The 61,633-nt window shown below is 59.5% G+C and overlaps 2 protein-coding genes, 2 long non-coding RNA genes and 1 other non-coding gene across 5 annotated transcripts; 2 read left to right on the top strand and 3 right to left on the bottom strand.

Moving 5' to 3' along the window:
* The first annotated feature begins 6 nt into the window (after window positions 1-6).
* LOC138063462 (antigen WC1.1-like) lies at window positions 7-12,042 on the top strand. Its single transcript, XM_068923090.1, has 15 exons — window positions 7-50; window positions 1,080-1,394; window positions 2,601-2,909; window positions 3,147-3,461; window positions 4,296-4,613; window positions 4,695-5,009; window positions 5,446-5,760; window positions 6,454-6,516; window positions 6,599-6,913; window positions 7,328-7,366; window positions 7,658-7,795; window positions 8,545-8,640; window positions 9,083-9,166; window positions 9,705-9,857; window positions 10,112-12,042. The coding sequence occupies exons 2-15, from the start codon at window positions 1,184-1,186 to the stop codon at window positions 10,366-10,368; spliced, it is 2,928 nt and encodes a 975-aa protein (XP_068779191.1). The 5' UTR covers window positions 7-50; window positions 1,080-1,183; the 3' UTR covers window positions 10,369-12,042.
* A 2,950-nt stretch (window positions 12,043-14,992) lies between these two features.
* TRNAA-UGC (transfer RNA alanine (anticodon UGC)) lies at window positions 14,993-15,064 on the bottom strand. The gene has a single exon. It is a non-coding gene; the product is annotated as a tRNA-Ala (tRNA).
* A 2,910-nt stretch (window positions 15,065-17,974) lies between these two features.
* On the bottom strand, window positions 17,975-26,027 carry LOC138063476 (coiled-coil domain-containing protein 81-like). The gene is made up of 8 exons (XM_068923112.1): window positions 25,924-26,027; window positions 24,897-24,958; window positions 24,440-24,596; window positions 23,075-23,331; window positions 21,235-21,320; window positions 20,290-20,414; window positions 18,826-19,638; window positions 17,975-18,384 (listed from the first exon to the last, which is right to left on the bottom strand). The coding sequence occupies exons 1-7, from the start codon at window positions 25,988-25,990 to the stop codon at window positions 19,517-19,519; spliced, it is 876 nt and encodes a 291-aa protein (XP_068779213.1). The 5' UTR covers window positions 25,991-26,027; the 3' UTR covers window positions 17,975-18,384; window positions 18,826-19,516.
* A 5,220-nt stretch (window positions 26,028-31,247) lies between these two features.
* LOC138063484 (uncharacterized) lies at window positions 31,248-33,870 on the top strand. The gene is made up of 4 exons (XR_011137060.1): window positions 31,248-31,464; window positions 32,824-32,981; window positions 33,292-33,355; window positions 33,631-33,870. It is a non-coding gene; the product is annotated as an uncharacterized lncRNA (long non-coding RNA).
* A 1,040-nt stretch (window positions 33,871-34,910) lies between these two features.
* Window positions 34,911-37,916, bottom strand: LOC138063493 (uncharacterized). The gene is made up of 4 exons (XR_011137071.1): window positions 37,840-37,916; window positions 37,453-37,554; window positions 36,304-36,381; window positions 34,911-35,032 (listed from the first exon to the last, which is right to left on the bottom strand). It is a non-coding gene; the product is annotated as an uncharacterized lncRNA (long non-coding RNA).
* Window positions 37,917-61,633: the final 23,717 nt, after the last annotated feature.

Here is a 61,633-nt window from a genome sequence, read left to right as displayed (position 1 = left end):
CCTCGTCCCTCAGGTGCTGTGGCTGCTCCTCTGGGTGCAGCCCTGCAGGGGTAAGTGCCTGCTTCCTTGTCCCACAGCCCTGGGACCAACGGGCACCAGTGGGGTCATCGGGATCCCTCTGGAAAAGGGGTTTCATCCCACAAAGCAGTGAGACAAGGGGCGGAAGGTGCTCAAGTCCATCCACCCTGTGTGTTTCCTTGTGCTTCTCTGGGTGGGAGAAGGGTATTTGTGCTTCCAGGGCTCGTGTGCTTACAGCAGCTGGTGCCTAAGTGTGTTTATAGCTACCTGATCTTGGGCACCCTTTTGGGATGCCTTGTTCCCCCAGCGCTGTGTCCCTGGAGCTGGCAGTGGGTCAGCTGTAGACTGCAGCACTCAGTGATTCCTAGGGCACAGCCAAGCCCCAGAGTGCCTCGGAGGGTTTCTGTGCTGTTCACTGCCCTGTGGTTGGGGTGACCCTCACCTGAGGAGGGGCAATTTTTTCCCCCCAAGAGAGAAGGGGACCAGGGTGCCTACACCCACAGCCCAGCAGAGAGGTGTCCTTCCCTGGCCAAGGTCAGGGGCTGGATTCATGCCCGGGGCAAGGGGGGATAGAGGCTGGTAGGAATAATGGGCATCATCTTGGTGCTCCCTGGGGACCTGGAAAGTCCTATGGGAGGTGGGTGAGGTTGAGTGGTGCCTAGGGCAGACAGTGGGCAGGGGGTCTGGGGGCTCTGGGAAGAGCAGCAGTGTGTGTGGAGGCTGGGGGTTCAGGGCTGTTCATGGGATAGCAGGCTGGGGAGGAGTGGGTGCTCTGTGCAGAGCCTGACACAGTGTCCAGGTGGGCATGGGCCAGGTGGAGGGGTGGGAGGAGGTGCCAAAGGCTCTGGAGTGGGAATGGCCCAGCAGGACCAGAGCTGGGCTTCCCCCAGCCCAGTGCAGCATGTGGGGAGAGGAGGGACCCCGACACTGCCCCAGGACAGCCCAGAGGGGAGAGGGATCACACCCCAGTGCCTGGGACTCGACCCTGCGCAGGGGACGTCGCACAGCCACAGTGCTGGGGCTGGGTGCTCTCCTAACAGGACCCATGTCTGTGTTTGAAGGTTCTGCGGAGGTGAGGCTGGAGGCTGGAGGCAGGCGCTGTGCTGGGAGAGTGGAGGTGAAACACGAGGGCCAGTGGGGGACAGTGTGTGGCTTTGGCTGGGACATGAAAGATGCTGCTGTAGTTTGTAAGCAGCTGGGCTGTGGATCTGCTCTCCAAGCCCCTCGGTATGGATATTTTGGGCCAGGATCTGGCCCAATTTGGCTGAGTCGTCTTGACTGTCAAGGCACCGAGACTGCCCTGTCTGAGTGTAGTCATGCCGGTTGGGGTAAACATAACTGCATTCATGCTTGGGACGCTGGAGTGATTTGTTCAGGTAAGGAGTCAGACATTGCCTCACTTTTGGGGTTGGGCCTGGGATCAGGGGACTAACCAGGCTGTGCCCTGAAGGAGAAACGCATGGGTACCAGAGGAGGCCCTGACATGGCTATTCTGGCTGCCAAGCTGGGACTGTTGCTGCTGATGTCCCTGGGGAAAGCCCCAGGTGATCCTACTGCAGTGCTGCACAGACCTCGTGAAGGTCCTGGGGGGCTCAGCCCACCCTCAGGTGGTGCTTCAAGATGGGAGATGAATCCCCCATCCCTGTGTGAGGGGGCCTCTCTTGGTCTCCATCGATCTCCTCCTGTTCTGCCAGGACCTGGCTGGCAGTGCTGGGGGTGCCCATGCCCCAGACACCAGGGACAACTTCCTTGGCACCCCAGGGAACGACAGGAGAAGGCCAGGGCCGCTTGGGTCATTCCCCTCACCAATGCAAGTCCCTCGGTTGAACCAAAGGGCTTTTCAGAGGGGAGAAGAGCAGGGCCTGGGGCAGAGGAGCAGGGTGGCATGCAGCACCTCGCACCCCATGCCCAGGGCTGCCCCACGAGGACTGGTCCCATGCAGGCTCGGGGCTTGGCGGCTGCAGGGCTGTCGGCTGCTCCCTCCCATGTCACCACATGCTCAGGCCAGCCTTGCAGGGTCCCCAAGGTTGTCACAGCCCCACACCCCTCCCCGGGCATGCGTCAGAGGGGGCAGCTGGCCCAGACACTGACCCGGTTACAGCTGCACCATTTCTGTGCCTGGGACATGTCTCCCTGCACAGACACCCCAACACCCCAGGACACCCCCGGGAACAGGTTGCATTTTGGGCTGCTCCAAGGTGATTCCTCAGCCTGGCCCTGAGCTCCCCAGAGGCTGAGCAGGCTGCAGCAGCCGTGAGTGCCTGGGCCCATTTTCCTGGACCAGGCGCTGCAGTGCCCAGGGCCTGTGCTGGGCAGGGCTGGGCGTCTGGGGCAGCAGCATTTCCCTGAGCAGCACCTGTGGCTGTGAGGTCTGGGGTAGTCACCAGTCCTGGGTGCTGTGTTGGGGGTGAGAGGAGGTGCAGGGGGCCCTGAGGGGTTTGTGTCATCAACACCCACTGACAGCTGCTGCTGGGATGTTTGTGGAGCATTTTGGATGTGGCTGCCTTGGAAATCATGTGGGATGCAGGTATATAACTGCCAGAAGCCTCTGTGAACTCCCTGTCATCGGTGGGTTTTTCCAGGATTTGTCCAGCTGGTTGGAGGAGACAGCCCCTGCTCAGGACGTGTGGAGATCAGAGATGGAGACCAGTGGAGAACAGTCTGTGACTCACACTTTGATCTCAAAGCTGCCAACGTTATCTGCAGGGAGCTGCAGTGCGGCACAGCCCTGTCCGTCCCTGGAGCAGCTCCCTTTGGAGAGGGGGTCGGTCCCATCTGGGACAAAGAGCTGCAGTGTGTGGGGAATGAATCCCTCCTCCCCTCCTGCCCCAGGATGTCCCTCAGCAACCAGACCTGCAGCCATGCGAATGATGCTGGTGTCACCTGCACACGTGAGCATTCAGGGAGGAGGTGTGAAATGCCTCCCGTGAGCCGTGCGCTGTAGGGTAGGGGAGCAGGGAAGCCACTGTGCTCAGCGTGGTGTGAGTCCAGGAGGGGTGGAGTCATTGTCTGCAATCTTGAAATGATGTGGAAGGAGGAGAAAGGGCTGCTATCCCTTTGGCGTCTCCTTGAACACCTGAGGGTGCAAGAGCACAAAGCCCTCCTCACTTTTTCTCCTCTTTCCCCAGAATACACAGGATTCAGGCTGGTGAATGGCAGCACGGCGTGTTCGGGGCGGGTGGAGATCCAGGTGCTGGGGACCTGGGGAACCCTCTGTGACTCTCGCTGGGACATCCCCGATGCGCACGTTCTCTGTCATCAGCTCAGTTGTGGGTTTGCTGAGTCCGTTCCTGGAGGAGGGCATTTTGGGAGAGGAACCGGCCCTGTCTGGAGAGACACCTTCCACTGTGACGGGACCGAATCCCATTTGGGACAGTGCCCTGTGACTGCCCTGGGGGCCTTCCCATGCTCACATGACAATGATGCTGGTGTTGTTTGCTCAGGTGAGTTCAGGGAAAATGCAGGATTAACTAAACCTGCCCCTTGTGTGTGACACAGCAACTCAAAGCAATGACAAACTGAATTTCTTCCTGGAGAAGCCCTGGCTTCCAGTGGAGGGGTTCAAAGGGCTTTGCCAGCAGGCAGACCATTTTACCTGGTGAGAAAGGAGGAGTGAGCACAAAAGAGGCATCTCTGCCTCCCCAGGGCAGACAGTTCAAGTACCGGGGGCGAGCATGAGGCCTGGGCTCCTCTACTCTCCTCCTGCAGCACAGGCACAGGATGAGGCTGCAGGACACAGTTCCCTCCTTCTAGCAAACAGCCCCTTCCTAGACCTGCAGAGAGTGCTGCAGACCTCAATCCCACTGCCCGCAGGGGCTGCCCTGGGTGCATCCAGCAGGAGCAGTGCCTGAGGCTGAGCTGCACAGCAGGGCTGGGATGTGCCCTCGCTTCTTGTCAGTATGCGTTCCAAACTCATGCTGTTTTGTCAGAAAGACCCCCTCCTCCTGCTTCCGGCTGAGGACACCAGCTCCCAGTCCCCGATCCATGAGGATGCAGAGGGGCAGAGACGTGTGGGCTCTCCCCTGGGTGTCACAGCAGGGGCTAGTCCCAGTGTGGAGACAGAGCAAGGCTCGTGTTCATCCTGTGCATGATTAGAGTGAAAAAAGACAACAAATCCCTTGGAAAACTGCCATCCTTGAGCTCCTCACTGTGAGCTGGATACGGATGGGTGAGCTCCAGGGTGTCCAAAGGCATCAGGAATGGGAGACACATGGCAGGGTGCAGGGCTCCTCGGTGTCACAGAGAGTCCAGGGCATTCCCCCTCTCTCTCTGGGCAGGGCCCTCTGGCTCCCTGCGGCTGATGGATGGAGGGAGCCGGTGTGATGGGCGAGTGGAGATGCCCCTGCATGGGACGTGGAGCAGAGTCCTGGATGACCAGTGGGACATGAACGATGCCAGCGTGGTGTGCCGGCAGCTCCAGTGCGGAGAGGCAGAGCAGGCCTACAACCCACCAAAGCCGGAGCGAGGGAGGGGCCCTGTGGGGCTGAGAAGGGTCCAGTGTGCAGGGAAGGAGACTCGCCTGACCCTCTGCAACACCTCGCTGCCTGAGGCAGCGCTAGCAGGAATTGCTGAGGATGTGGGGGTGGTTTGCTCGGGTGAGTCGCTCTGACAGTTCCCGAAGCACTGCACTGCCCCGTGCCGCAAGGCCTGATGAATGGGGTTTCTCCTGGCTGCAGGGAGCCGGCGGGTCCGGCTGGTGAATGGGACAGGGTGCTGTGCTGGAAGAGTGGAGATCTACTACCAGGGCACCTGGGGGACCGTCTGCGATGACTCCTGGGACCTGTCCGACGCCACCGTCGTTTGCCGTCAGCTGGGCTGTGGGGTGGCTGTGCAGGCGACCGGCTCTGCTCGTTTCGGGGGAGGCTCTGGGCAGATCTGGCTGGACGACGTGAACTGCTCCGGGGGTGAAGCTGCTCTCTGGGTCTGCCCTCACGGGGGCTGGGGGCAGCACAACTGCAGGCACAAAGAGCACGCAGGAGTCGTCTGCTCAGGTCTGTGCTGGGAGTGGTGATGGGAGCCTGGTGCCCGGGGAGGTAGGGATGAGGGGAGAGCAGGGCATGGCCGAGACTGCCCCTGGCTGCCCCGAGCCCCCTTCCTGCCCCCGTCCTGGGGACACCTGTGCACTGTCCCCATTGGACCTCGTGAGGGTTATAGGGAGAGCCCAGCCGTCCGCAAGGGTTAGAGGGGAGGGCACTGCTGCACCTCAGGGACTTCTCTCTGCTCCCTGGGTGAAAGGGTGACTTGCCAGCAGTGCCCTCTGCCTCTCTGAGCCCTGAGGTAGCCAGAAGGGTCCCTGCTTCTTGGAGTAACCCTTCCTGCCCATGGATGCTGCAGAATAACCTGGGGCATTGTCAGGGGTGCTTTAGGTTTCTCTCTCCTCACCCCCGGACCAGCTTGTTCCCTCCAACTTTGTGCCTTTCCTTCCAGAGTTCATGGCCCTGAGGCTGGAGAACAGCGATGGCTGCTCTGGGCGCCTGCAGGTTTTCTACAACGGGACATGGGGCAGTGTTTGTTCCAACTCGATGACTCCTGACACCGTGTCCCTGGTGTGCAAAGAGCTGGGCTGTGGAGATGGAGGGTCCATTGAAATAAATGTTCCAAGTGGCAGGGTGTCTAGCCCCACATGGCTGGATCGTGTTGAGTGTGGGAAGACAAACAGCTCCTTTTGGCAGTGCCCCTCTGCTCCCTGGAACCCACAGTCATGTGATGACCAACGAGAAGTGACCCACATCACCTGCAATGGTAAGGCTGGAGCTACCTGGGCACAAAGGCTCACACCAGGTCTTGCTCCCTGTTCAGCAAGGTGCAACGCAGAGAAAGAGCTTGGAGTGGCTTTTACTTTGCGTTTCAGGCCGTTCTGCTGTCAGTGACACAAACACAACATCAGCTCTCAGAGTGACACACATCCATCAGCAATAGCTGTCCTGAGCTCCCTGCATAGCCCAAGGAGAGGCAGAGGCACCTCCAGGCAGTGCCTCTTCCACCTTACCTTGGACACTTCCGGAGGTGCCTGTTGCTCTCTGTTGCCCGTAGAGAGGGCCCAGACAACCACCTATTAGCTTGGGAAGTCCATGCAGAGCATCCCACTCATGGCTGTGGTTTGCTGAGGGAATGGGAAGGGAGAGAGTGCAACCAGTCCTGGAGGCTGAGGGTTCTGTAGGAAACAGGCCCTGGCCAGGGCACTGCTGGCACCGGAGCTCAGACAAGCCTCCCCTCTGGCAACATCCGTCTGTTCCATTGCTAGTCATTAGTCCTTGAAGGGTGAACAGTCAAGGGCAGCCCTGGAATGCAGCGCTGTTATACACTGCATTACTGGGAGTTTCAGCTGTGTCCATGACCAAGGAGGCACTGGGAGGTTCACGCACAGGTCAGTCCTGCTCCCATCTGCATGACCCCCATGAAGCAGCCCCTTCAGCACAGTATTTCCTTCTGCAGGGAGACGACCAGAAACCTCCTCAGCCCCAGTGGCCAAGTGCCCCAACTCTACGAGCTGCACAGGTACTGCTCCTCCGTGTGTCCTTCTTCCCTGGCCAGGCTCTCCCAGCTGCCCCAGTGATGTGGGGGTTTCTACCTTTTCCAGAGATGGAGAAGATTCGTGCCGTGGGAGGAGAGGACCGGTGCTCGGGCAGAGTGGAGGTTTGGCACCATGGCTCCTGGGGGACAGTATGCGATGACTCGTGGGACATGAAGGACGCCGAGGTTGCATGCAGGCAATTGGGCTGTGGCCCTGCCATGTCTGTCGTGGGGGAGGCTGTGTTTGGGGAGGGGACGGGTTCCATCTGGCTGAAGCAGGTGGAGTGCAGAGGGACAGAGCTATCTCTCTGGGACTGCTGGGCCCGGCCTGGGGACAGTGATACCTGCCAGCACAAGGAAGATGCTTCTGTGAATTGCTCTGGTGAGTGGCAGCACTTCATCCCCTCATTTTGGGACATGTTTCCCCAATTGGGTCCTCACAAGGCCCCAGAGCTCGTCAGAGGAAGAATGTCCCTGGGGAGGTCAGGTGTCTGGTGGCAGGTGGGGAGCAGCTGTTGTGGGAGCAGCTGTTGTGGGGCCAGGTGTCGTCAGGCCTCTGGCCATGGGACTCCTGCATCCCGTCCCCCAGGCGCATCCCCTGGGCTGCTGGTGCTGTTGTCCCCATGGCCCAGAGTAGAGGGCCCTGGGCCTCTCCCGGGGACCCAGAGAAGGACAGTTCAGATGGGACTTGTAGGGAACATCTGCAGACACACACACACACACGCACACACACACGCACACACACACACACATGCAAATGCATCTTTCTCTCTCTCTCTCTCTCTCTGCTCTGCAGCAGCACCCAGGATGATGACAACATCACCCCTCCGAGCAGGTAACCTCCCCTGTTCCCTGGGGGTTGATCTCCCGAGGGCCAGGCTGTGACCTGCAGCCCGAGGGAAGGGGCTCTGTGCTGGGGTGCGAAGCCACAGAGAAGAGGCTCTGGGGTGGGAGTGGGTGGCTTTGGGGAGGGCTGTGATTCACCCGGCAGTGTGGAGCTGCCCCTGACCCACCCCTGTGCCCCTTCCCCATGCTGCCATGTGTGGGAGGGTCAGGAGTGGGGTGTCCCTGGGCCCCTACCTCCCCCAGGCCAGAGGCTGCCTCGTCCATGTCCTTGCCCATGCAGATGCTACCCAGGTCCGTGCGAGGGAGAGCGGGAGAGTCTCGGTGCCTGTTGTCATCTGCATCATCCTGGGGGCCCTGCTCTGCCTGCTCCTGGCCCTCCTGGTGGGGCAAGTGCAAAGTGCCAGGGCTCAGCGCAGAGGTGGGTCCTTCCTCATTGGTCCCAGGGTGGACGATGCCTCTTGGCAGCCCCACGGGTGCTGTAGGTTGTCCATGAGGGGCACAAATGGAGCTGGGGTAGGGGTGCTGCCTCCTGTCCTATTCCCTGTCCCTTCACTGTCTGGCTGTGGGACACCAGCAACCAGGAGAGGAGAGAGCCCAAACCTGGGAGGAGATGGTGATGAGTGAGGAGATAAATTGCAGCAAGGGGCTGGGGGAGATGGGAGCAGCAAAAGACATCTGAGGATGCTGCTGTCCATGCTCTGGGCAGTGCTGGAGGGGAGGCTGTGGGGCAGGAGTGGTGCCGGGAGGAGCGCAGGGCAGGGGGGATCTCTCGGTGTGGGTGTCCAGTCCTTGGGCTGCTCCCTCCATCCAGCCTTGCCCACCCGTGGTGGGGCAGGGGCCATGCTATGGGCCCGTCTGGCAGAGAGAGGGGAGCTCCCTGGGGAGAGGAGACTTAGGAGTTGCTCCAGGGTCAGACCAGGGACCAGACCCTGGGCCAAAAGGGGCATGGGGCTGTCTCTGAAGAGATAGCATGAGGGTGACATTGCCCCAGGCCATCTCCCCAGGGATGCTGTTGTCATTGGGGACGTGGCTGTGGTGCCTAGACAGAGCAGTGGGGTTGGGCTGTGAGGTCAGTCCTGGGCTAGCCCAGGGGGAAGGGCTGGGTGACCGCGTCGGGGTCTGATCTCCTGTCCCCATGTCTCTGTGCCAACCCTGCCTCTGTCTCAGGCTCCAGGAGGTCCCTGGAGCCCTTCTCTGAGGCCGTGTACCAGGAGATCGACTACAGCTGGGCGTGGGAGAAGGAGGCGCAGTTCAGTCACTCAGGTCGGTGTGGGTCCCTCGTGGGAGGGAGCACGTCTGCAGGGCCCTTTCCCCTGGCCTTGACCCAGGGCAGGACCTTGGCAGCCCCCAGGCCAGTGGTCCCCGCAGCGCTGGGCCATGGGGGTCTGAGGGGAGAGCAGCGCAGTGCTGGGCTCAGGAGAGGAGCTGCCTCCCCACCAGCTCTGCCTGTCCCAGCCCAGGGCACAGCGCCTCCCTGCCTGCCCCACTGCACCCCGAGGTTGTGCCTGGTGGGTGAGGGAGGGGGCTGTCCCCAGGCAGCTTGGAAAGGCCCTTTGAGATGAGGTTGTCCCATGGGAGCAGGAGGAGTCCCTGAGCCCTCCTCCCCGTGCAGTCCCTGCTGTGTGGGTGCCCATCCCCAGCAGCACTGGCCATGAGCAGGGTCATCAGGGCTCACTCTGATAACACCTGCTGCTCCTCTTGCCAGGCTCCTCTTCAGAGAGGTCCCTGACCAAGCTGCAACCCGAGCCTAGGGACAGTGAGGAGGAGGATGGTCCTGGGTCAGCACCAGGTAATGGAGGGGGAGACAGAGGAAAGGTCGGTCTCTCCTCCCTGTAGCTGTGTGACCAGCAGCAGCGTCACTGAATGTCACCATCGGGGTGGGGAGGAATCGCCCTCGGGAGCGTCTCCAGAGCCGTACAGAGCGGGCGAGGGTCAGACGTGCCCATCTGAGCTGGGTGCCCGCAGCCCTGTGCCCTACGGGGTCACAGGGGGACTTCCTGGGCTTGACCTGTCCCTGCCTCCAGCAGGCCCCAAGCTCGCCCCAAGGAGCCGAGCCGCAAGGCACCGGCATCTCCCCAAGCACACAGGGAGTCTCCACAGCCAGCTCTGGTGCAGAGCCTGGCACTGCCGACCCTGCGGCTGGGTGAGAGGGGTCCCTGCTGTCACACACACGCTCCTGCGACCCCAGGGGAGGTGGGCAGGATGCTGGATCTCCTGTGACCCCACCAACACCAGCAGCTCAGCCCCTCCTCGTTCCTGCACGCCCTTGCTTCCTCTGCTCTGCGGGAGGGCTCTTCTCATTGCCACCTGCTCCCCTCTTCTTTCAGATGTCCCTGTTCTGCCCAGAGGTGACCCAGCAGACGGCTATGATGATGCCAGGGAAGTCTCTGACCCTGGGGAGGATCTTGTTCCTGGGCAGGGAGATTGGGAAGCACCCAGGGAAGCGGAGGAGGGAGTCGGACCTGGGGAGGCCCAGAGAGGTGAGGGGGAAACACAGTGGGGCTGGGGCCTGGGGTGCCGTTCGTGGAGCCCGAAGAGTCGCTGCACTCTGAGAGCTCGACCTGCCGGGATGGGGAGGGAACCTGCCCCAGGAGTTTTCCTAGTGGGGAAACTGGGGGGAGATAACAGGCTGAAAATCTCAGGGAAATGAGAGGAGGGGGAGGAAGGGGATTTACAGCCCAGGAGGGGCACACGCATGGGGCCAACTGCAACACACCGACCTTGCTGCTTCCAGGGGAGAGCCTGCACTCTCGCAAAAGTGACAGAGCCCCTGGAGCCAAGAGAGCTGCCCTATCCCTGCCCCCCGTGGACACGGGGTACGATGATGCTGAAGAGGCATCTCTGGCACATCCCCATGAGGACACCAAGGCTGTGAGACTGGACCCTGGTGCCAAAAGGTCCCCGAGCCTGGGGCCAGGGGAGCCCACCTCTGCCATGTGGTTGGGAGCTCCTGGGACGGAAGAGAGGTCTGTGCAGCTGGGAGAGCCCTGAGTGCCAGACACCAGTCTCCCTTCTCCCACTGGTGTCAAAATTTTTTCTGTTAGAGCATTTTTTTCTATTTTCATGTCTCTACTTTTACGCCATGCATTGGTATTTGTTCTTATTAAAACCATTTGGGAGTTTGCTCCAGAGCTGGTGCTTCCCTCCCCACGTGTTGGGGTGTCTCCTCGAGACTGATCAGGGAGAGCAAAGCACCAAGAAACTGCAGCAGGGAAGGGGCACGTCTTGAGAGCAGCAGGCTCTGAGACAGGATGTGCGCCTGCAAGCGCCCATGGTCCCTGGAGGGTGGGAATAGTGAGCAGTCCAGCTGGAGGATATTCCTGCTGGCAGAGACATTTCCATCCTGCAACCACACGCAAGAGTTTCCAGCCAAAGTGGGTCTCTCCGCAGGGTCCTGTAATGCAGGGTCCCGTAATGCCCCTCTGGGCAGGGAGGTCCAGACTCCTCACCCTGGGAGTGCCCCTGCTTGCTCTTTTCCCAGGGGCTGTGCCTGGGCCTCCCTGACCCAAGGCATGGTGGCCACCACAGAGCTGCAGTGACAGGGTTAGCCCTGCTTTGCCGCCCCACAGGAGTGAGCCTGGAGGTGACAGCAGGGCCCTGAACACCCCAGCCAGCCCCAGAGGGCTCATTGCCCAGGGATCCCCTCCCCACAGCAGTTGGGAGGCAGCTCTGCTTCCCGCTGCCCCAGCACATGGCACAGAGCAGGTTGTTTGGGTGCCCGGGGCTGGGATTTCCCCTCCTCTGGCTCTGCAGGGACTCCTGTTTCCAGGGGCTGCTCCTGGTTCCCGCAGCCCTCATGGACCCCCGAGCACTCCTGGCACAGCCCAGAGATGGCTCCTTCCCAGCAGGCAGCACCAGGGCCCTGGGCAGCTCCGGGACCCCCCAGTCCACCCCCACCCCTCTGCCCTCCTGCTGCTGGGCTGCGGGGGCAGGAGAAGGAGCTGCCTCGCCTGGGGTGCCAGGTTGGGTCTGTGCAGGGGAATATCTGTGTGCAGGGTGCAGGGGACAGGAGCAGGCAGCGGTGGGAAGGGACGTTTCCTTCAGCAGGGCAGGAGGCAGAAGAGGAAGAGGGCAGGGGACTGGAGAAGGGATCACCCCAACACACGGGCTCCAGCCCAAAGTCATGGATCAGCCCCCAGCCTCGGGACGGGCCCATCCCCGAGGCTGCTCATAAGGGCGTATTTCGATGGCAGAAAACATTTCATGTCCATCCCTAAAGCTGGTGCCGATGGGCGCTGAGACAGGATCCCTGTTCCTAGGCCGGGATTTTAATGGGCTGAGCCCCACTGCCCACAGGCGAGACCCTCTCACACAGGAGCCAAGTGGGGAGGAGGGTTCGGTGGTTGTGCAGCATCTGGCACCCAAACTGCCCTCCCTCCTCCAGATGGGGGCAGGTCTCTGATCTCCGCATCCCGCTGGCCCTTCCTGAGGGGTTCCCCATACCACACACTGATGGGCAGTGGGGCCAAGGCCGAGCATACAAAAACACACTCCACCTTTGTCCTGGCTCATTTCCTTTCCTGCACTGAGCTGACACCTGATCTACTCAGAGAGATCTCCTGCAATGGGGAAGAGTCACCAAATGCCTCTGTGTCTGGATCTGTGTCTGTATCTATAGGATCTATGTTAATATCTAAAAAATTTTTAACATTAAAAAATGTTGAGATTCTGTGACTAAACTGGCAGTTTTTGAGAGTAGCATTTTTTCCTGCTTTAATTTTCTTTTCCTACACTGAAATTATTTATGTACCCTATTTTTTCCTTTGCATTTTTTTCTTTCCTTCATCATCCCCTCCTCCCACTACTTATGCATCCATCCTCCACTCAAGTTACTGGTTTCAGCCTTCCCAGCCCCAGGCAAGCATGGGGCCGTGCAGCTGCCGCCAGCTCTCCCTGCCCAGCTGCCTGAGCACAGCTCGCCTCTCCCCTGCAGCCGGCACTGTCAGGCCACCAGACAAAATCAGACCTGTGTGCCCAGGGTCTGGTGCCTCTCTCGAGAAGGCAAAGGGTAACTCCACCAGCCCCAGTTCTGCCCAGCGCTGACTGCTTCGCAGGAGGGTTTCAGCTCTGGGTCCCAGGAGAGGGGCAGCTCTCCTCTCCCCCAGCAGCCAAGCCACAGCCCAGCAGTGAGGGCTGTGTGAGGCCCCTTCTTCCTCCAGCTGGGACAGGGCAAAGCCAGGCTCCCCGCTAGGAACAGCCAGGGCTCGGCAGCACTGCAAACAGCAGGATCCTGCCCTCGAGGAGAGGAGGGAGCCCATGGCTGTTACCAGCACCCTCTCCCGCAGCAGCGTTTTCCCATGCCCCACTGGGAGCTCCTCCAGTGCCAGGCCCTGTGCTGACCCTCCACGGGCAGCAGCACGTCCCAGAGCTGTGGACATCCCGGCTCCTATCCAGGATGGAGCACTGGTGCTGGGGACCTTGCAGGAGGGCTGGGCCATGTGTGCAGAAGTGGGAAGTGATTATGGGAGGGGACTGGATTCCCAGTGTAGGCATGAGGGAAAAGCACCAGTGCTGCTGATGGTGACAACGATGGTGTCACCAACAAATCCCTGAAGCAGTGGGGCAGGGCTAGGGTGACCTTGAAGGCTCTGGGGGCAGCCAGGCCTCAGACACCACCTTCAGCTCTGCGACCTGGAGCCTCCCTGCTGGCAGCCCCCTGCCCTGAGGCAGCCCCCTCCCTCCCTAGCCCTGGCCCATCTCCCTGTGGGAGATGCGGGGCTGGAGCCTGAGCCCCAGCAGGAACAAGGGTTGTGTTTGCAGTGTCCATGTGCGTTACCCACCTCCGTGGGGTCTCGCTCTGTGAATGCTTTTCTCACACGGGCTTCCAACAGCCAGGGTTCAGAAGAGCAGTGCCTGCTCTGATCAATCCCATGGCCCCTCGGCCATGGGGTGACCACCTGCTCAGCAAGCCCCAGGGCTGGCACTGCCCCTCTCCTACCCTATGGGGAGATGTGGAGCCAGGCTCAGCCCTCACCCAAAGGACACGCTCTCCCTGAGGGCTGGCACAGGGACCCCTCTGCTCAGCTGCAAAAACATCACCACACAGACACACATGGACATGGGCCAGAGATGGGCCAAGAGTGACAGAATGAAGACATACCCCTGCTCCCTCTCCAGGATGATGTCTTTGGCATCCTCAGGAGACATTTGCCAGCACCAAGATCAGACCTGCAGCCAGATCTCTCACCTTGGCTGTAGGAAACAGCGTGCTGGCTCTAAAGCTCCACACAGAGCCCATAGCAGGAGCTGAGGGGCACAGCATGAGCACCTAGGTCCATAACCAGAACATGATGCATCCAAATGATCTGTTTGCTTCACAGACATTCATGGACAGAGTGTTTATAAACATATACATATATATATATATATATATATATAATATATATATATATATAAAAACATATATAGATATATAAAAGAAACCTAATCCATTGGGAACTTTTGCTTAGGGAATGCTCATGTGGGGAATCCAAATCTTATAAACAGGAGAGTTGGCTGCTCTCTGGCTTTTGAGGGTAGTCTCTGCCACAGGTGTCCTTGCAACAGCATCTTCAGGTGGAGCAGGTGAGAGTCCCTGAATGGGGTTGTTCCAGTAAATCCTTATTATCCAGCTGGCCTGTGGTCCTACATGCCCACTCCAGAGCATGCATGATCCATTTCTATTGATAAAGGACTGTATTAAACAAATGGGAATGTCATCTTTGTATCACAGTTACAACTTCAGTTCCAAAGATCTTGCCACAGTGCAAAAGATGTTTGCATCATCATCCCATTGTTTCCCCCCTTTACCTGCCTCCCCCTTAGCTCTCCTTTCTGCTGGTGGCAGTTTTCTGATGCTCTTGATGACCTCACAATGCCTTCCTGCTGACCTACATGCTAATGGCCAGTCCGGCTGATGTAAGGAATTGACCTCACAATCAGCACCCTAGACACATCCTCTCACTCACCTCTCCCTCTCCCCTTCCCCTGAGCTCTCTTCTCCATGGGGAAGGTTTTCTCATCTGCCTCATGACCTCACAGCACCTGCCTGCCTGCCACCCAATCAGATTGCTGCAATAAAAGTGACCTCACAAACAAGCTCCCAGCCAGGCCAGTTTGCCTGCCTCTGCCTCTGCCCTCTCTCCTGGGGGCTTTCTCCTGCCCCTGAGGACCTCACAGTGCCCAATCAGCTGCAGTCATAGAGGTGATCTCACAATCACTAGGCCAGTACTGTCATGTTACCTGCTTCTCCCTCCTTCCTCCCTCCAGCCTCTTATGTCTTCCTCATGGGCTTTGCTGTACCCTTGATGACCTCACATGGCTGCCCACCTGCTGCTGGCCAATCAGCTGCTGTGAAAGAAAAGGGGATGTAGCCCTCTCCTCAGAGGGCATTTTGATGCACTGGATGACCTCTCAGCTCCTGCCTGTTTGCCTACTGCTGGCCGCTCAGCTTGTTGCAATAGTTAGTGACACAAAAATCCATGTCCCAACAGCATCAGTTTTATCTCCCTCTCCCCTTGCCCAGAGATGTCATTTCAGCTGAGCAGGTTTTCCAAGGTGCTGGCTTGCTACTACTGTAAGCCTACACTTTCTGGAGAGGACCAAGGGGATGGAGAGTCAGGACATAAAACACCCCTGGAGATGCTGGGGATCGAACCCAGGACCTCCTGCATGCAAAGCAGGCGCTCTTCCACTGAGCTACATCCCCTTACAACCTGCTGAGGGGTGGGACATACACTCGTCCCAAAATGTGCCCTTGACAAGCACAGCCCTGTTACCCCCTGCTGCTCTGAGATCCTCAGCAGAAAACAGCATTCAAACCCTCTTACTGGGCCACAGGCTGGGATGGGGGAAGTGGAGATTGCCTCTCAGCGGGGACTAGTCCTGGACCAGGGCTGCACCATGGGACACTGCCCCTCCAACATCTCTGCAGTCGATGGGGGCAGGAGAAGACTCGCTGCAGGCATTGCTCCCACGCTCTGGCCCTCCCAGGGAAGGTCAATGGAGAGGAACAAATCCCTTCCCCGAGTCTCCTCTGCCACCCTGTGCAGCACTCCTGTGTGCAGCACATCTGTCCCTGACACCAACAGCAGGAGTGAACACGCTGAGGGAAATGTCCTCCCCAGGTGAGGTGCCCACAGCTCCAATCCCTCCCTCCCCAGGGTGTGCAGTGGAGGGGCCACGGGAGCAGGTAGAGGTGATCCTGGGCAGGGAGCTGCCCACAGCCCCTCACCTGGTCACCAGGCCTCCCCCTGCTCTGCTCTGGCCACCAGCACCTGGTGGTGGGTGAAGGGCAGCATCCTCTTCCCCTTCCCTGGGGCTGGGGACGTGCCTGGCCTCAGGGACATTCCCACTCCAGCAGCACTGGGGACTGTCCTGATGCCAGTGGTGGGGTCTCTGTGGCGCAGCAGGGCAGCGCGTTCAGCTGTTAACCGAAAGGTTGGTGGTTCGAGCCCACCCAGGGACGGTGCCCCTTGGTGGGGTGCCTGGAGGACTGTGCTGCCCGGCATCCTGGCTTTTGCTCATGGTCCCCATGCACTAGCACCCATGGTAACCTGTGGTAACCCCGTGGCTCTGGCTCAGGCTGGTGAATTGCTCAGGGAAGGACCTGTCTCCTGAACCAGGGCTGCTGTGAACAGAGGGGTCCTTGCTGGTGGGGCTGGTGCCACTGACCTTCCCATTCACACCTCTGTGTGTGCAGAGGTTGGTCTTACTGAGGGGTTTTATGCTGGGACGGAATAGGAAGGGGGATTGACAGTGTAAGGATCAGCACCAAGCCCGAGACACATACACTTTACTATGGCTAAAATACAATAAATCAGGGCTTAGTGAATGCTGTCCATTCTGTCCTGTGTCATCCTCCAAAGAAGAGAAGAGAGGGAAACATGAACAGCCACAGATGAACAACAACAGCATGGCGAAGAGGTGGCCAAGAGGTTACAGCGATGCACTGCTAATCTATTCTGCACTGTGCACAGGGGCTCAAACCCCATCCTTATCAAAGATGATCCTGTTTCTGGCTCAAGACCCACCTGGAAGGAGTCTTTTGGGGTAGTGACTGTCCTGCAGTCACTGTCCCTACAGACTAGCATTTTCAAGCTCATTCTCAAAGCTGGCAAGACAATCACCTTGTTTGCATGGACAGCCCCTTCCTCTCACCCCTCCTCCCATTTGTGTTCAGTCACAACAAAAGCCAGGCTTCTCTGGAGGTACATCCCTGGGGAGCCAGCTCTGGGACAGCAGATCTGCTGGTGGCTGGCACATGCGTGTTGCTGTGGGGCGTCCTTTCTGGACCATGTGGGATGGCCAGAGAAGCTGGAGAGCAGCACGGAGGATGCACATAAGTCCTCTTGACCCTGAGCTGAGCTGAGCTGTGCCCTCCCCATCCTTGATGGAAAGGACTGAAGAGGGAACAGCAGGTGTCCACACTGGGTGGTCCTGTCTGCACATCTCGTTCCTGAATGGGGAGAAGGGAGGGTGCAGTCCCACGGGGCAGTGAAAGAGGCCATCTCAGTCCTCGCCCCAGCAAGTGCGTGGGGACATGGGAGAGATTCTGCCATCTGCCTGATGCACAGACAGCTCTGCCAGAGACCTCTGTGGCAGGGTCAGGCCTTCCTCCACCCCAAGCACAACCTCGGGGGAGAGGACAGCCCTCTCAGTCCAGTCGGTGCTCGATCCTTGGCCTGACTTGTTGCCTGGAGAGAGGCTGAGACTGGAGACAGAGCAGCATGCCCTGGGTCACAGCTGCAGCTGAGACCTGACGGGAGAGTAGGGTTCAGCAGCAGCAACAGCTGGCAAGAGGACCAAAGCAGCTTGTGGGGTTGCAGGAGCAGGTCCTCTTGCTCTGTGCAGGGACGGGGAGCTGCAAGGTGCTGCAGCTGGACTGGACAGGGCAGCCTGATGCGTGAGTGTGTTTGGGTAAGGAAACACACACTGGGGAGGTTTGAGATGTTTGTGCTGTGAGCTGCTGCTGAGGGGACAGAGAACATAAAAGCAAAGTCTGTGTGCAAGGTGCAGGAGAGATGACCTTCGGTCTCTGATCTGGGCCTGTTGTGAAGTCACAGTTTTACAGTCAGCTTTTAGCCTCCTGCTAGACTCCTGCAAGGGAGTCACTGCATTTCTGTCCTGTCTTGTGCCCTTTCAGCAGGAAGGAGCCGATTCAGAGGGATGTTCATGAGGGGTCCCAGATGGAGCCCTCTCTGCTGTTTCTCTTCCACATCAGATCCTGCTTTTCCCTTCCCTTTTACACCTCTGATTCCAAACACCAGCACCAAGAAATCTTTGGGGAATTGATCACAACCAGAGATTCAGCATTTTGTAGGAAACATAGCTCTCACTGAAGTCCCTGCTGCATGGCAGCTGGTTAAACAGCCTCCTCCCTGCAACTCACATTCAGCACTTGTCCCTCTACATCTGTGGCTGGGATGCCGAGGACAGCCCCCACTCTGTGCTGTGCTTTGTCTCTTGGGCTACAAATCCCCTCTGTTTCCATAAACCCAATTTTCTCCTTCTCAGGCCCACTGCCCTTGGGAGGGGAGTGGCCAGGCTGACTACCTGCCCCTCTATCTCCATCGGACATCTCCCATAGCATTGCAAATGAGGGGAAGAAATTACCATTGGCAGAGCAGGATACCTTTAATGCAATCCTACTATGAGGTTTGGCAGGTCAGAACAAATGAGCCTGAACATCCCTTATGACCTCAGCTGTTACTCTCAGCATCAGCATTCACTTGAGCTTCCCCAACAGCCGAAAGCCCAACTACGGGCCTTTAGTAACAGTGGGACTTCACTTGGACCACAAGCCCCATTTTCCTCAGGGTTCCTTGCCTCTTACGGATACTTCTGGAAAATGGCTCCAGAGGAAATACTGTGGTTTCTTCACATGACTTCTCCAAAGGTGCTCTTCTGGCTTCAGTTGCCTTGCTTGTCTTGTCAGCAAAATACATAGGAAAGGAAGATCTTCCCAGGGGCTCAGATTGGAGGAAAGACAAGAATCCCTTCCCCCATTACTCTGAAGTGATATTCCACCTGGAGGGCCACAGAAAAGAAACAGCAAAGGTTATTACTGGCATCTGTTGTTTTCCAGGGCACGAAGGTCATTTCTCACTATCTCTTTTGCCCCTTGCCTTAAGCCTGCCTGTCAGCACTCTTATGCCCTTCAGCTAATACTGGCAGGTCTGACAATCACGTTTTTGATGTGATAAAAGGAGCTAAATGATCACTGAGCTAAACAGAAAGTGCCCATGCCCTGTCCCTGAAAGGCCCAGCAGGTACATTCCCGCTAGAAACAGGGCCAAAGAGGGCCTTCTGATGTGTTTCCTGAGAACGCACTAGTGACAAATGCATTGCAAAACTAGAGCAGGACAAGGCTGGTCAAGGGCCAAATGAACACACAGGAAGGGGTCTTTCATACCCCCTGCCCCTAGAAGTCCTTAGTGCACAAGGAGGACCTCAGCCAGTAGCACGTACCTGTTTTGGCATCTTCTGGATTTTTTTAACCAGTTTCTCAGGTGGGGGCATGGCGTCAGCACTGTCCTTCCTCCTGCCCTTCTCCACCTTCTGTGAGGAGCTCCCTCCGATGGCTGGGAGCACACTGAAAATACACATTGTGGGGAGGTGGTGTGAGCACAGCGCGAGTTTGGTCTCCACTCTGTGCTCCCAAGCTGGGCGCCTACTTCTGCAGCAGAAGGCAGTCCCGCAGCAGAATGATGTGGGGTCGACTGCCTGTGTTCACATCCACAGACACAGAGATCACCCCCAGCTGAAGCACCCAGGGCTCCATGATGTGCTTGGAGGAACGCTCAGGATGCCCAGGCACAGGCTCTCTCTCGAGGCAGCAAGGAGAGGAGCAGGGGCCTTTACAAAGACAGGCTCTGTGAGACACACTTACCCCATCCTGGCAAATGTATTAAACACTCCTCGATGGTCCCAGCTACCTTGCGCTTAGGTATGGAAAACTGATTCTTCCTGGAGACCCAGGGTCAAAGAAGGAGAAAGTGATCAGGGGTGTAAAGGCAGTCCTGCCATCGTGGGATCAGGAGTCACTGTGCCATGTGAGAAAAGGCATTCAGAGATGCCCTAAACCTCGTGTCCACAGGAAACATCTCACCCTAAAAAGCACAAGGCTGCAGGATCACCCTCCTCCATGCCTCCAAGTGTCTCACCTGCCACGAGACGCTTTGACCTCAGCTTTCTTCCCCTTTCCTTTCTGCATATTGGTAGCTGTTATTCTGGGTGGAGGATGCCTCTCCCTGAAGAGGAGACGCTTGGCAGGAAGAGTTCCTGCAAGCAGGAGACAAGAAAACACTTCAGGACAGCATTGTGGAGACCTTTGGAACAGGAAGGATAGGCAGATGCGCTCAAGCTTGTGATAAAACTGTGAGGCAGGCCTCAAGCTGATTCCTTTCAAAGCTTGCTTCCTGGGTGGTCTTTGGTCTTTCCAGACACTGGCTTAGACTATCTGTCTTTTCGTTTTTACTGGGCAATATCTTTTCTTGTGGAATTGGTTTTCTCATGTTCTATCCCATTCACTCGATGGAAAAGGGGGCTTGCTGGGATGTCCTGGTGACCGAACAGAGCCTCTCTGGGGGCCATCATTTCACACAAGGCAAGCCGATCCTTGGATCAGTCTACTGATCTCACATGCCTACAACTCCTCTGTTGACACAGTCAACACAAAGGCACTGTTTTGGGAATGTGTAGGAGAGAGTAGGAAAGAAAGGTTAGAACACCTTGCTTTGAAAATGAAAGGAAGTCTTGGCACAGGCTACCAGACTTTTTAACCATCTGACTTTTCCCATCCTGAGTCCCTTGAGAGTTCCCATATGGGTAAGCAGCATCACCTCCAGTGCCTCATGCTACCCCTGGGAGCCATTGCACTGGAGCCTTGGCTCCAATGCCCTACCCAGCAGCACAGGAGGAGAAGGCACAAACCCCTGCCAGGAACCAGCTGTTCCATTCCCTTTTTGCCACTCGCGTTGTCTTTTCCCATCTCCTCTTCCTGGCTGGGCTTCGCAGGTGCCACAGGTGGTTTTCTAGCTCTGCTCTCAAGCTTGTACCTGGAAACAGGAAAAAAGACACCAGTTCAAATGAAGGACACCACACTTCCTTTGCACCTTGTGTGAATAAGGGGGACACAGGGGCATTTGGGAGCTACTGTGAAGTCCTCCTTTTTGCAAAGCAGAATATACAGAACATACCAGATTCTGGAGGAGCATCCTAGCAAGCTGAGTGACATCATGAAGACCTCCAGAGCCTGGAGGGGTGTGAGTTTCCTCCTCAGGCTCTTCAAGAGCTTCCCTATCCTTCCTTGTAGGAAAGCTCATTCTAACCCAGATCCTCTGGGCTGCCACTGTGACCATCTATCATCTCCTGTTCATGTTCATGTCCAGGCAGAACAGGCTACTCTCCTTCCCTACAGCTTCCCAGCACTATTTCTAACTCCTCTCTCACCCTCCAAAACACTCGCAGGCCCTCCCAAGCTGATGTTTGTGTATCTGTAAAAAGGAACCTCCATCTCCCAGGCAGGTAATGGAACAAAACACTGAGCACAATGGGAGCCAGCACAAAGCTCTCCAAAAAACCCCACTGGGCACAGGCTCCACTTGGGCCTAGACAGGCCTCCCATCAAAAAAACCTTTGACCCAAGAAAATACATGCAGGACACATTTCATTCACACAGGTCTCTCAGAAGACATGGAAATGTCCCAAGCCAGTGACTAGTATGGACCTGTACTTGAACTCACATTGGAAAGAGTTATTCTCAAATGACTTTCTGAACAGCCTTCACAAGCGCTGGCAACACAACGCTACCAAACATGCCTTGAGAAGCTGCTTGCTTGGCCAGCCAGGGGCTAAGAAGCAACAAACCATACTCACTCAGGAAAGACAATGACATGACCAGACCAGGTCTGAGAAGCTGCAGTTTCAGTGCCCAAGAGGACTGAATCCCTCATCTCTGGCATCTGCAAAGGTGAGAGACACATGTGAGATGAGGCCAAGGAAAGTATCTCATCGCTCACAGGGGCAGCAAACTTTTCCACTGCTCAGAGAAGGTGCTGCCTCTCTGAAATGTTGAATCTCTCTCTTCCTCGCAGCAGCCCCTCAGTTATACAGCAGAACAGCTGGAGGGAAATACATGAGAAAGGCTAGGAACACTGCTTTTTGCAAGGCTGAGAATGCAGAGACTCAACCCAGACACCAGGTCTTTCCTAATGCAGGAGTCAATGGAGGCAAGCACAGGGGAAGGCATTTCACTAGCCGGGGGTCCTGGCTGCTCCGTTTTCTTTCCCTGCTGGCTTGAGTTGATGCCTCCTGAGCTGAGAACAAAGGGCTCAGACGTGGGGTTAACCCCCACAGTCTCTCCTAACATTCAGACGGCTGCCTGTGCACCATGGAGGAATAGAGAGACGCAGCCCTTCCTTTCCCTTTGCACAGAGGGTTCCAACTATGAAGGCCAAGTCTCTGGTGTCTTTTTAAGGGGCAGGTGAGGGTCCTGCTCTGGGACCCACTGGGAACAAAGGCTGGAGAAAAGGCCCTGGCCCAGAGAATTGACTGAGAAGGCACCATGGACTAAGTGAGAAGGAAGAGACAGAGCTGGGAAGCAGGCTTGGGCTACAGCCTGCTTGCATCTCTGGCTTAACCCTCAAGGGGCTCAGCTCAGCCTGCTTCCACACCTCCCCTTTCCAGCTGCACCTGAAAGCCCAGGCTGAAGCACAGGGCTGCACTAGAGACCTGGGCAAGGACATTGGGCTCCAGTGAGTCTCTCTGTGACATGCTGCAGCCACCACTAGCAGCGGGCAGGTGCACACTTCAGGACAGAAAGACTCCCTGTGTGCTGGTGAGAGTGTAGGGCCCTGGGAAGAGCTGGTCAGCACAACTAGACCAACACAGCAACAGCAGCAACAGGGCTCTGGCCCCACCTGGGCCTTGCTCTGCCTGTGCCTCTGCTTCCTGCCCAGACAGTGGGGTGAGCAGCGATCTCCGCACAAATAAACCTACACAGACACAGACCTAAAAACACCACTGAGCAAGAGGATGAGAGTGAGGAGATATTCTGGCCAGCTGCTATATGGGAGAGAAGACACATGTGCAGGCCCTCCAACTTCAAAGAGAGAGGACTGAAGTCACCAGAGACTGGCCAGAGATGTCTGACACCCCAGATGGCCCAGGCAGGAGGAGGAGGGAAGGAACTCACTGTTCCTTCACCACACCACAGTGCAAGGGCATCCCATGAAGGGCTCAGGCCAAGCTTCCAAAGGGACGCACATGTCCCTTGATGCCTAGAAATATTGTTACCTCGCTTAAGGGGAAGCTGTTGAACTCACTACCTTACCATCTCAGACATGGCCAAAGGACACATGGGTTCAAATGTGAGCCTGAAACAAGGGGGCACTAAACCATGGCTGTCTGGAAGATGGGAAGTCTACTGGGAAAAAAAACACACAAGACCTGCCCTTTCCTTGGACTTTTTCCCGAAGCACATGCAAGCAGTGCATGTGGCTGCATGAATCTTTGGGTGGACCCAGTACAGCCTATTCCCAGGGTCTTCTCTGCTGCCAAATCCTCTGAATGCTCAAGACAAACTGTCCAGGGAGCTGGCATTACTCCAGGCCAGGACTGTCCATGCCCCTAAACAGGTCATGGCAGGCTAACAGAATTGCATTCACTCATGATTTCAAAAGGACCACAGGTAGCACTGCAGAAATGGAAAGCTTACCCCAAGAAGAGCTTCTAGCAGCTGCTCGGTCCCATTCAGCCTTCTCAGAAAGTCTCTGTAAAATCTCATTTTCACATCTACCCCTTGAATAACAAGCATGCCAATGTCCTTCAACACAAGGGCAGCATTCTTCCCACTCTCGAGGCAACAGGAGAAAAGATGCATGGTCTCTTCTATGCAAGCCTCCACTGCTTTCCAAGGAACAGAGATGTTCGAGGCTACACGAGCATACTTCAGGGGCTCAGAGAGCTTATGACCTAGGAAGCAGCAAAAGAGCAACAAAGTCACGAGCGCAGCAGGCTAACACAGAGCATGGGCAGCTTTGAGGTCTTCAAGCAAGACCCTGCCACAGAGCTGTCGTCTTTAAACATCTGGGAAAGCTCCTGAAGGAAGCTGATATCACTGCTCCCTAGGAGAAGTTCAAAGCACTCTACAACCGGATGTACAAAGTGCAATGGGCCAAGCGCAATGCTTTCTTCCCTACAGACATAGAAAGAAAGGGCCCTAGCCATCTCGTAGGACCATGAGGCATGATGGCAGGACAGGGAGAGGAGAAAGGGGGCCAGTTCCCATGCTGAGGGAGTAGGTGCCAGGTCATGATACTTGTGCCCACACTCAATGCCTTCCAGGGCGGGAGAGATTTAGCTGTGCCACGTCACATGAACGCAAGGAAGGAAAGAGGGGAAGGAAAACACAAGCACTGCATGACACCCCTTCAGATCCTTCTGGCCACCCCCAGCACCCTCAGAAGTGCACAGCAAACATCCCTGCTTCTGGTGCCAGAGGTCCATCTCCAAGGAGTGCCAGACTGATGTTGCCATCACAGAGAAGATGGAGTCCTTTCAAAAGAAAGACCCACTCCAAACACAGCTCGGAGCTCCTGCTGCCCCACAGGCATCACCAATGTCCACTACCACTGCAGTGCTGGCAGCACTGACCAACCATCTCCACAAAGCTGGCCTCTGACGGCTTTTCAAACACACTAGTTTCCCCATCTCCATTTCAAGGCTCTCTACAGCTGCCTTGGACCCACTTCTAAGTAGAAGGAGAGTGCAAGAGCCACCATGAATGCTGGTATTTGCCTTTACACGGTCTGGTGTGGCAGTAAACACAGACCAATGGTTTTAATGAAATCTGATGAGAAGAAGCATCCCCAATACCTCTGGTGTGTAACCAGCTGTTAAAGCAAGGCCGAGAGAAAGGGAGTCTACTTGTATTGTACATGAGGATGACAGGATAATTAAAGCAAATGAAGGTGTTCTCAGGACCTGGTGAAGGAACTCTGGCTGTCTAACACTGAACAGCAGTTATGCACAGCCCACAGATGTCCCACGCGGAAGCCAAAGTTTCAGCCTGTCTCCTTACCAGGAACATAGGCCTTATCATAGGTGAGGCCGTGAACCTCTGCAATATTCTTCGAAAGACGGAACACGGGTCTGCGAACTGTCAGAAGACCACGCTTCCCACCACCAGCTTGCTCAGTCACAATATCAAAGGTCCCAAGCCGAATAACTCTGACTCCCTGAAAAGAGGAAGGAAGAGAAGAATTACGAGACTGTTAGGTGGACAGGCTGGAGACTTGTCAGAGCATGGGGCTTGGTGCCCTGCCTGCTCCTGCCATACAAAGGGGACAGATGGAGCTCTCTGGGAAAGAAAGCTTTGGAGAAGCCTTGGAGCAATTCTTTGTAAGAACTTTCCAGATGCTTTCCTCCCCCTCCTCTTCACCCTCTCAAAAAGACAAGTCAAAGCCAAGACGTCATCCCTCACACACATAAGAGGCAGAAGAAGGGTTTGGTGGGGAGGCCCAGGATGGCAGACCCACCTGGTTCAGCATCAGCTGATGAACAATGTAGTTAGCCACACCTTCCCAGACAGCAAGGGTCTCTGGAAAAGAAGTGAAAGACATGTCATGCTCTGGGTGGGCCAGCTCAAACCATTCAGCACATGCCTAACCAAGGAGATGACAAGTGCAAGCATATTCAAACCGCATCCCCCTCCTCAAACACACCCCATTCCCTGGCAGGGGCGGCAGGGCTGGGGTGGGCACTGCCTTGAAGCTATAACCTTTTGTCTGCCCCCAGGAGGGCTCTGGAGCTGAAACAGAGGCATTAGGACATGCACATCCTGCCACGGGACATCCACAATGTGTCCCTGAGCTCAAAGCCTGCTCTGCCAGTCTGGAGGCACAAGGAGATCCAGTGGGAAGGAGCTAGAGGCAGAGGCCCGTCTCCCAGACAGAAAGCCCCACTGAGCTGAGTCAAAGGCCAAGGATTCATTTCCAGCACAGGTGTTTCCGACGGCCTCTCCAGAGCCCAGCAGGAGCTGCAGGACCCCTCAGCCTCCTTCACACAGGTCTCCTTTCCTTCCAGATGCAGATCTCCCCCTCATCCCTCCCTGGGGATATTGGCAAGGGATTTCCACCCCTCAGAGCACAGTGCTGTGCCCACAGTAGTCCGGGGGCTCAGGGCATCCCCAGGCTCTCCCCTATGGGGCCAGTTTCCCTGTATGGGATCCCCGCACACACAGGCTCTGCATGGCCACCAGAGCATCTCCAGCTGCTTCCCCCACCTGGAGCTCGGGTGGGCCATCCCCACTGCAAGGCCAGCAGTGACCCTTGGGGCAGGGACTTCTGCCCAGGGGGCCCCAGGATGGCAGGGGCAGCATCAGGGCCAGGACCCAGCAGTCCTGGTGGCTGCACTGGCACCTGAGCCAGAGGGGACCGTCAGTCAGGGCTCTTGGGGCACCCACCAACTCATCCAGCCTCCCCCCAGCACCAGGGTTTCCACAGCCATGTCCAGAGTTAATGATCTCTGCCACGGCTCCCAGGAAGGACATCCTGAAGGCCTTACCCTGGCGGGGGAGCGCTGGCACCCTCTGCCCACGCCGCCTCCCCTGGCCAGCGTCCCAGAGCTCCATCCTTGTCCTCCTCGCCCTGGGTCACCCCCGCAGCGGGAGGTGATGAGGAAACAGCTCCTCTCCTCCTCCTCCTCCTCCTCCTCCTTCTCCTCCTCCTCCTCCTCCTCCTCCTCCTCCACACGTCCCGCAGCCCCGCACTGCCCCGGCCTCCCCTCGCCGGCTCCCGCTGGGCTCGGTGGCTCCTGGCAGCAGAGCGGTGCTGAGAGCAGCCCCAGCGCCTGGGCTCCCCCGGCCTCGCCGGGACGTGTGGGGAGAGGCCGTGGCCGGGCGGGAGAGGGGAGCTGTGGCTGTGACCCGGGATGTCCTCTGTGACCACAGCCCATGTCACAGAGGGGCACGTCCCCCCCTCGCCCCAGGGCCCCGGGGGGCCAGGGCTGGCCCTGCAGCAGTCAGGGGCTGCGTGGGCAGTTGGGAGGCTGCCGCTGCCCCCACGCAGGCCCTGGGGCAGGGATAACCCCACCGGGGTCCCGGCTGGGCTGGGCACTGTGGCTGCGCTCACCCCAGCCGTGGTTCCCATGCGGGAACCCGGCTGCAAGGGAGGGCAGTGGGCACCCACCCGGGGGGGCCCTGCAGCGGGCAGGGGTGGGGTGGGGTGGGGTGTTTGGTTTGCACTCTTTTTTGGTTTAAAAAGGTTTCTGTAGCAGCCCCTCACTGTGCAGCAGCAGGACGTGACCCCCAGGAGCACCCACAGCCCTCCCAGCCATTGCTGCACGCGGCCCCGGGCCGAGCTGGGGGCAACTCCTCCCCGGCCCCTCTGCACCGGGATGAGCAGCAGGACGGTGCCCATCAGTTGGGACAAGCGGCAGGATGGTGCCCATCTGCTGGGATGAGCTGCAGGACGGTGCCCATTTGCTGGGATGAGCAGCAGGATGGTGCCCATCAGTTGGGACAAGCAGCAGGATGGTGCCCATCAGCCCCACTTGCACCCCACTGCCTGGGCGCTCCCGGCCCTCCCGGCCCCCCAGTCCCTGGACACCTGCCCTGGCTCTCGCCCCACTGAAGGAAGCAAACAGCAGGGTGGGAGGAAAGTCCTCATGGAGAAGTCAGTGGTCATACAGTGCCTGTCTGGAGAGGTCAGACCACAGTCAAGAAACACTAAACAGCGTTCACCATGCAGGGAAGCTATGAGCAAAGTCCCACAGCGACCAGCGCTGGCATCTGCCCTCCAGGGCTCCTTCACACACCCCACACCCCTCCTGTGAGGGTTTTGTGGTGGGCAACATGTGAAAGGCTGCACAGAAGGTTAAACAAATGGATAGCAAAGAGCTTCACCAGCCCCTCAGCACAACGGTACGGACACACTTCCAGGCCCACGTCCCATAGCCTCGAGCTGCTGGAAACAGGGAAAGTCTGCTGGAGGGGGAAGAACAAAAATCATTCTCTTGTTCTCCTTGTTTCTTGGACACTTTCCCTCAGCACCTGCTAGCAGCAACAGGTGGGACCGCTGTTAGTGGGCCAAGAATCATCATGAACAGGGCATATGCTGGATCCAAAAGCTCAGGCAGCACTGTTTTGCCTTTTTGCCTCCTCCTACATAAACACCATTATAAAGTAGATAAAAAAAGAAAAATATTTATTTCTGAATAACTAAACATACCAGTATTGTACTTTTAATGGCCGTGCAAGGTAACACCCAGGAGGAGATGGGGCCAGGAGGGGCTGGACTGAGAGGGGAAGGCACCACACAGACCCAGCCCCGACCTCCCCAGGCACCGCATTCGCTGGGGGCCCAGTGAGAGACCCTTGCGATTGGGGCTGGCCTCACTCCATCATTACACCTGCCCTCCCCACCCCTCGTAGGGCTGAAGCTGAAGGTTGTCCGTGACCAGCCTCTGGGGCTGGGGGTTTTAACACAACCTATAGTGCACAGGCAACCCAGTGTGCGCACACACACAGTGCACACACGTTTTGCAAACACACCCCACAGCATGCACATATATTCCAAAGTGTGTGTACACACACACACACACACACACACACACACACACACACACACGTAGTGCAAACACTCTGTAGTGTGTGCATACCCCAAAATGTGCACACATACTCTGGAGTTTGCATATTGCATAAACACCACAGTGCTCACACACCCCACAGTGTGCACACATACTCCAAAATGTGCACGCACACACACACACACACAACACAGTACGCACACACCCCACCATGTGCACACATACTCCAAAGTGTGCGCATACATCCCACAGTGGGGGCGTTCACCCCAGTGTGCGCCCACACCTCAGGGCAGGGTCTCGGGGAGGACCTGCCTGGCCCCAAGGTGGGGCTCCAAATGCACCCATGAATCCATGAGTCCTGAGTCTCTGGGGCAAGAAACCACTGTCCCTCCCAAACCACTTTACCCTCTGTGCCCCTTGTCTCTCCCTGTCCTTGCCGCCCTTGGCACAAATATCATAGTGTTGCTCTGTCTTTCCCACCTCTCTGTGCTGCCCTTGTCCTTCCCCTTGGACTCTCTGGGTAGGGGGAGGTTCAGATGCAATTCAGACACCAGCCCTGTGGGTCCTAGCATGCAGACATGTCCTTGACATGGAGGTGCCCAAGTCCCCCTCTAGACTGTGGGGCTCTGGGCAATGCATTTTGGAGGCTGGGAGTGAGCCAACTCTCTCTTCAGGACTCCCCATCTTTAGGACATTGGACTATTTCCCTGGGGTGTTGGGCTGGGCTGCAAGCTGCCCTCCAGAAGGGCACAACTCTCCCCTTGCATCTGGGTGTCATCTCACTGCCCCATGGAGAAGCCATCTAGGTGCTAAGGCCGTGACAATGCTGCTGGGCAGCTGGATGTGGGCAGCTGGAATGAGCCTGATGTGTTCCTGGCTAGAAGGGGAGGGCTGAGACCCCCCCTCAGGTGCTCTGAGAAGGGCTACTGAGCTTGGAGATCTACACTTTAGGACTAGATTCCTCTGCTCTCAGCAGTGTTGTTTCCTTTTAGGGTAGCATGAGTGCAAGTGTCCTCCACTTTGGGGGCACAGGGCAGCTGGGAAGAAGAGGGATGGACAGGCCAGCTCTCCTCCCTCTGCACCAAAGACACAGTGAATCCTTTTGCCCCTCAGGAATCACAGCTCTTCACTGCTTATCACTGCCAAGTGCAGTTGCAGTGCTGAGGATCTCTGTCACCAAGAGTCCTCCCCAGGGATGACAGGGGAATCTAAAAGAAAACAAACAAAATCCTTAAAACTATGAATGATCCCCCACTGTGTTCGGGGCAGAGTTAGGCTCGGGTGGGTACAGACGGGTGAGACCATGGGTCCCATGTCCATTAGCAGAGCTCAGCTCCCCTGGCCACAGTCAGGGTGTGATCTCACACCCCTTTCCTGCGAGGGTGGCAGCCAGCGGTCACCACGGGCTGGTCCCTTCCCTCTGCGGTGCTCCAACACTCAAAGCAGAGCAGGAGCGGAGGGGAGGAGAGTCCGGACGCAGCTTGTGGGGACAGACGCGGTGCTCCCCCGAACCACCCCCGCTGCCACAGCAGGCGTGTCCTCACTGCAGCCTTCGCGTAGGGGCTGCAGCTTTCCTGCGGACACATCCGGCATCACCAGGAGGACTTTGTCTTTTCAGGGCTATTCTCCTTATTCCCACACCGTCCTGCGGTGCAGCAGGACACCGCCCGCCCCGCCCCGCCCCCACCCCTCCGCCCCGCCTCCACACCAGCGCGCATGCTCCGACCCGGCCCCGCCCCTCAGGCCCCGCCCCACCTCCCCCGCATGCGCACTGCCACCCCCGCCTCACCGGCCAGTCCCACCCCGGGAGGCCCCGCCCCACCTCCCAGGAGCCAATGGGGGAGCACGGGGTGGGCGGGACTTTGGGGCTGGAGGCGTCACTTCCGGAGTGGGGGGCGGGGCTGGGGGTGCTGCAGCTGCCGGTGCTGGAGGCTGAGGAGCTGCCGTGTGCGGGGCCGGGGACAGAGGGCTGGGGACAGAGCAGGGCCTCGGCGGAGGGAAGTGTGTGTGGAGCGAGACACCTCGTGTGGGAGCTGCCGTTCTTGCGGCGGGTGTGAGGGGGAAAGGGAAGGGGCGGCCCCGAGCGGGCGCTGTCCTCGCCGGGCCGAGGAGCAGGCCGGGAGCGCGGCCTGGCGGGGGGAGCGTTGTCAGGGCACTCACGGGTCAGGGCCCGGGTTTCCCGGGTGTTTTTCTTCTCTATCCATCCGTTTGTTCAAATGTCATGTGTATAAACTTACTGTTGTCCCAATGAGGTTTTTTTCCATTTTTTTCTTTAAATAAGAGGTCACAAGTCCTTTTTTTAATATTCCTGTCACATTCTTATGCAAACATAGGAGTTTTGTAATTATTTTAGAGGAGGTCCAGGAATTTGGGGAAAGCTTGTTTTGTGTTGCAAAACGACAAGCTCTGCTTGTGACCTGCGACCAGCACATGTCATAAGAAAACGACTAATGAGGGCAAGTGTGGAATCTTGGACTTGAAACTCTAGCCAGTTGCTTGCTTCGTTTCTGAGAAACTTTCACATGCTGTTTGAAGGGCCTGTTTGCCCGAGTTCAGACTTCGTACCCAGCCAGTCAGTATTAGGAATATGGTCAGCCTGCCAGACCCATGCATTTAATTGTCCCTGAAAGTCGACTGGTGGTTTTTCTCTTATCACTTTCCCATCTGTCAGGGCAGGTATCAAGGGAGGTGAAACTTGGGGCCCAGAGTGGTCTCAGAGAAAGGATCTGATCGGGTACAGAGTCTCTATTACCATCCTGGATTGAATGGCTTTAAAGCACAATGAGCGTGGGATACCGTGGGTGTCGGTTGTAGGTCTGCCCCTTGAAAAGGTGGATCTTTGGTGACAATGAAGATATGAGTTTTTGGAGGAAAAGGGATGTATATGAGGAGACCTTCAATGTCTGTGTGTTTTCTTGATCATCAGAGCCTGTGTTGCTTTAATGGGGACTCCTTCCCAAATGGGGACAGTCTCCTGACTAGCCTCTAAACTGCAAGTGAACATCTTTAAGGTGCCAGCTCAGTGTGCTGGTGTTTAGTTTGAGTGGGCTAGCTCTGCATGGATGCAGATATGGTTGCAAATGTTCATGTTTTCCCTTGCAGGTTAGCACCTAACTCTCAGTATTCCTCCCCAATGGATGCCCAAGGAGGAGGAGCTGGTGGCTTCCCCATCTTCCAGCTAGTGAAACTGATGTAGAGAAAGGAAAGGGCTTCTGCCAGGTTTAGGTGGAAGAAAGTGGGAAAGGACGCCAGCTCTCCCTCCTCTCCCAGTCTTGCTGCTCCAGAAGAGTGGTGCTGCAAGCTGACGGGATGTTTTCCCTTGTTCATGTGTGCAGCAGAGGTGGTAGCCAGATTCAGCTCTTCGAAAAGCCTTTCTTAACTGGCAGGTGGCTTCTTCACAATTGAATGTGACAACATGGAAACCGCCCATTTCTGTCTTTCTCTACTTCTCTCAGGCATTACAGAGCAGCAGAAAATGCTCGTGACCAGATCCAGCCAGTGAAGCAAGCCAGTGCAGGGGTAAGCTTGTGTTGTTTCTTATTTCCTTTTTAGGGAAAGCTGATTGACTGTTTTCAACCAGAAATACCTGCACTCTTCCTTGTATGCTGTTGAGTGAAGAATGTTCTCATGCCAGGTGTTATTCCCAGGGGAAGGGGGAGCATTCTTCAACAAATGGCACTTTCCCAGAGGTCTCGTGCTGTCATTTATTTTGTTTCTACGCCATTGTGAATATATGAAGAAAAAGCAGTATTTAGGAGGCATGACTTATCCCACTTCATCTGGGCAGCAGAAAACAGTCTAAAGAAGAATCTGGTCCCTTTGTGGACCATCATCTTTCGTCCAGATGAAGACATGGTCCCCTTGGCCCCTGGGGAAAATGAGGAAGAGGGTGATTTATCCGAGGTGCTCTGCACAAGTGAATCAGAAAGCAATAGATTTCCTCAAGGAAGGCTTCCCACAGGGGAAGTGCAGAAGAACAGCTTAGACTCTGCACCTTTCTGCAAGGTGTATACAATTGTCGGAGACTGATAGCACCCCCTCCGTTCTTTAGCTCTTTGCAGTTATCACTTCTGTTTGTCATTCCCCATCAGAGCTGCCATTCCAGCTCTAGAAATGGGGCTCAACATGCTTTCACTCAGGACAAGTTCTGTCCAGTTTCCCTTCACGCAGTGCTTGGATAGAGCAAAGAAATAGATAAGAACTCAGTTTTGCAAAGCCAAAAGCTTGGGCCAAATTGTTCCGTTCTTGCTCAGAAATGCAGCAGCTGCGGTCTCATCCTGGGCATCATCTTGTTCTGGTTCCAAGTGTGGTTAACATACTGCGCGTTGCCCACACAGGAGAGACAGTTTAGTACTCCTCCTCAGTGCATCATAGGGAGTGTGATCTCCTTGTAGTTCCATGCGCTTATTGGAGATTCACACTGCTCTCTGCTCATACGGGACACTTGAGGAACAATACTGCAACTCCAAAAGTGTCTGGCAGGTCCTGCCTCTGCCTCCTGCCTGCTGCACAGTGTAAGCCTTGGCAGGTAACTCAGTGTTCTCTCACGCGTCAGTTGTGGTGGCATTCGGGGAAAAAGCCAGAAGTGGCTGCCTTCGAAAAGACTGGAAGTATCAAGTAGGTGGGTGTGGGATATGAAGGTCCTGATGCCCCCAGAAAGAAGGAAATAGGAATTGAGAGCTAACAAAGGTGAATATGTTCCACCTAATTTCAGTTGTCAAGAGCGTCTAAAGCTTAGGTGTGAGCTTAATCTAAGCTGAGGTCTGAGCTGAGACCTAATCTCTGAATCAGGCAGCTAATTCCCCTGCACTAGGCCCCTGGCTGTACACAAGCTTTGAAGATTGTTGTCTGTTTTAAGCTTTGTTTTCTTAATCGTAGCATTGTAGACCAGGACTATGGCTGGGAAGTCAATGGTTGGAGCTTTGCTGTGGGAGCTAAGAAGATTGTTCCTACTTTCCATCAAGCTGGAGAGGAGTGGTGAACAGCCTCTCTGCGAAGGATAGTGCCATGTCATACCCAGCAGCACAGTTTCAAAGGTAGCTTCCCTTTGATGTTTTTCCCATCTGTGCAGGTATTGTACTTCTGCCAGCCCCAGGTCTCACTCGCCTGAGTGCTCCGGGGGCCTCACCTGCTCTACGACAAAGTCTGAGTTGTGTTTGGGGGCAAATCCTGGGGCTGTCATTGCTGGGCAGTATGATCTTAAAAACACTGTCCTCTCTCCTTTTATTTCCCCCAGCTCCAAGCCCAAAAACTAGACGTGCAGACTTGGGAGGCTTCTGGGCAACTGATAAATTGCTGGACCAGCCGTGCCACTTTACCAGCAGCTGTTTCTTTCTTCCTTTACAGGAATGATCTTCTCAATTTTGTAGATTCTGCTGTCTTCAGGGCTCATGTTTTGAAGTTCTTCAGGGTAAAATGTCTCCTTGATGGTTTTGTGACTGAGTCTATTAAACAGGACACGGGTATCTGACCCCTTCTCTCAGCTCCTACCATACAGCTCACAAGCTACATTTCCTTACTCCACCGTGTCCCTGCCCTTGCCTGCTAGCTGGGGAGGTGGCTCTGTGGGAGGAAGTTCATGTGTCTGTGGCAGAATCTGAAGCCCTCACAGCAAAGCATTTTCTCCAGCTCTCAAATCTTGTTTCTTTTTTTCTTTTTTTCTTCTTTTTTTTTTTTTTTTGGCAGGGAGGTGGAGGGTTTGGGCAGAAAAGGTGTTCTGTGTCCTTGGAAAAATGAAGACCCCAGGAAGAGGCTCTGCCTTGGCTAAACTGAGGTGTTTTAAGTGCAGAGAGCCACAGGTTGGAGTGCCCTTGCCATCCCTGAAGAGAATAAGTTGGTTTTGCAGTGGGATGCAATTCATCCTGAGGAAGATGCCTAGGAGGAGATTCAGTGCAGAGAGCTGGACACCTAACTGTGGGTGCTGGTGCGGAGGTACCTCCCCGTGAGCTGGGTAGTAATCTCTCCTGGAAATGTACTCAGTGCAGAGGAGTGGGGAGTAATTCCAGAGACCAGCCTTCCATTGCTTCAGCAGCTATCGAGTGCCATTTTACATTTCCTAGGATGTCCAACCTGTTATCTAGCTGTTGCAGCAGTGGTGAGTGGAAGTTCAGGGATAAGAGGAGCAGGAGTTGTGTAGTGTGGCTTGTGATTTATGCTGAAGAGGCAACAGTGGGACTTGGGGGCTGGGGATCAGTTTTTTGCTCTCGCATGGGGTTTCTGGTGAAGACGTTGGGCCCCAACAAATGGGGTCAGGTTTCAGGGGTGCTGCAGGCTAGGCCTGAGGAATATCAGGAAAGTTGAGGTTGCAGAGATTGTATGTCAGCACTGCGAGGCAGTGCTTGAGGATGGAGGATAATGTGGGGAGAGTTACACAGGGCTGGGGCAGCAGGGATGTGTCGACTGCACTGAAGCAGACCATTGAAACTCTGTGTGTCTGTGTGTGTCATTAATGGAAGAGTGGCCGCACATCAAAAGTGCTACTTGAGGGCAGAGCCGTTTGTCCCTTTCCTTTGTCTTCCTGCAAGCGATGCCTGTGATGCTTTGGTCTAATCAGTGCCTGGGGAGGGACATGGATTTCCGGCACCAGCTCCATCTCTAACAGCCCTCAGCAAGCCCCGTTAAACCTCCAAGACACTTTATTCCTGTGATTTCACTTCACACTGTGTGACTTTCCCCTGGGAGCTTGTAAGATTGTGGGAACCACAGTGAGCTTGTCATTGCCTCTAATCTGCAGGGTGGCTAGTAGGAGAACTTAAGAGTGTTGTTAAGTACAAAGTTTTTAATGAGCACGTGATGTAATCTGGTTTCATTTGTTTCTCATGTTTAAGCCTAACAAAGTTACACTAACGTATTTCAAATGAACTTCATGAATGTCCTTTTCCAGTGGCGATCTAGTGCTATCCCATGTAATATGCGTGGGACAGTGGGACGTCTGTTATGAAATGTAGCCTTCTAGGGTGCACTGATGTCCCAGAATTTCAGGCCTTCCTCTTCCTGCTGGTTCTAGTTGTCTGCATGATGATTCTCCTTGGGAATATCCACGTTTTTGTGCTGGTGACTGCGGAGCAGCATTCCTGTCCTTTCAATCCTGCCAGGGATAGGATGTGTTAGTATCCTATTCATGAGATTGGGAACCCCTTCTGCCACAGAAAGACTTTCTCAGCCATCTCCTTCCACCTCACTGTAGTAAAAATTTTCTGCAGCAGCCTGGTGACTGTGTATCTCTTACCAAAACCCAGCACCCTGACAAACCCTAGCAAAGGGTTTTCTGTCTTTTACACAGCCCTGCCTCTTCTAATCAAGATGCTCAGGTTGCCATTGGTAATCCCATCCCCAAATACTGTGTTTAGGCTAGCTGGGAAGCAGGTACATGAATTATATTCACAATTACAGCAGAAACAAATCAGTGCCAGGTGTGTCACAAGTGCTGGGCTCAGCACTGGGGAAGGAGCCTAGCGCAATCCCCCCATGTCCCTCTGAGGCCCACTGCCACCACGCAGGCAGCAGCACAGCCTTGGTGCCAGGGGCTGGGGGAGCACAGCCAGGCTTCTATGTGACACGGCCCTTGGGAGAAGGAGCAACCTGGAGTGTGCCAGTGCTGGGCCTGTCTCACTGCAGGCTGCATAGGGGCTAGTCCCTGCCCTCACAGTGCTTGCTTACCAGGGGACCTGTGTCGCCGGTAACTGCCAACCCTGGTCCATCCCTGTCCTGTGAGCAGTGTAGGGGATTAACAGGGCTTGGGAAAGGGACAGGAGTGTCTGGGAAGCTCTCACAGCCCTGTGTACACTTGATGGCTGCAATATGCAGGCTCTCACCTTCTTGGCTTCCTTGGTCAGGTAGTGACCTCTCAGTTTTCTCCTTTTTTCTTCTGGGCAGTAGCCCATTGCCCCAAAGGGAGCCCAAAGGAGGGAGGCTGCAAAAGCCTACAAGGACAACAGATGCCTTGGTTGTGGGGTTCCCCACCTCAGATGTGAGCTGGCTGGCACACGGGGCTGAAGACCACGCTGGCGCACAGCCTTTGTGGCCCAGCCTTTTCCCAGAGTGTCATGGGCCCCAGCTGAAAAGGCAGGCGCTCCTTTCGGGAAGGGCTGCATGCACCACACACCTGCCCCAAGCCTGAGGTGAAGGGGGCGTCTCAGTGAGGCGGTGGGGAAGTGGAGGAAGGATGGGTCTGCTTGGTGGGGCCGGGAGAGAAGCAAAGATGGTCTCCTCCTCTGCCCACGCCATGGCTGCTCCGATGAGCGTTTTCGGGGGCAGGAGCTCAACCTCACACTGTGCTCCCCCTGGAGCCCACCACCTATGCCCACGAGCACAGCCCCCGCCAACATCTGTGGTCTCAGCTGTGTGCTTAGCTGGTACCTGAGCACCGATGCCACTGCTTGCTGTGTCCTGCTCTGTGTGGGCGTCCGACAGGGCTCTCCTGGCCCTCTTCTGAGCCTGAAAAAGAAAAGGAATTATTTGCAGGGCAAGGGATGAAGCCAGCCCTAGTCCTGGAGAAGGGGTGAGGATCCCCCCTGCCCGGCCTACTCCTCCATGCAAGACTCTGGGGATCAATCGCATCAACAATCGCAATCGTGTTGGGTTGAAGGGAACCTCTTTCTCAGCTCCCAGTCTGTTGCTTCCAGAACTGCAGGCATCCAGCGGAACATGCCGCATACTGAGCCATGCTCAGCCTTGTCCTGTTTCTTGGTTAGCAAGGTCTAAAAAGGCCTAAGCCCAGATTTGGCCTATGGATGCTCAGAGGCTCCTTCTGGAAAGACCTCCCTGACCCTGACCAGGAGCAGTGCACAGCATCTTTCCTGGGAAATGCGAACAGATGCACATGCGAACAGATGCAATGCGAACAGATTTTGAGAGGGGATCTCATCAACGTGTACAAGTATCTGAAGGGGGAGTGTCAAGAGGATGAGGCCAGCCTCTTCTCCGTGGTGCCCAGCAACAGGACAAGAGGCAATGGGCAGAAACTGAACCACAGGAAGTTCCATCTGAACCTGAGAAAAAACTTCTTGACTGTGAGGGTGACAGAGCATTGGAACAGGTTGCCCAGAGAGGTGGTGGAGTCTCCTTCCCTGGAGATATTCAAAAGCCGTCTGGATGTGATCCTGGGCAATATGCTCTAGGTGACCCTGCTTGAGCAGGGAGGTTGGACTAGATGATCTCCAGAGGTCCCTTCCAACCTAAACGATTCTGTGATTCTGTGATTCTGTGATTCTGTGAACAGGCACTTTGCCATCCCTGCCCATCACATCTCACTGACTGGGCTACTGTTAAGGTGCTGTGAGTCCCGCAGAGCCTTCTGTGCCTCCAACACCCTGACACAGGCTCCTAGATGTCGGTGCAAGCACTAGCTCTGAGTCCCATCAGGCTGGAAGCATTGTGGGACCCGCTGTGCCTTGGTTGGGCGCCCCTTGTTCAGCTCCACCAGGAAAGAGGCCCTGGTGCCATTTCCTGGACCAGGAGTGGGGCAGAGCTGCCAGCATGCTGTGCTGCCCTGCCTGAAGGCCTCACCGGCTCTGTATCCTCCTCTGCAAACGGCCATCTACGCTGCTTCTGCCTAGGAAGCCTCCATGGCGTCCTCATGGCTGTACTGGCAGGTTGTCTGTGCACTGCCTGCAAAGAGAGGAAGGCCAAATTATCAGGGAGAATCACCAGCTGTCAAGGTGCTGTGGCCACCGCACAGCCTTATGGGCCTCCAGCACCCCCACACAGACTTCTACATGTCCCTGCACACACTGGCTCCGAGCCCCAGCACGCTGTCAATGTGCTGGCACCCTCTGCACCCAGCTTGGCCACCTCTCCTTCCGATCCACAGCAAAGGGGCCCTGCTCCCACTTCCTGCCACAGCAGTGGCATGCAGCTGCTACCACACTCTGCCACCCTGGCCCAAGCCCTCACCAGCTCTGCTCTCTCCTGGGCAGAAGGCCTTCCCGGGCGCTGCTTTTTCAGGACCCTCCGTGCTTTCTCCCTGGCCATGCTCGCAGCTTGCTTCTGCGCCACCTGCAAAGCCACCAAGGGCACATTGTCACCGAGCATCACCAGCAGAGCGAGGGCAAGGGGCTGCTGCATCCTCAGCACCACTGTGGGCACACGACCAGCCCCACACAGGAAGTGCCACACCTTCGGGACGGGCGCTTGCTGCTCAGGCTGCATGCCTTTTCCAGAGGCCTGCCCGTTTTCCCTGTGTGCCTGGAAAACATGCACGGAGGAACCCATGGCCACAACCTGGACAAGCTACGCGTGCACACAGAGCAGCACACACCTGAGCATGTGGGGGTTAGGAGCGGCACTTACGTCCTTGCTGCTGGGTACGGAGACCGGGACTGGAAGTGGGAGGCTTTCCAGGCTCTACAACAGAAGAAATTGGTGGCACAGGCACTCAGAAGGAGCCTTCTTTGGCCCTTTGGCAGGCAGCTCCCACGCACAACATGCCTAGCCCACCTCAAGGCACCCAAATCCTTAAGGCAAGAGTCACAAGCCAAGAGCCCAAGAGCCCCGACCCCTTTGCCCTGACTCCCACCACAAAGGGTTCCCACCCACGGCCCTGCTAGGCCCTCGCCTCGGGCCTCTGCCGCCTGCCTGCTCCCAAGTAGCCCCCCTGCAAAGCCTTACGAGCACAACAGATGCCTTGGCTGGCAGGGCTCCCTGCATCACAGGGCAGCTGGCGGGCAGCACACGGGGCTGAAGACCATGCTGGCGCACTGCCTTTGCGCCACCTTTCCCCAGAGTGCCTAATGCGGGCCCCAGCTGCACGTCAAGGCCCCAGCGGCAAAGGCAGCTGCTCCTTTCAGGAAGGCCTGCATGCACCACGTGCCTGCCCCAAGCCTGCGGCCAAGCTGCCGTCTCAGGGAGCCAGTGGCCAAGCGGGGGAATCATGGGTCTGCTTGGTGGAGCCGGGAGAGAAGCAAACATGGGCTCCTTCTCTGCCCACGCCAGGGCTGCTCTGCTCAGGAGCATTTTTGGGGGCAGCAGCTCAACCTCACATCACCCTCCCCCAGCAGACCACCACCTCTGCCCACCAACAGAGCCCCAACAAAGCCCTTCCTCACAACCTCTCGCGCCTCAGCTCGCTCCTTAGCTCATACCTGAGCACCGATGCCGCCGCTGCTGCTCGCCGCCTCCTGCTCTCTCCCGGGCTCCGAGGCGACCCTGCTGGCCCTCTCCACAGCCTGACAAAGCAAAGGAGGCCTTTGCAGCGCAACACAGCACGCCAGCCCTACTCCTGGCCAACGTGGTGCCAAGCAGCAACAGCGCCCCTCTGCTCAGCAGCCTCCCACCTCACCTCGCTCCCTTTCCAAGGGCCCACAAGTGAGCCCGCACCACAGCCAGCCCACCTCTCTGCTCCCACGCCAACTACAGCCTCTCTCTCTTCCCTTCCCTCCACACCAACTACGCAGCTTTTGCCCTGCACCTTCCCACCACAAGCAGGGTCTTCCCCACGGTGCCGAGCTCCCTGGCAGGTGCCAGGCACCTGGCGCTGCCACCGCCAGTGCCACCCCTGGCCCACCCATCGGGCCCACCTCCCCGCAACCCACTCGCCCTCCTCTCCCCACACACCCACACACCAGCCTCGCTCCCTCCTCCCTCCTCCCACCATGGCACCCATGCCCCCACCGACACTGCCGCTCCCTCCTCCTGCTGCCTGCCACCCACCACCACTTCCAGCACCGCCTGCTTGCCCACCGCACAACAACCCGCCCCAGTGCCCTTAGCAGCCCCCCGCCCCTACTCCTCCAGGCAACACCCCTCCTGGCCATCAAGCACTTCCAGGCACAAAGGGGCCATCGGCGGTGCTGCGCTCAAGGCAGCCCCGCTCTCACCTCCCAGCCTCTTCCCTCCACAACTCCACTAGCAACGACTTCACCAGCCTCAGACCACATTTGCCCTGCACATCCTCAGAAGCTCCTTCCTCAAAGACCTCCCGCACCCCCACCGCCAGCACTGCACACCAGCCTTGCTGGCAAACTCCAAGAGCCACTGCCCCATCCTTGCCTGGCCCGGCCCGGCCCACTGCTGGCGCACAGCCGCCAAGGTGCTGTGGCCACTGCAGAATCTTTTGTGCCTCCAACACCCACCCTCACACGGCCTTCTCCGTGGCCGCTCAGATGCTAGCTCCGAGCCCCATCACGCTGCCGGTGCTGTGGGGCACCCACTGGGCCTGCCTTGGGTGCCCCTCCTTCAGAGCCACCACCAAAGGGGCCCCCGGGCCATTTCCTGACACAGCACTGGCACACAGCTGCCACCACACTGTCCTGCCCTGGCCCCAGCCCTCACCAGCTCTGGTGGCTCCGCGCCAGGAGGCTTTCCCCGCCGCTGCGCCCTCAGGAACCGCCGCGGTTTCTCTCTGGCCGTGCTCACAGCTGCTCTGGCGGCCACCTGCAAAGACACCAAGGCCACATTGTCACCGAGCATCACCCACGCAGGGACAGCAAGCTGCTGCTACATCCCCAGCACCACTGTGGCCTCGGCACAAGCCCCGCACAGCGGACGCACCTTCGCCACGCGCACTTGCTGATCAGGCTGCATGCGGGGCCCCTCCCTACCTGCCTACACCTCATGCTGCTCGGGCCAACGGGCTCCCACCACGGCCACCCAACACAGCCGCCCTCCTACGCTCACCACCATGCCCACCTCTCCCCACACACACACCCTTTCCCAACAATTCTCAGCAAACCTCCTCTTCCCCTACCCGCTCCAACACTCCCACCTGCCCACCACCAACTCCTCCTCGCCCACTTGCCGCCACCCACCACAACACGGCCCTGCTCCCACCTCCACCCGCCCAGCCTCACCCTCCAAACGCCTCACACCCCGCAGCACCAACGGCCTCGCCACATCACCCCCAAACACAGCCCTTCCCCACGCCCATGCAGCACTCGCCCACCGCCGCCTCTACTCTTGCCTCCTACCCTCCCTCTAACACGCACACCAGCCGCACAGCCTGCACTTTTCACCCTCTTTTCAACAGGCCTCTTTTTTCTGTGGGCCTAGAAAACCTGCACCGAGCAAGCCGTGGGCACACCCTGGACAAGCTCCGAGTGCACAGACAGCAGCACCCGGCTGAGCATATGGGGCTTAGGAGTGGCACTTACGTCCTTGCTGCTGGGTGCGGAGACTGGGAGCAGTGGTGGGACAGTTTCCAGGCTCTACAAGAGAAGAAATTGGTGGCACAGGCACTCAGAAGGAGCCTCCTTTGCCCCTTTGGCAGGCAGCTCCCACGCACAACATGCCTAGCCCACCTCAAGGCACCCAAATCCTTCAGGCAAGAGTCACAAGCCAAGAGCCCAAGAGCCCCGACTCCTTTGCCCTGAGTGCCACCACAAAGGGTTCCCACCCACGGCCCTGCTTGGCCCTCGCGTCAAGACCTCTGCTGCCTGCCTGCCCCCAAGTAGCCCCCCTGCAAAGCCTTACGAGCACAACAGATGCCTTGCCTGGAAGGGCTCCCTGCATCACAGGGCAGCTGCCTGGCAGCACGCGGGGCTGAAGACCATGCTGGCGCACAGCCTTTGTGCCCCCTTTCCCCAGAGTGGCATGGGGGAGATGCAGGTCCAGGGCCCAGCTGCAAAGGCAGCTGCTCCTTTCGGGAAGGCCTGCGTGCACCACACGCCTGCCAGGCATCTCGCTGAGGCACTGAGGCAGCGGGCAAGGGGAGGAAGGATGGGGCTGCTTGGTGGAGCCGAGAGAGAAGTAAACATGGGCTCCTTCTCTGCCCACACCATGGCTGCTCTGATGAGCATTTCCTGGGGCAGGAGCTCAACCTCACACTGCGCTCCCCCAGCAGACCACCGCCTCTGCCCAGTAGCCCGAGCCCCAACAAAGCCCCAACAAAGCCCCTCCTCACAACCTCTCGCGCCTCAGCTCTCTCCTTAGCTCATACCTGAGCACCGATGCTGCTGCTCGCCGCCTCCTGCTCTCTCCGTGTCTCCGAGGCGGCCCTGCTGGCCCTCTCCACAGCCTGACAAAGCAAAGGAGGCCTTTGCAGCGCAACGCAGCACGCCAGCCCTACTCCTGGCCAACGTGGTGCCAAGCAGCAACAGCGCCCCTCTGCTCAGCAGCCTCCCACCTCGCCTCACTCCCTTTGCAAGGGCCCACAAGTGAGCACGCACCACAGCCAGCCCACCTCTCCGCTCCCACGCCAACTACAGCCTCTCTCTCTTCCCTTCCCTCCACACCAACTTGGCAGCTTTTGCCCTGCACCCCCACCGCAAGCAGTGTCTTCCCCACGGTGCCTCCCAAACCCCCACAGGTGCTTCAAAATACCACTACAGACACTAGCTCCGAGACCCATCAGCCTGGTGCTGTGGGGGCACCCAATGGGCCTGCCTTGGCCACCCCTCCTTCAGAGCCACCACCAAAGGGGCCCCGGGGCCATTTCCTGACACAGCACTGGCACACAGCTGCCACCACACTGCCCTGCCCTGGCCCAAGCCCTCACCAGCTCTGGTGGCTCCACGCCAGGAGACCTTGCCTGCCGCTGCGCCCTCAGGAACCGCCGCGGTTTCTCCCTGGCCGTGCTCGCAGCTGCTCTGGCGACCACCTGCAAAGCCACCAAGGCCACATTGTCACCAAGCATCACCCACGGAGGGAGCGGAAGGTGCTGCTGCATCCCCAGCACCACTGCTGCCACACGACAAGCCCCGCACAGCGCACCGACGTTCGCCACGCGCACTTGCTGATCAGGCTGCATGCGGGGCCCCTCCCTACCTGCCTACGCCTCATGCGGCTCGGGCCAACGGGGTTCCACCACGGCCACCCAACACAGCCGCCCTCCTACACTCACCACCATGACCACCTCTCCCCACACACACACCCTTTCCCAACAACTCTCAGCAAACCTCCTCTTCCCCTACCCGCTCCAACACTCCCACCCGCCCACCACCAACTCCTCCTCGCCCACTTGCCGCCACCCACCACAACACGGCCCTGCTCCCACCTCCACCCGCCCAGCCTCACCCTCCAAACGCCTCACACCCCACAGCACCAGGCGCCTGGCCACCTCACCCCCAAACACAGCCCTTCCCCACGCCCATGCAGCACTCGCCCACCGCCACCTCTACCATTGCCTCTTGCCCGCCCTCTCACAGCCACACCAGCTGCACAGCCTGCACTTTTCACCCTCTTTTCATCAGGCCTCTTTTTTCTGTGCGGCTACAAACCCTGCTCCAAGGAACCCATGGCCACAACCTGGACAAGCTACACATGCACACAGAGCAGCACATGCCTGAGCATGTGGGGGGCTAGGAGCGGCACTTACATCCTTTCTGCTGGGTGCGGAGACCGGGACCGCCATTGGGATGCTCTCCAGGCTCTACAAGAGAAGAAATTGGTGGCACAGGCACTCAGAAGGAGCCTCCTTTGGCCCTTTGGGGGCACATTGCCAGGCAGCTCCCGCGCACAACATGCCTAGCCCACCTCCAGGCACCCAAATCCTTAAGGCAAGAGTCACAAGCCAAGAGCCCAAGAGCCCCGACCCCTTTGCCCTGACTCCCACCACAAAGGGCTCCCACCCACCGCCCTGCTAGGCCCTCGCCTCGGGCCTCTGCCGCCTGCCTGCCCCCAAGTAGCCCCCCTGCAAAGCCTTGTGAGCACAACAGACGCCTTGCCTGAGGGGCTCCCTGCATCACAGGGCAGCTGGCGGGCAGCACGCGGGGCTGAAGACCATGCTGGCGCACTGCCTTTGCGCCACCTTTCCCCAGAGTGTAATGGGGGCCCCAGCTGCATTGCCAGCTGCAAAGACAACTGCTCCTTTCAGGAAGGCCTGCATGCACCACACGCCTGCCCCAAGCCTGCAGCCAAGCTGCCGTCCCGGGGAGCCAGTGGCCAAGCGGGGGAATCATGGGTCTGTTTGGTGGAGCCGGGAGAGAAGCAAACATGGGCTCCTTCTCTGCCCATGCCAGGGCTGCTCTGCTCAGGAGCATTTTCGGGGAAAGTAGCTCAACTTCACAACACCCTCCCGCAGCAGACCACCACCTCTGCCCACCACCAGAGCCCCGACAAAGCCCTTCCTCACAACCTCTCGCTTCTCAGCTTGCTCCTTAGCTGATACCTGAGCACCGATGCCGCCGCTGCTGCTCGCCGCCTCCTGCTCTTTTGCGGGGTCCGAGGCAGCTGTGCTGGCCCTCTCCACAGCCTGACAAAGCAAAGGAGGCCTTTGCAGCGCAACACAGCACGCCAGCCCTACTCCTGGCCCACGTGGTGCCAAGCAGCAACAGCGCCCCTCTGCTCAGCAGCCTCCCACCTCGCCTCACTCCCTTTCCAAGGGCCCACAAGTGAGCCCGCACCACAGCCAGCCCACCTCTCTGCTCACACGCCAACTACAGCCTCTCTATCTTCCCTTCCCTCCACACCAACTTGGCAGCTTTTGCCCTGCACCTTCCCACGGCAAAGACTGTCTTCCCCATGGTGCCGAGCTCCCTGGCAGGAGCCAGGCACCTGGCGCTGCCACCGCCAGTGCCACCCCTGGCCCACCCATCGGGCCCACCTCCCCGCAACCCACTCGCCCTCCTCTCCCCACACACCCACACACCAGCCTCTCTCCCTCCTGCCTCCTCCCACCATGGCACCCATGCCCCCACCGACACTGCCGCTCCCTCCTCCTGCTGCCTGCCACCCACCACCACTTCCAGCACCGCCTGCTTGCCCACCGCACAACAACCCGCCCCAGTGCCCTTAGCAGCCCCCCGCCCCTACTCCTCCAGGCAACACCCCTCCTGGCCATCAAGCACTTCCAGGCACAAAGGGGCCATCGGCGGTGCTGCGCTCAAGGCAGCCCCGCTCTCACCTCCCAGCCTCTTCCCTCCACAACTCCACTAGCAACGTCTTCACCAGCCTCAGACCACATTTGCCCTGCACATCCTCAGAAGCTCCTTCCTCAAAGACCTCCCGCACCCCCACCGCCAGCACTGCACACCAGCCTTGCTGGCAAACTCCAAGAGCCACTGCCCCATCCTCGCCTGGCCCGGCCCGGCGCACTGCTGGCGCACAGCCGCCAACGTGCTGTGGCCACTGCAGAGCCTTTTGTGCCTCCAACACCCACCCTCACACGGCCTTCTCCATGGCCGCTCAGACGCTAGCTCCGAGCCCCAGCACGCTGCCGGTGCGGGGGCACCCACTGGGCCTGCCTTGGGTGCCCCTCCTTCAGAGCCACCACCAAAGGGGCCCCCAGGCCATTTCCTGACACAGCACTGGCACACAGCTGCCACCACACTGCCCTGCCCTGGCCCCAGCCCTCACCAGCTCTGGTGGCTCCGCGCCAGGAGGCTTTCCCCGCCGCTGTGCCCTCAGGAACCGCCGCGGTTTCTCTCTGGCCGTGCTCACAGCTGCTCTGGCGGCCACCTGCAAAGCCACCAAGGCCACATTGTCACCGAGCATCACCCACGCAGGGACGGCAAGCTGCTGCTACATCCTCAGCACCACTGTGGCCTCGGCACAAGCCCCGCACAGCGGACGCACCTTCGCCACGCGCACTTGCTGATCAGGCTGCATGCGGGGCCCCTCCCTACCTGCCTACACCTCATGCTGCTCGGGCCAACGGGCTCCCACCACGGCCACCCAACACAGCCGCCCTCCTACGCTCACCACCATGACCACCTCTCCCCACACACACACCCTTTCCCAACAATTCTCAGCAAACCTCCTCTTCCCCTACCCGCTCCAACACTCCCACCCGCCCAACACCAACTCCTCCTCGCCCACTTGCCACCACCCACCACAACACGGCCCTGCTCCCACCTCCACCCGCCCAGCTTCACCCTCCAAACGCCTCACACCCCGCAGCACCAACACAGCCCTTCCCCACGGCCATGCAGCACTCGCCCACCGCCGCCTCTAGCATTGCCTCCTGCCCGCCCTCTCACAGCCACACCAGCTGCACAGCCTGCACTTTTCACCCTCTTTTCAACAGGCCTTTTTTCTAACGTGGCCTAGAAAGCCTGCACCAAGAAACCCAGCTGCGCAACCTGGCCGAGCTGGCAGCACCTGGGTGAGCATGTGGGGGGCTCGGAGTGGTGCTTACGTTGTTGCTGCTGGGTGCAGAGGCTGCCATCCCGGCTGGCGTGCTCTCCAGGTTCTACAACAGAAGACATTGGTGGTCCAGGCACTCAGAAGGAGCCTTCCTCAGCCCTTTGGGAGACTGGCAGGCAGCTCCCACGCACAACATGCCTAGCCCATGCAAAGGCACCGTAATCCTTCAGGCAGCAATCCCAAGCAAAGAGCCCAAGAGCCCCGGCTCCTTCCAGCTGAGTCCTACCACAAAGGGCTCCCACCCAACACCCTGCTTGGCCCTCGCCTCAGGCCTCTGCCGCCTGCCTGCTCCCAAGTAGCCTGCCTCTAAAGCCTTACGAGCACAACAGGCGCCTTGGCGGTGGGGCTCCCCGCCTTCTGAGCTCAGCTGCCTGGCACGCGGGGCTGAAGACCACGCTGGCGCACGGCCTTTGCGCCACCTTTTCCCGGAGTGTAATGGGGGCCCCAGCTGCACGGCCAGGCCCCCGCTGCAAAGGCAGCTGCTCCTTTCGGGAAGGCCTGCATGCACCATGCGCCTGCCCCAAGCCTGGGGCCAAGCTGCCGTCTCGGGGAACCAGTGCCCAAGCAGGGGAATCATGGGTCTGCTTGGTGGAGCCGGGAGAGAAGTAAACATGGGCTCCTTCTCTGCCCACGCCAGGACTGCTCTGCTCAGGAGCGTTTTTGGGGGCAGCAGCTCAACCTCACATCACCCTCCCCCAGCAGACCACCACCTCTGCCCATCACCAGAGCCCCGACAAAGCCCTTCCTCACAACCTCTCACGCCTCAGCTCCCTCCTTAGCTCATACCTGAGCACCAATGCCGCTGCTGCTGCTCGCCGCCTCCTGCTCTCTCCCGGGCTCCGAGGCAGCCCTGCTGGCCCTCTCCACAGCCTGACAAAGCAAAGGAGGCCTTTGCAGCGCAACACAGCACGCCAGCCCTACTCCTGGCCCACGTGGTGCCAAGCAGCAACAGCGCCCCTCTGCTTAGCAGCCTCCCACCTCGCCTCACTCCCTTTGCAAGGGCCCACAAGGGAGCCCGCACCACAGCCAGCCCACCCCTCTGCTCCCACGCCAACTACAGCCTCTCTCTCTTCCCTTCCCTCCACACCAACTTGGCAGCTTTTGCCCTGCACCTTCCCACCACAAGCAGTGTCTTCCCCGCGGTGCCGAGCGCCCTCGCAGGTGCCAGGCACCTGGTGCTGCCACGGCCACTGCCACCCCTGGCCCACCCATCGGGCCCACCTCCCCGCAACCCCCTCACCCTCCTCTCCCCACACACCCACACACCAGCCTCACTCCCGCCTCCCTCCTCCCACCATGGCTCCCATGCCCCCACCGACACTGCCGCTCCCTCCTCCTGCTGCCTGCCACCCACCAACACTTCCAGCACCGCCTGCTTGCCCACCGCACAACAACCCGCCCCAGTGCCCTTAGCAGCCCCCCGCCACGACTCCTCCAGGTGACACCCCTCCTGGCCATCAAGCACATCAAGGGGCAAACGGGTGGTCGGCAGTGTTGCGCTCAAGGCAGCCCCGCTCTCACCTTCCCTGCCTCTTCCCTCCACAAATGCACTATGAGGTCTTGAGGCCGTCTCAGCCCACATTTGCCCTATGCCTACTCACAGGCTCCTTCCTCAAAGACCTCCTGCACCCCCACCACCAGCACTGCACACCAGCCTTCCTGGCAAACTCCTACAGCCGCTGCCCCAGCCTTGCCTCTCCCAGCCCCTCCCACTGCCGCGGCACAGCCCTCAAGGTGCTGTGGCCACCGCACAGCCTTCTGGGCCTCCAGCACCCCCACATGGCCTTCTACATCTCCCTGCACACACTAGCTCCGAGCCCCAGCACGCTGCCAATGTGCTGGCACCCTCTGCACCCAGCTTGGCCACCTCTCTTTCAGATCCACAGCAAAGGGGCCCTGCTCCCACCTCCTGCCACAGCAGTGGCACACAGCTGCCACCACACTCTGCCGCCCTGGCCCCAGCCCTCACCAGCTCTGGAGGCTCCACAGCAGAAGGCCTTCCCAGGCGCTGCTTTCTCAGCAGCCTCCGCGCTTTCTCCCTCACCAGGCTCCCAGCTTGCTTCTGCACCACCTGCCAAGGCACCAAGGGCACATTGTCACCGAGCATCACCAGCAGAGCGAGGGCAAGGGGCTGCTGCATCCCCAGCACCGCTGCCGCCACACGACCAGCCCCACACAGGACATGGACCTTCGGGACAGGCGCTTGCTGCTCAGGTTGCATGCCTTTTCCAGAGGCCTGCCTGTTTTTCCTGTGTACCTAGAAAACCTGCACCGAGGAACCCACGGGCACAACCTGGCCAAGCTACGCGTGCACACAGAGCAGCACCAGGGTGAGCATGTGGGGGTTAGGAGTGGCACTTACGTCGTTGTTGCTGGGTGCGGAGACCGGCATTGGAGGTGGGACAGTTTCCAGGCTCTACAAGAGAAGAAATTGGTGGGACAGCCACTCAGAAGGAGCCTCCTTTGGCCCTTTGGGGGCACATTGGCACGCAGCTCCCATGCACAACAGGCCTCAAGGCACCCAATTCCTTCAGGCAAGAGTCACAAGCCAAGAGCTCAAGAGCCCCGACTCCTTTGCCCTGACTCCCACCACAAAGGGTTCCCACCCACCGCCCTGCTTGGCCCTCGCCTCGGGCCTCTGCCGCCTGCCTGCCCCCAAGTAGCCCCCCTGCAAAGCCTTGCGAGCACAACAGACGCCTTGCCTGAGGGGCTCCCTGCATCACAGGGCAGCTGGCTGGCAGCACGCGGGGCTGAAGACCATGCTGGCGCACTGCCTTTGTGCCACCTTTCCCCAGAGGGCCTAACGGGGGCCCCAGCTGCACGGCCAGGCCCCAGCGGCAAAGGCAGCTGCTCCTTTCGGGAAGGCCTGCATGCACCACACGCCTGCCCCAAGCCTGCAGCCAAGCTGCCGTCTCGGGGAGCCAGTGGCCAAGCGGGGGAATCATGGGTCTGCTTGGTGGAGCCGGGAGAGAAGCAAACATGGGCTCCTTCTCTGCCCACGCCAGGGCTCCTCAGCTCAGGAGCATTTTTGGGGGCAGCAGCTCAACTTCACACCGCCCTCCCCCAGCAGACCACCACCTCTGCCCACCAACAGAGCCCCAACAAAGCCCTTCCTCACAACCTCTCGCGCCTCAGCTCCCTCCTTAGCTCATACCTGAGCACCCATGCCGCCGCTGCTGCTCGCCGCCTCCTGCTCTCTCCCGGGCTCCGAGGCGGCCCTGCTGGCCCTCTCCACAGCCTGACAAAGCAAAGGAGGCCTTTGCAGCGCAACGCAGCACGCCAGCCCTACTCCTGGCCCACGTGGTGCCAAGCAGCAACAGCGCCCCTCTGCTCAGCAGCCTCCCACCTCGCCTCACTCCCTTTCCAAGGGCCCACAAGGGAGCACGCACCACAGCCAGCCCACCTCTCTGCTCCCATGCCAACTACAGCCTCTCTCTCTTCCCTTCACTCCACACCAACTTGGCAGCTTTTGCCCTGCACCTTCCCACCACAAGCAGTGTCTTCCCCGCGGTGCCAAGCACCCTCGCAGGTGCCAGGCACCTGGCGCTGCCACGGCCACTGCCACCCCTGGCCCACCCATCGGGCACACCTCCCCGCAACCCACTCGCCCTCCTCTCCCCACACACCCACACACCAGCCTCGCTCCCTCCTCCCTCCTCCCACCACGGCACCCATGCCCCCACCGACACTGCCGCTCCCTCCTCCTGCTGCCTGCCACCCACCACCACTTCTAGCACCGCCTGCTTGCCCACCGCACAACGACCCGCCCCAGTGCCCTTAGCAGCCCCCCCGCCCCTACTCCTCCAGGCAACACCCCTCCTGGCCATCAAGCGCTTCCAGGGACAAAGGGGCCATCGGAGGTGCCGCGCTCAAGGCAGCCCCGCTCTCACCTCCCAGCCTCTTCCCTCCACAACTCCACTAGCAACGACTTCACCAGCCTCAGACCACATTTGCCCTACGCATGCTCAGAAGCTCCTTCCTCAAAGACCTCCCGCACCCCCACCGCCAGCACTGCACACCAGCCTTGCTGGCAAACTCCAAGAGCCACTACCCCATCCTTGCCTGGCCCGGCCCAGCCCACTGCTGGCGCACAGCCGCCAACATGCTGTGGCCACCGCAGAGCCTTTTGTGCCTCCAACACCCACCCTCACACGGCCTTCTCCATGGCCGCTCAGACGCTAGCTCCGAGCCCCAGCACGCTGCCAGTGCGGGGGCACCCACTGGGCCTGCCTTGGGCGCCCCGCCTTCAGAGCCACCACCAAAGGGGCCCCCAGGCCATTTCCTGACACAGCACTGGCACACAGCTGCCACCACACTGCCCTGCCCTGGCCCAAGCCCTCACCAGCTCTGGTGGCTCCACGCCAGGAGGCTTTCCCCGCCGCTGCGCCCTCAGGAACCGCCGCGGTTTCTCCCTGGCCGTGCTCGCAGCTGCTCTGACGGCCACCTGCAAAGCCACCAAGGGCACATTGTCACCGAGCATCACCCACGCAGGGACGGCAAGCTGCTGCTACATCCCCAGCACCACTGTGGCCTCGGCACAAGCCCCGCACAGCGGACGCACCTTCGCCACAGGCAGATGCTGATCAGGCTGCATGCGTGGCCCCTCCCTACCTGCCTACACCTCATGCTGCTCGGGCCAACGGGCTCCCACCACGGCCACCCAACACAGCCGCCCTCCTACGCTCACCACCATGACCACCTCTCCCCACACACACACCCTTTCCCAACAACTCTCAGCAAACCTCCTCTTCCCCAACCCGCTCCAACACTCCCACCTGCCCAACACCAACTCCTCCTCGCCCACTTGCCGCCACCCACCACAACACAGCCCTGCTCCCACCTCCACCCGCCCAGCCTCACCCTCCAAACGCCTCACACCCCACAGCACCAACGGCCTCGCCACTTCACCCCCAAACACAACCCTTCCCCACGCCCATGCAGCACTCGCCCACCGCCGCCTCTACTCTTGCCTCCTACCCTCCCTCTAACACGCGCACCAGCTGCACAGCCTGCACTTTTCGCCCTCTTTTCAACAGGCCTCTTTTTTCTGTGGGCCTAGAAAACCTGCACCGAGCAAGCCGTGGGCACACCCTGGACAAGCTCCGAGTGCACAGACAGCAGCACCCGGCTGAGCATATGGGGCTTAGGAGTGGTACTTACGTCCTTGCTGCTGGGTGCGGAGACTGGGACCGGTGGTGGCACAGTTTCCAGGCTCTACAAGAGAAGAAATTGGTGGCACAGGCACTCAGGAGGAGCCTCCTTTGGCCCTTTGGGGGCACATTGGCACGCAGCTCCCATGCACAACAGGCCTCAAGGCACCCAATTCCTTCAGGCAAGAGTCACAAGCCAAGAGCCCAAGAGCCCCGACTCCTTTGCCCTGACTCCCACCACAAAGCGCTCCCACCCACCACCCTGCTTGGCCCTCGCCTTGGGCCTCTGCCGCCTGCCTGCCCCCAAGTAGCCCCCCTGCAAAGCCTTGTGAGCACAACAGACGCCTTGCCTGAGGGGCTCCCTGCATCACAGGGCAGCTGGCGGGCAGCACGCGGGGCTGAAGACCATGCTGGCGCACTGCCTTTGCGCCACCTTTCCCCAGAGTGTAATGGGGGCCCCAGCTGCACGGCCAGGCCCCAGCGGCAAAGGCAGCTGCTCCTTTCAGGAAGGCCTGCATGCACCACATGCCTGCCCCAAGCCTGCAGCCAAGCTGCCGTCTCGGGGAGCCAGTGGGCAAGCGGGGGAATCATGGGCCTGCTTGGTGGAGCCGGGAGAGAAGCAAAGATGGTTTCCTTCTCTGCCCACGCCAGGGCTGCTGGGCTCAGGAGCATTTTCGGGGGCAGCAGCTCAACTTCACACCGCCCTCCCCCAGCAGACCACCACCTCTGCCCACCAACAGAGCCCCAACAAAGCCCTTCCTCACAACCTCTCGCGCCTCAGCTCGCTCCTTAGCTCATACCTGAGCACCGATGCCGCCGCTGCTGCTCGCCGCCTCCTGCTGTCTCCCGGGCTCCGAGGCAGCCCTGCTGGCCCTCTCCACAGCCTGACAAAGCAAAGGAGGCCTTTGCAGCGCAACGCAGCACGCCAGCCCTACTCCTGGCCAACATGGTGCCAAGCAGCAACAGCGCCCCTCTGCTCAGCAGCCTCCCACCTCGCCTCACTCCCTTTCCAAGGGCCCACAAGGGAGCCCGCACCACAGCCAGCCCACCTCTCTGCTCCCACACCAACTACAGCCTCTCTCTCTTCCCTTCCCTCCACACCAACTTGGCAGCTTTTGCCCTGCACCTTCCCACCACAAGCAGGGTCTTCCCCGCGGTGCCAAGCACCCTCGCAGGTGCCAGGCACCTGGCGCTGCCACGGCCACTGCCACCCCTGGCCCACCCATCGGGCACACCTCCCCGCAACCCACTCGCCCTCCTCTCCCCACACACCCACACACCAGCCTCTCTTCCGCCTGCCTCCTCCCACCACGGCACCCATGCCCCCACCGACACTGCCGCTCCCTCCTCCTGCTGCCTGCCACCCACCACCACTTCCAGCACCGCCTGCTTGCCCACCGCACAACGACCCGCCCCAGTGCCCTTAGCAGCCCCCCGCCCCTACTCCTCCAGGCAACACCCCTCCTGGCCATCAACCGCTTCCAGGGACAAAGGGGCCATCGGAGGTGCCGCGCTCAAGGCAGCCCCGCTCTCACCTCCCAGCCTCTTCCCTCCACAACTCCACTAGCAACGACTTCACCAGCCTCAGACCACATTTGCCCTACGCATGCTCAGAAGCTCCTTCCTCAAAGACCTCCCGCACCCCCACCGCCAGCACTGCACGCCAGCCTTGCTGGCAAACTCCAAGAGCCACTACCCCATCCTCGCCTGGCCCGGCCCAGCCCACTGCTGGCGCACAGCCGCCAACGTGCTGTGGCCACCGCAGAGCCTTTTGTGCCTCCAACACCCACCCTCACACGGCCTTCTCCGTGGCCGCTCAGACGCTAGCTCCGAGCCCCAGCACGCTGCCAGTGCGGGGGCACCCACTGGGCCTGCCTTGGGCGCCCCTCCTTCAGAGCCACCACCAAAGGGGCCCCCAGGCCATTTCCTGACACAGCACTGGCACACAGCTGCCACCACACTGCCCTGCCCTGGCCCCAGCCCTCACCAGCTCTGGTGGCTCCACGCCAGGAGGCTTTCCCCGCCGCTGTGCCCTCAGGAACCGCCGCGGTTTCTCCCTGGCCGTGCTCGCAGCTGCTCTGGCGGCCACCTGCAAAGCCACCAAGGGCACATTGTCACCGAGCATCACCCATGGAGGGACGGCAAGCTGCTGCTACATCCCCAGCACCACTGTGGCCTCGGCACAAGCCCCGCACAGCGGACGCACCTTCGCCACAGGCAGATGCTGATCAGGCTGCATGCGTGGCCCCTCCCTACCTGCCTACACCTCATGCTGCTCGGGCCAACGGGCTCCCACCACGGCCACCCAACACAGCCGCCCTCCTACGCTCACCACCATGACCACCTCTCCCCACACACACACCCTTTCCCAACAACTCTCAGCAAACCTCCTCTTCCCCTACCCGCTCCAACACTCCCACCTGCCCAACACCAACTCCTCCTCGCCCACTTGCCGCCACCCACCACAACACGGCCCTGCTCCCACCTCCACCCGCCCAGCCTCACCCTCCAAACGCCTCACACCCCACAGCACCAACGGCCTCGCCACTTCACCCCCAAACACAGCCCTTCCCCACGCCCATGCAGCACTCGCCCACCGCCACCTCTACTCTTGCCTCCTACCCTCCCTCTAACACGCGCACCAGCTGCACAGCCTGCACTTTTCGCCCTCTTTTCAACAGGCCTCTTTTTTCTGTGGGCCTAGAAAACCTGCACCGAGCAAGCCGTGGGCACACCCTGGACAAGCTCCGAGTGCACAGACAGCAGCACCCGGCTGAGCATATGGGGCTTAGGAGTGGCACTTACGTCCTTGCTGCTGGGTGCGGAGACTGGGACCGGTGGTGGCACAGTTTCCAGGCTCTACAAGAGAAGAAATTGGTGGCACAGGCACTCAGGAGGAGCCTCCTTTGGCCCTTTGGGGGCACATTGGCACGCAGCTCCCATGCACAACAGGCCTCAAGGCACCCAATTCCTTCAGGCAAGAGTCACAAGCCAAGAGCCCAAGAGCCCCGACTCCTTTGCCCTGACTCCCACCACAAAGGGTTCCCACCCACCACCCTGCTTGGCCCTCGCCTCGGGCCTCTGCCGCCTGCCTGCCCCCAAGTAGCCCCCCTGCAAAGCCTTGTGAGCACAACAGACGCCTTGCCTGAGGGGCTCCCTGCATCACAGGGCAGCTGGCGGGCAGCACGCGGGGCTGAAGACCATGCTGGCGCACTGCCTTTGTGCCACCTTTCCCCAGAGGGCCTAACGGGGGCCCCAGCTGCACGGCCAGGCCCCAGCGGCAAAGGCAGCTGCTCCTTTCGGGAAGGCCTGCATGCACCACACGCCTGCCCCAAGCCTGCAGCCAAGCTGCCGTCTCGGGGAGCCAGTGGCCAAGCGGGGGAATCATGGGTCTGCTTGGTGGAGCCGGGAGAGAAGCAAACATGGGCTCCTTCTCTGCCCACGCCAGGGCTCCTCAGCTCAGGAGCGTTTTTGGGGGCAGCAGCTCAACTTCACACCGCCCTCCCCCAGCAGACCACCACCTCTGCCCACCAACAGAGCCCCAACAAAGCCCTTCCTCACAACCTCTCGCGCCTCAGCTCCCTCCTTAGCTCATACCTGAGCACCCATGCCGCCGCTGCTGCTCGCCGCCTCCTGCTCTCTCCCGGGCTCCGAGGCGGCCCTGCTGGCCCTCTCCACAGCCTGACAAAGCAAAGGAGGCCTTTGCAGCGCAACGCAGCACGCCAGCCCTACTCCTGGCCAACGTGGTGCCAAGCAGCAACAGCGCCCCTCTGCTCAGCAGCCTCCCACCTCACCTCACTCCCTTTGCAAGGGCCCACAAGGGAGCACACACCACAGCCAGCCCACCTCTCTGCTCCCACGCCAACTACAGCCTCTCTCTCTTCCCTTCGCTCCACACCAACTTGGAAGCTTTTGCCCTGCACCTTCCCACCACAAGCAGTGTCTTCACCGCGGTGCCGAGCACCCTCGCAGGTGCCAGGCACCTGGCGCTGCCACGGCCACTGCCACCCCTGGCCCACCCATCGGGCACACCTCCCCGCAACCCACTCGCCCTCCTCTCCCCACACACCCACACACCAGCCTCACTCCCTCCTCCCTCCTCCCACCACGGCACCCATGCCCCCACCGACACTGCCGCTCCCTCCTCCTGCTGCCTGCCACCCACCACCACTTCCAGCACCGCCTGCTTGCCCACCGCACAACGACCCGCCCCAGTGCCCTTAGCAGCCCCCCGCCCCTACTCCTCCAGGCAACACCCCTCCTGGCCATCAAGCGCTTCCAGGGACAAAGGGGCCATCGGCGGTGCTGCGCTCAAGGCAGCCCCGCTCTCACCTCCCAGCCTCTTCCCTCCACAACTCCACTAGCAACGACTTCACCAGCCTCAGACCACATTTGCCCTACGCATGCTCAGAAGCTCCTTCCTCAAAGACCTCCCGCACCCCCACCGCCAGCACTGCACGCCAGCCTTGCTGGCAAACTCCAAGAGCCACTACCCCATCCTCGCCTGGCCCGGCCAAGCCCACTGCTGGCGCACAGCCGCCAACGTGCTGTGGCCACCGCAGAGCCTTTTGTGCCTCCAACACCCACCCTCACACGGCCTTCTCCATGGCCGCTCAGACGCTAGCTCCGAGCCCCAGCACGCTGCCAGTGCGGGGGCACCCACTGGGCCTGCCTTGGGCGCCCCGCCTTCAGAGCCACCACCAAAGGGGCCCCCAGGCCATTTCCTGACACAGCACTGGCACACAGCTGCCACCACACTGCCCTGCCCTGGCCCAAGCCCTCACCAGCTCTGGTGGCTCCACGCCAGGAGGCTTTCCCCGCCGCTGCGCCCTCAGGAACCGCCGCGGTTTCTCCCTGGCCGTGCTCGCAGCTGCTCTGGCGGCCACCTGCAAAGCCACCAAGGGCACATTGTCACCGAGCATCACCCATGGAGGGATGGCAAGCTGCTGCTACATCCCCAGCACCACTGTGGCCTCGGCACAAGCCCCGCACAGCGGACGCACCTTCGCCACAGGCAGATGCTGATCAGGCTGCATGCGTGGCCCCTCCCTACCTGCCTACACCTCATGCTGCTCGGGCCAACGGGCTCCCACCACGGCCACCCAACACAGCCGCCCTCCTACGCTCACCACCATGACCACCTCTCCCCACACACACACCCTTTCCCAACAACTCTCAGCAAACCTCCTCTTCCCCTACCCGCTCCAACACTCCCACCTGCCCAACACCAACTCCTCCTCGCCCACTTGCCGCCACCCACCACAACACGGCCCTGCTCCCACCTCCACCCGCCCAGCCTCACCCTCCAAACGCCTCACACCCCACAGCACCAACGGCCTCGCCACTTCACCCCCAAACACAGCCCTTCCCCACGCCCATGCAGCACTCGCCCACCGCCACCTCTACTCTTGCCTCCTACCCTCCCTCTAACACGCGCACCAGCTGCACAGCCTGCACTTTTCGCCCTCTTTTCAACAGGCCTCTTTTTTCTGTGGGCCTAGAAAACCTGCACCGAGCAAGCCGTGGGCACACCCTGGACAAGCTCCGAGTGCACAGACAGCAGCACCCGGCTGAGCATATGGGGCTTAGGAGTGGCACTTACGTCCTTGCTGCTGGGTGCGGAGACTGGGACCGGTGGTGGCACAGTTTCCAGGCTCTACAAGAGAAGAAATTGGTGGCACAGGCACTCAGGAGGAGCCTCCTTTGGCCCTTTGGGGGCACATTGGCACGCAGCTCCCATGCACAACAGGCCTCAAGGCACCCAAATCCTTCAGGCAAGAGTCACAAGCCAAGAGCCCAAGAGCCCCGACTCCTTTGCCCTGACTCCCACCACAAAGCGCTCCCACCCACCACCCTGCTTGGCCCTCGCCTTGGGCCTCTGCCGCCTGCCTGCCCCCAAGTAGCCCCCCTGCAAAGCCTTGTGAGCACAACAGACGCCTTGCCTGAGGGGCTCCCTGCATCACAGGGCAGCTGGCGGGCAGCACGCGGGGCTGAAGACCATGCTGGCGCACTGCCTTTGCGCCACCTTTCCCCAGAGTGTAATGGGGGCCCCAGCTGCACGGCCAGGCCCCAGCGGCAAAGGCAGCTGCTCCTTTCAGGAAGGTCTGCATGCACCACATGCCTGCCCCAAGCCTGCAGCCAAGCTGCCGTCTCGGGGAGCCAGTGGCCAAGCGGGGGAATCATGGGTCTGCTTGGTGGAGCCGGGAGAGAAGCAAACATGGGCTCCTTCTCTGCCCACGCCAGGGCTCCTCAGCTCAGGAGCGTTTTCGGGGGCAGCAGCTCAACTTCACACCGCCCTCCCCCAGCAGACCACCACCTCTGCCCACCACCAGAGCCCCGACAAAGCCCTTCCTCACAACCTCTCGCGCCTCAGCTCCCCCCTTAGCTCATACCTGAGCACCGATGCTGCCGCTGCTGCTCGCCGCCTCCTGCTCTCTCCCAGGCTCCGAGGCGGCTGTGCTGGCCCTCTCCACAGCCTGACAAAGCAAAGGAGGCCTTTGCAGCGCAACGCAGCACGCCAGCCCTACTCCTGGCCAACATGGTGCCAAGCAGCAACAGCGCCCCTCTGCTCAGCAGCCTCCCACCTCGCCTCACTCCCTTTCCAAGGGCCCACAAGGGAGCCCGCACCACAGCCAGCCCACCTCTCCGCTCCCACGCCAACTACAGCCTCTCTCTCTTCCCTTCGCTCCACACCAACTTGGCAGCTTTTGCCCTGCACCTTCCCACCACAAGCAGTGTCTTCACCGCGGTGCCGAGCACCCTCGCAGGTGCCAGGCACCTGGCGCTGCCACGGCCACTGCCACCCCTGGCCCACCCATCGGGCACACCTCCCCGCAACCCACTCGCCCTCCTCTCCCCACACACCCACACACCAGCCTCACTCCCTCCTCCCTCCTCCCACCACGGCACTCATGCCCCCACCGACACTGCCGCTCCCTCCTCCTGCTGCCTGCCACCCACCACCACTTCCAGCACCGCCTGCTTGCCCACCGCACAACGACCCGCCCCAGTGCCCTTAGCAGCCCCCCGCCCCTACTCCTCCAGGCAACACCCCTCCTGGCCATCAAGCGCTTCCAGGGACAAAGGGGCCATCGGCGGTGCTGCGCTCAAGGCAGCCCCGCTCTCACCTCCCAGCCTCTTCCCTCCACAACTCCACTAGCAACGACTTCACCAGCCTCAGACCACATTTGCCCTACGCATGCTCAGAAGCTCCTTCCTCAAAGACCTCCCGCACCCCCACCGCCAGCACTGCACGCCAGCCTTGCTGGCAAACTCCAAGAGCCACTACCCCATCCTCGCCTGGCCCGGCCAAGCCCACTGCTGGCGCACAGCCGCCAACGTGCTGTGGCCACCGCAGAGCCTTTTGTGCCTCCAACACCCACCCTCACACGGCCTTCTCCATGGCCGCTCAGACGCTAGCTCCGAGCCCCAGCACGCTGCCAGTGCGGGGGCACCCACTGGGCCTGCCTTGGGCGCCCCTCCTTCAGAGCCACCACCAAAGGGGCCCCCAGGCCATTTCCTGACACAGCACTGGCACACAGCTGCCACCACACTGCCCTGCCCTGGCCCAAGCCCTCACCAGCTCTGGTGGCTCCACGCCAGGAGGCTTTCCCCGCCGCTGCGCCCTCAGGAACCGCCGCGGTTTCTCCCTGGCCGTGCTCGCAGCTGCTCTGGCGGCCACCTGCAAAGCCACCAAGGGCACATTGTCACCGAGCATCACCCATGGAGGGATGGCAAGCTGCTGCTACATCCCCAGCACCACTGTGGCCTCGGCACAAGCCCCGCACAGCGGACGCACCTTCGCCACAGGCAGATGCTGATCAGGCTGCATGCGTGGCCCCTCCCTACCTGCCTACACCTCATGCTGCTCGGGCCAACGGGCTCCCACCACGGCCACCCAACACAGCCGCCCTCCTACGCTCACCACCATGACCACCTCTCCCCACACACACACCCTTTCCCAACAACTCTCAGCAAACCTCCTCTTCCCCTACCCGCTCCAACACTCCCACCCGCCTACCACCAACTCCTCCTCGCCCACTTGCCGCCACCCACCACAACACGGCCCTGCTCCCACCTCCACCCGCCCAGCCTCACCCTCCAAACGCCTCACACCCCACAGCACCAACGGCCTCGCCACTTCACCCCCAAACACAGCCCTTCCCCACGCCCATGCAGCACTCGCCCACCGCCACCTCTACTCTTGCCTCCTACCCTCCCTCTAACACGCGCACCAGCTGCACAGCCTGCACTTTTCGCCCTCTTTTCAACAGGCCTCTTTTTTCTGTGGGCCTAGAAAACCTGCACCGAGCAAGCCGTGGGCACACCCTGGACAAGCTCCGAGTGCACAGACAGCAGCACCCGGCTGAGCATATGGGGCTTAGGAGTGGCACTTACGTCCTTGCTGCTGGGTGCGGAGACTGGGACCGGTGGTGGCACAGTTTCCAGGCTCTACAAGAGAAGAAATTGGTGGCACAGGCACTCAGGAGGAGCCTCCTTTGGCCCTTTGGGGGCACATTGGCACGCAGCTCCCATGCACAACAGGCCTCAAGGCACCCAAATCCTTCAGGCAAGAGTCACAAGCCAAGAGCCCAAGAGCCCCGACTCCTTTGCCCTGACTCCCACCACAAAGGGCTCCCACCCACTGCCCTGCTTGGCCCTCGCCTCGGGCCTCTGCCACCTGCCTGCTCCCAAGTAGCCCCCCGCAAAGCCTTACAAGGACAACAGATGCCTTGGCTGGGAGGCTCCCTGCATCACAGGGCAGCTGCCTGGCACGTGGGGCTGAAGACCACACTGGCGCACAGCCTTGGCACCACCTTTCCCCAGAGTGCCTAATGGGGGCCCCAGCTGCACGGCCAGGCCCCAGCTGCAAAGGCAGCTGCTCCTTTCAGGAAGGCCTGCATGCACCACACGCCTGCCCCAAGCCTGCGGCCAAGCTGCCGTCTCGGGGAGCCAGTGGCCAAGCGGGGTAATCATGGGCCTGCTTGGTGGAGCCGGGAGAGAAGCAAAGATGGTTTCCTTCTCTGCCCACGCCAGGGCTCCTCAGCTCAGGAGCATTTTTGGGGGCAGCAGCTCAACTTCACACCGCCCTCCCCCAGCAGACCACCACCTCTGCCCACCAACAGAGCCCCAACAAAGCCCTTCCTCACAACCTCTCGCGCCTCAGCTCCCTCCTTAGCTCATACCTGAGCACCCATGCCGCCGCTGCTGCTCGCCGCCTCCTGCTCTCTCCCAGGCTCCGAGGCGGCTGTGCTGGCCCTCTCCACAGCCTGACAAAGCAAAGGAGGCCTTTGCAGCGCAACGCAGCACGCCAGCCCTACTCCTGGCCAACATGGTGCCAAGCAGCAACAGCGCCCCTCTGCTCAGCAGCCTCCCACCTCGCCTCACTCCCTTTCCAAGGGCCCACAAGGGAGCACGCACCACAGCCAGCCCACCTCTCTGCTCCCACGCCAACTACAGCCTCTCTCTCTTCCCTTCCCTCCACACCAACTTGGCAGCTTTTGCCCTGCACCTTCCCACCACAAGCAGGGTCTTCCCCGCGGTGCCGAGCGCCCTCGCAGGTGCCAGTAAACTGTTCCTGGCACCATCACCGCCCCCCCGCCCACCCATCTGGCCCACCTCCCCACAACCCACTCGCCCTCCTCTCCCCACATACCCACACAACCAGGCTGGCTCCCGCCTACCTCCTCCCACCATGGCACCCATGCCCCCGCCGACACTGCCGCTCCCTCCTCCTGCTGCCTGCCACCCACCACCACTTCCAGCACCGCCTGCTTGCCCACCGCAAACCAACATGCCCCAGTGCCCTTAGCAGCCCCCCGCCCCTACTCCTCCAGGCAACACCCCTCCTGGCCATCAAGTGCTTCCAGGGACAAAGGGGCCATCGGCGGTGCTGCGCTCAAGGCAGCCTCCCTCTCACCTCCCAGCCCTCCTGCTTCGGGCTGCTGGAGCCTGGCTTTTCCTCTATGTCCCAATCCCTTCCACACACTGCTGCCCATCACTTGTCCCATCAAGACAGGGAAACTCCTTCACCTGAGGCGAGGCTGAAGGCTTCTCCAGGCTCTGGCTCATGTCCTGGGTCCAGCACCGAATGGTGTCCCAAGCATCGCCTGTCCCTGGGGCGTCGTCAACGACGATCGGCTCGGGCGAGCAGGCCTGTGGCTCAGGGCTCCTTCTCCGCTCTGCAGTCAGCTCTGGGATCCTGGCTCGACTCGGCAAACCTGCTGTTCTGGGGCGCGTGGTCATGTCCCTCGTCTTCCTTGCGTCTCTCTGGCAGGCCCCATCAAAATAAAGGCTTTTACCTACCCCTGCACTGCACACGAACGAGGCACGGGACCAACACCCTGCACATAACATCCCCCTTCCCACCCACCTCTGGGGAAACCTCCCCTGACCCTGGATTTCTGAAGGACTTGCCTGGGCACATTCATCCCTGGCGTGCCGGTGTGCTGCTTGCCAGCAGGCGAGAAGGGAGTGAAACCCTGCCTTTCTATAACCTATTGACCTCTGCCCATGGGGAA

Source organism: Struthio camelus, chromosome 32, assembly GCF_040807025.1.
Source record: "Struthio camelus isolate bStrCam1 chromosome 32, bStrCam1.hap1, whole genome shotgun sequence".
Classification (NCBI taxonomy): domain Eukaryota; kingdom Metazoa; phylum Chordata; class Aves; order Struthioniformes; family Struthionidae; genus Struthio; species Struthio camelus.
Note: the sequence above shows the minus strand (reverse complement) of the source record. Positions and strands in the feature narration are given on the sequence as shown.

What these genes read in the sequence shown, in the direction of transcription:
- LOC138063462 (XM_068923090.1), top strand. Translation starts at nt 1,184, where the DNA reads ATGAAAGATGCTGCTGTAGTTTGTAAGCAGCTGGGCTGTGGATCTGCT. An exon ending in TGCTGGTGTTGTTTGCTCAG is followed by an intron (nt 3,462 to 4,295) that starts GTGAGTTCAGGG and finishes CTCTCTGGGCAG; the next exon opens with GGCCCTCTGGCTCCCTGCGG. An exon ending in TGGTCCTGGGTCAGCACCAG is followed by an intron (nt 9,167 to 9,704) that starts GTAATGGAGGGG and finishes CTCTTCTTTCAG; the next exon opens with ATGTCCCTGTTCTGCCCAGA.
- LOC138063476 (XM_068923112.1), bottom strand. Translation starts at nt 25,990, where the DNA reads ATGGAGCTCTGGGACGCTGGCCAGGGGAGGCGGCGTGGGCAGAGGGTG. An exon ending in TGCTAGAAGCTCTTCTTGGG is followed by an intron (nt 21,321 to 23,074) that starts GTAAGCTTTCCA and finishes TCACCTTTGCAG; the next exon opens with ATGCCAGAGATGAGGGATTC. An exon ending in CATGTCATTGTCTTTCCTGA is followed by an intron (nt 20,415 to 21,234) that starts GTGAGTATGGTT and finishes TCCTGTTTCCAG; the next exon opens with GTACAAGCTTGAGAGCAGAG.